The following is a 70,367-nucleotide window of genomic DNA, read 5'->3' as shown; positions in this document are numbered from 1 at the left end:
ATGTTCATAACACATTAAAATAGTAAAAATGCCTCACATTAAAAAAAAAAAAAAATAAATATACCCAAGTAAAACTCCTATCACAATCTCAAATTTGGAACAATAAAAAACACAATTGAAAAATCATTTATGTTACCCAATCGAAAACTTCAATGTTTATACTTAATTGAACACTAAATTTTTGTACATGAACTAAACTAAATTTCTTGACCCATTCCTCATTATTAAAAACACCTCATAAATTTTTTTAACCCATTAATCAAGCCTAAAAACATGTATGCAGAGGGGCCGAGCTATGTTTAAGGGTGGGTCATGCTCCCCCCCCCCCCCCCCCTAAATTTTGATTTTTTTTTAATTATTTTAATGTTTTCAAAATATAGTCTAAAAAATAAAACTTGGCCCCCCAAGTATTTGAATTAGTACAATGATGCTCTTAAAAAAAATAATTAGTCTCATAGTTATAGAGGCATAACTTTATTTTTCGCAATTGCATTTTTTATTATAAAATGTACACTTTTATCTGTTAAATATTTGATAAAGTTTAGCACTAAACATGTTCGAATCTATCTTTTTCAACCCGTTATGTGGCGATTAACAAGTCATTGACTCATTAAAAAAATCTTATCACTAAAACTACCCACGAAATGCCTCTTTAGTTACCACATAATGAGTTAAAGCAAGATGGCTTCAGATATGTTTGAAGCCTAACTTGTTCTTCCAAGTTTTGGATCAGTCATGTTTTTGAAAATTGCATTAGTTCAATTGAAAGATTTTTTACTTTAGTATAAAATTTGATAATTTCTTCGAAAATGAAATTTTTTTAAGAATTTCACAATGAAAATAGTAAAAATGAATTTTATTTTATGAAAGATTACCATCAAATATAATTTTGATTGAAAATACTAAGTTTTTTTTATTTTACGTGTGTACGTATATAACTTATCAAATAAGAAAGTGTATGGATATATATATGTGTGTGTGTGTGTGTGTGTGTGTAATTAAAAAAATGTGTGTATATATGTGTGTGGGAGCTTGTCTTTGTCACTACCTAAATCCATGGAACATGAATTTAGATGCATGGCTAAACTGCTGAACTTATATAACTCAATAAACATAATTGATCCAAAATAAATTAAAACTCCAAAGAAACAAGTATTCTTAAAAACATCTTACAAAAAATCTAAACTCCACAAATTGAAAATAATCTCCATTATATAAAATGTGAATAACTAAATAAAGGTAACTGAAATTCTATAAGTCTTCAAGTAATACTGAAGTCGCCTACGACTTCCACACTCTACCTTGCACCTTACAAAGCGATCCAAAGGTTCTATATCCTCAACTACACTTTAATCTAAAAATAGTTATTAATGGGGTGAGCCACACATCTAGTAAGTAATTATACAGAATACACAACGGAATGGAGTCAAGCAAAGCACGAGTTTGATTTTACAATTTCACTCAAAATATCAAATATAGTTTTCCAAATATATAAAGAACCACTTAATACATATATAATCAAATCTTAAAGTCATTCGAAAACACATACAAATAATTAATCAGAGCACAATGTCACATATACACATCACATATTCTCACATACAATCTTATGAGCGGATACCAACATCTAACCCCTGCTGGTGAGGGATCAACACATATTCTCATATATAATCCTATGAGCGGATTTACACATATATCTGATCAATTCTATAATAATAAAAAAAAACACTTATTTTGAGTCACATATCACAAAAAAAGCAAAGTTTATACAACATAGAATAATTTTCATAATATTAACAATTATTCCAACAATAAAGGCATATCGAATATCTAAATATTAAATTGATACATAAATAAAAGGATGTTTGACTCCCTTAGGGAACAAATAGGAACTGAGGAACTTATACAAATATATTACAATTCTTGAGTAAATCTGAAATTTCAATTTGCTAAAAGAAACATTTTAAATACCATTTGGAGAATAGAAATATGACTTTGAAATCACTTGATTTTAACAAATTGAAAGAACAAGAACCTTTTTAGAAAACATACTTTGAAACTCAATTATTTTTGGAAAATAGTTTAGTTTAAAAATCATCTTTTAAATGAGATTTGGACATTTAAAACGCTATTTAAAATTCAAAATTTCTCTTTAAAACCTTATCTAAAAGTCAAAGTTTCTCTTTCAATGATGTAAAAAAAAAAAAATTGCTTTTGATAAACTTTAGAAAATGTGAGCTTTAAAAACATAACTTTTGAAAACCTTTAATTTCTAAGAACCTAAAGAACAAACTTGTGTATATTATGCATAATTACTTACAGCACTTGAATCACTTTGAAAGTCCAGCTGAAACACCCTCCAAATAGTCTCAAAATACTCTTAAATATGACCTATAATCAATAATGGAAATATACTTAATATCTTCTACAAAATATAAAGCTTATAGAACTATACAAATGGACTCACTAGGATTATACTTTGCTGAACTAATAACACTTTCAACATTAAATTAACGTTTCTCTAACCAATGGTATTCTAATCAATAATATATCCTTGCATTAATCGAAATTCATTTAATCATGAGGAATGCAGTAGCAACACTTTAGGGTTTAATATATAATCCCAATGCAAACGGTGGGCCAAAACCAATATGATCCTGTTCATGAATTTAACATTCATTGACCTTACGGATTTAATATGAGAAATTTAGTATGAAAATCTCAAATCTGTCCTTATCCTTTTTAAAAAATTTGTAGACGTGTTGAACCCTTAAATGGTTCATTGTGTTTGGAAATAGTCAACACCTAGGCATAGACTAATAAAGCTATCAATAAAAGAAAAATAGGACCTTGACAAAAATGAGAGCTAGCTAGTGACACAAGGGTGGGGTCGGGTGTAAATTCTCCAGCAAAACAGAATTAATATTACGGTATGAATCAGTAGGCCAAAAGTTCTTATAGCCCTACGAAAATGATGTCAGCCTTATTCATGGATTTAATAATTTCGGCTTTTGTTCTAAGGTCCGAACTGTGGCAACCTAGGATTCTAGAATTATTGAAACAGTGTAAATTGTAATATAAGAAATTATCAATTCAACAATCTACACATCACCAAAGTTTTCCATGATAAAATTCTAACTCCTTAATTCTTTGTTTCTAACGGTGAGAAATCATAACTTGAATAATCTGATTACCTCTTCACTTGTATGTGTTCTAAATTCCAAGGAAAAACACTTCTTAGCCTCTTTGATAAAACTCTTTCTATGAAAACCCTGACTATCTCTTCCTCTACTTTGTAGCTCGTATTAGAGATGTGGGATAAGTGGGGTAATGGGTGCAGTTACTAATAAAAAGAACACCTATGACCCATTAATTATATTTAAAAGAAAATTTAATAATAACCTCAAATAAAAGTATATGGATATTGCAGTCTTGATAATATATATTAGTGCTGCAACTTGGCCCTTCCAAACAAAATTTTTTGACTTCACCTTTGTGCATGCATACCCCTATCTTCCACAACCATGAAACCTTCTACCCATGTTAGATTTCATCAACAAGGTCTTCTCCCCAAAAAGCACAACTGATAGGCCATTGTAGCAACTGCAACTCAAGCTTCCACTTCCACTGTTCTTAGAACACCTCAAAGACTTCATTTGGTAACGACATATAACTCTTTGATGATCCTCTATAGCTGTTTATAACGTATGTAATTTGTTGGTTTAAATTTTTCAATTTTCATTCTCAAATTAAGTATCTTGGGAATTGAACCTGTCAAACTACTTTGAAATGGTTACATGTGTAAACAACTAAACCACAAATTACCCATGGTTTAAATTTTTATTCTTTTTTAATAAAACCCAACTTAATCATAAGTGGTGCAAGATTTAATTGGGTCAAGTTGTAAAGACGTGTGTCATTAGTTTCGAGAGAAACTTTATCCCATAATTTTTTTTTAAAGGGAAGTGTGGGAGAGGTGAACTTGGCTCTTATTGTGAGGACTTTCCGTTATGCACACACACCTCACATAAGTAAGATAATATAGGGTTTGGATGGAAGCCTACTAGATTAAATTGAATCCAAGTTCTAATAATTAGTTAACATATAACAATTTAAATTTTGTAAAGGACCACCGCCTACCTTTGGTGCGGTGGTCACTCCATAAATATAAGTGCTTATGGGATATGGGAGGCAAGAGCCGGGGTTCAAGTCTTCAAGAGGGAGTTTCACACACATATATACTTAGATTGGGTTAGAGTAGAAATTCAATATTGTATCAAGAAAAAATTTTGTAAAGATTAAATTAACAAATCCTAATCACATTGGTTGCAATTAGATTTAAGGATTAAAAATTTGAAGTATAAACTATATATATATAACAATACACAATGATGTGATCTTTAAAAAATTTTGCTTAAACAAAAACACTTTTGATATGTTGGATTTGAAATCACATCTTACACATATAACGGGAGGATTTTGTAATTTTTTCCAAATCTCTCCATAAACTTTATTAGTGGAAAAAAAATATATCACTTATTATTTTATTTTATTTAAGTCAATTAAGTTAAAGATTGAATTTCAAATCCTTATCTTTATTTTTCTTTTGTTCGGTTAGGAAATGCTCTTTAGCATTTATTAATAGACAATTTTAGGAAATTTTTAAGGCTCCTGTTAACCGATACTCTTATTAAATTTGTTAATTAAAAATTTTAAGAAAGTTTTAATATCATTTTTATAGAAATTATAAAAAAATGTAATAAAAATTTCATTGCTTTTTTTTTCATAAATATATTTTGATACAAGATATAAATTCTATTTTTTTTATAGATATATAAATTCTATTTTAGCCTAATTTAAGTGTATATGTGCGTGAAGCTCCCTCTTGGAGACTTAAACCTCAGTTATTGCTCCTCACATCCCACATACACTTGTATTCCTCACAAGTATTTATATTTATAAAGTGGTCATTGTGGCTAGTGGCAAAGGGAGCACAGTGGTAAAAAGAAAAAAAAATTGAAATCAATGCCTTTAGGCATTTATAAACTTTTCCTTATAAAAAAAAAAAAAAAAGTTAATCATGAGTAATAAATGGGGTTTTTTTTTTTGAGAAAATAAATGGGGTATTTATTATGTAATTTTCCCTTTATTTATTATTTAATATTTGTTTTCTTAGAATCTACCATCTAATAGGAAAATGTTAACCAATGTCATTAGGAAATTAGTTTAAAAACCATATTTAGAAATATTTTATTTAAAAAATAATAAATATTGTTAAAAGCTTTTTGTATTTTTTATAAAAATGATATAAATTTTTTTTACTATAATCTATTAATAATTACTTTAAGTGCATCGATTAACGTTATCATTTTTAATATTAGTGGAATATTTAGTTTTTGTTAAAAGTTAAATCCAAAAAAAAACCCAAAACCCAAGACCCAAAACCCTTCCTACTCCAACGTACCACAGCAGTGCTTTCTGCTTTTTAGGGTTTCATATTCATTCATACTATCCTCAAAACCAAAATTTCAGGGTTTTGTCAAATCCTTTGCCACACAATACATTGTTAGGGTTTCGATTCCTTCTCTTCTCAATTCGTTAACTCACGAACAGATTTTTTTTTTTTTTTGAAACAACAATGGCTGACGTGGTGCAATACCAGCTGGAGCGCATGGTGAACGAGCTCGACGATTTCGAGCGGCGCGGGCTCTTCACGCGCCGCGAGATCGCCGAGATCGTCAAGCAGCGCCGCAAGTACGAGTACCGCCTGAAACGGCCTAGCCCGCTCAAGCAGGACTACCTGGCTTACATCGACTACGAGACTCAGCTCGACTTGCTCCGCCGGCTCCGGAAGAAGTCGGTGGCGCGTGAGCTCAAGGCCAAAGGCAACATGAAGATGAAGCAGTACCATTCGGACTTCGCCGGCGTCACCAGGATCGTCGAGATTTTTCGCCTCGCTGTTACGAGGTTTAAAGGCGATATCGATTTGTGGTTCCGGTACCTTGAGTTTTGTAGGCTAAAAAGGAATGGAAGAATGAAAAAGGTGAAGTCTTTTTCTTTTTTTAAATGAAAATTTATTTTTGGCTTTGTTTGGTTACTGAGAAAGTGAAAGAAAAGTGTTGCTTTTGATTGTAAAATGAGAAGGTCAGCTTAAAATTTTGTGTTTTTTTTTTTGTGGTATTTTCTTAGGGAGTAATGTGAACCTAATATAACACTAGTAGAATGGAAGAGAAGAATACACATGTACAATTGGATATATAGATAACTTAATGGTTTTTGGATTAAGGCTTTGTTGTTGTTGTTGTTGTTATTGTAGTAATTGTTCCTTGTGCATTGTTTGGTTGCTAAGAAAAAATTGAGAGGGACATAAAAATGTTTAATTTTTAGCTTTATTTTGCATTTTGTTATTTTAGTGTTAGAGAAGCTCAACAAGGAATCCAATTTGGCAAATGCAAGGGTTTTATGCTCCATTTGGTTGCTGATTGATTGGAGAAGTAGACTGAGATTAGAATACTAATGATATTTAGAGAGGAAAAAAAAGGGGATTTGGAGAGATTTAAATAATTGGCCTATCCAATTAGCTGCAATTAAGTATAACTCTCTGCTTTCGCCTTTCTGATACCATAAGAATAGGATAAGAAATGTTGTCATTGAAATTTTGTCTTTTCAATCACTCCATGTTCTGATGAGATATTCTTCTCATAAACTTGTGCAGGTACTGGCCCAGGTAATTAGGTTCCATCCAAAGGTCCCAGGAGTTTGGATATATGCTGCAGCTTGGGAATTTGACCATAACTTAAATGTCGCGGCTGCCCGTGCTCTCATGCAGAGCGGTTTGAGAGTCTGTCCAACTTCAGAAGACCTGTGGGTTGAGTATCTTCGGATGGAACTTACTTACCTTAATAAGTTAAAGGCCCGGAAGGTTGCACTCGGGGAGGATGAGGGAACTCTTGTCCGTGATAATAGACTTGCTGATGAAAAAGAATGGAGAGAAGAAAACAAGGATTTATTTATGTCCCTTAAAGATGAAGAAGAAAAGAATGATGGAGCAAATGTTGAAAATGAGGGGTTAAAGATGAAAGTTGATTTGTTTCGACAACAAGGTTTGAGCGTTTTAGAAACTATCTATAGTGCAGCAGTCAAAGCTCTCCCTTCTAGTTTTAGCCTGAGAAAGCGGTTGTTTGAGATATTGGAAGCAACAGACCTAGCACATTCTGAAGAAAAGCGTGAGGAGATGCTGAATGACATGAAGAGAGATTTTTCAACAGAACCAGAATATTGGGACTGGCTTGCAAAACTTGAAAGCGTTGATCCTAAAAGTACACTAGGCACAAGTGAACAAGAAATTGTGCTCTCTCAGGTGCAAAAAACAATTCAGGTATAACCTTTGAACTACTGAAATCTTCTACTGGTGTGACTAATTGGTCCTGCATTGTGATAGCTTGACAAACATCTAGATCCTTTCCTTACTAGGAAATTGAAATAGACATACATGCATGTTCCGAATGTAGGCCTGTCTTTTTACTATATAAATCTAACGGTTGGATTTGATGCTTTTCCTTGTATAGGTTTATGAGGAGGCTTTAAATACTGTACCTTCAGCCATGATGTTTAATCTGTATGCAAAGTTTTTGATGGGTGTTATTGCTCCCCCAGAACAAGAAGGCCAAAATTCTTTGCTACCCAGTCATACTGTAAATTATACTTCACATCTTTTGATGGTATATGAGAAGGCTGAAACAATGGGTTACATTACAGAGGACCTTGCTTGCCAACATGTTTCATTATATTTGCAATTGGGACAATTGGATGAAGCTAGGAAACTGGCAGAAAAGGTTTGCAGTGGAAAACTATCAGATTCAGCACAGTTATGGCTATTAAGGGTCTCAATAGAAATTAGATGCATTACGAAGGATTCTTCTTCTCCAAGTAAAGCTGATCTACAATCCATTTTTGAACTTCTAACAAAAGTTCTGCCGAAAGTGTCCGTTTCGAAAGCTGAAAGCTTGTGGCTAATGGTATGTTGTCATTTACCCATATAATTTTCAGTTATCTGCTGTTGCAGTTCAGATGATTATGATCGTCTGTCACAGCATTTGTATCATTGTGTGATTTAATCTTCTGCAATTTGATTGTGGATGCTCAACAAAGGTTTTCGTTGATCTACACTCAATTGTCAGCTACTATAAATATCCTTGAACTGATTATAGAGAGTGGCTTGTCCAAGCTCATGTAGCAGAACTCTCATGAGGCCTCCACCTTCTTATGATGCAGAATAGAGTTGCAAGAAGGGGCAAAAAAGGGAGGGGGTGGGGGTGGGGGGGGGGGTTGGAGGGGGGAATCAAATCATAATCTGGTGTTCACAAAAAGAATCTCTTTAAACCCTCAAAAGAAAATAAAATTCTACTAGGCTCAAATCCATAATCTAGACCAATGGAATTAATCAACATTAATCTGGTGTTTGCACCATCTTAGTCACTTACAATCCTGTTCTCCTTGGTGGTTCTATGCTTTTGAACTACTGTTGGTTCTTAATTTCATATTATGTATAATGCTGAGCACACTTCAATTGAACACAGCTTTAATCCCATTTATATTGTGCTTGGATAAAGAGTAGTGGGAAGCTCAATACATAAAATAACTCCCAAGAATTTAAAAATTCTAAAAAAAAATCAAATTTTAATTTTCAATTTTTTAAGGTAAATATCTTAAATATGAATGGCCTGGGAGCTTTAGTCCTAGTTGAAAACATGTGCCATATGTTTTTGTTGGACTAAATTGAGTTGAATTGGGTCCAATTCATGTATTTATCGTATACACCAAAATAATGTTCTTTGAAAGGTGTTTGGGATCTTCTTGACATTATCTCATATTGCAGGCCCTCAAGTTCTTTGCAAATCAGAAGCGTTTTTTTGACAAGCTGGTAGAGATTTCTCTTGTTTCGTTAGCTAGAGATGGTGGCAGTGAAAATGGATTTTCCCTCTCTTCTGCTATCGTTAATTTTGTTCTTCAAAAGGATGGAGTTCAGCAAGCAAGAGAGATGTATAAACAGTATGTCGCGAGTTTCTGAGTTACCGAGCATTTATTTTATGATTTTTTTCAAATTTTCCACATTCTTTGGTGCATGGATTTAATAATATTACTTCTTGTAGTTGCCCTAACTACAGCTTTCTAAACTTCTATCATGTTTCAATTACAGATTTCTTGCGTTGCCACATCCTGGTCTTGCTATATACAGAGATTGCATTGAATTGGAATCAAATCTTTCATCTGTTGGTGATAAAGATGGCATTGTAAATGCCCGCAAGTTATATGAATCTGCACTTGCTACTTACGGCCAAAATGTGAGCTTGTGGCAAGATTACTATTCAATGGAGGCTAAGGTAAACTTTGCTCTACTTTCTTTGAATGGTGGGATATGCTATTTAATTTTTTGCAGTAGCTAAGACATACCATACAATGAGCCCTAAGGAGTAATTGTGGCTCACCTTGCTCAACATGACCATCCTATATCTGGACCTGTGTAATTTTCATTTCCAAAATCAAAGGTCCAGCATGACCAAAAAAAGAAGGGATTTCATGGTAGGTTTGTTGTTGATTGAAAATTCATGCAGGTCCAGCCCATGAGAGCTCACCTCACCAGCACTTTGTGCTGCTTGTACTCTAGACAAAAGACAAATTCTTGTTGATGCATATCATTTGTTTAATTTTTTTCCCCAACTGTGTTCCTATTGAATGAAACTAATTTATATAATTTTTTTTTAAAAAAAGTATAACCTTAATAAACTTATATTTTTGTAGAATGTACTCATAAGTTTTCTCTTTATTTTCACCATTTTAACAGATGGGAACATCAGAAACAGCAACTGCTGTCCATTGGCGTGCACGGAAGACCCTAAAAGACTCAATTGCGCTCATTGCACCTCTCAATTTATAATTATTTCTGTATATGCATCCAAAACTCAATTTTGACCTCTTCTTCCTTTTTTGAATGTATTTTAAGAGAAACAGATAAATAGGACTACTTATAGTTCATTGTGTAACAACAAAAGTGAGCAAATTTAATTTTCATTTTCGCTCTGTCAAGTGTGTTTGTGTATTCAAATTTAGTTTTCATTCTTGCTGTGTCTAGTGTGTGTGACAGTGCAAGTGTATTCGCCCTTGAAAGCTTCCATGTCTGTGTTGAAAGGGAAGGGTCGAATCCTTCAATTATGTTTAATATTATTGTTTAACTTTGAGCAGACCACATAGTAAAAATTTAATTATTTTTTAGAATTCAATATTTATGAGTAATCAGTTCAACCAATTTAAGATGTACTACAACATCATTGACATTGATTGTTGTGCTTATATGGTCCTTTTTCATCTCAATACAATATTTTTCTTGTGTTCAAGTCAATCTCTCATTCAGAGTTGGTAACACTGCCTATATTAAGCCAGTTAGGTTAGGACCAAATTTTAAAAATGGTTTTGACTAATGTCTGGGGGTGGTTGAAAGAAAGAGTCACTGGTTATATTTCTTGTTTATTTTTTTCCAGTGCTTTGGTTTATATTTTATGGTTGAAAAGGATGGGCTCCATTAGGATTATAGATATTTCTGTTTGGTTTTTATTGCACGTGGTTGGGAGCATTGCATTTGCAGATTCCATAATTAGAAAATTGTGGTAGGATTGCACCATGGAATATGGATCCAGGTCTGTGATGTGTTTCCAGTGCCCTTTTATTTGTTTATAATTATTTGATGATGGTTAGGTTTTCATCTATTTTACTATTTCCTCTTCATTGAGTGAGACAACGTAATGTTAATAGTTTTCATCTGTTTTTGCTAGTCTTAGTGCAACCTTTAATGTTATAATTAACTAGTAAGTTACCCGTGCGATGCACGGATAATGTTGTAATATTTTATATAAGATAGTTTTAGAAAATGTTGTATAATTATTATAGCATAATTGTTATAGAAATTTATTAATAATGAGTTTATCATTAAAAACAACAATTATAAATTGCACACACATATCTATTATAATTATTCAATTGAAGTAATGAGGAAAAAAAAAACTTTGGAGGAATATGATAGAATAAAATTTGATATAAAATGTGTTTTTCTCTTTCTCATTAATTCTAAAACAAAATACACATCTTAAACACTAACAGTTAATCACATCATTTACAAAACTCACAAATCCACAACATCCGACATTAACATAAAAATCATAATTGTCGTTGTTACTCAATATAAAATGCAAGTCCCTCTTCCTTGGTTGTAGCCAACTTATACGGGTTAGGATTAGATGAGACACAATGTTAAAGTTAGGTAGGTGTAGTTGAAAGATTGAAGGAAAATAACATTGTTTTTTGTTTGTGTGTATTTGACGTAGGATGTCATGAAGGGTTATAGTAGGTATATATAAAGGGGTAGAAGTGCAAGAGGTAAAAATAATGAATTAAAATGAAAATTAAAGAGTGTTGTGTATATGTGTAAGGAATGAAAAGTCTTGAAATATTGAACCAAATGATACAAAGAATATTTATTTTTTAATTAGAAAACTCTTGAAACATTGAATCAAATAAAAAAATATATATATTTATGGCACGTTTGGATGGAGGGGGGAAGGAGGGAGAGTGGAGGAGAGTAGAGTAGATTTGGCTAAAAATAAGCTAATTTTGTGCTAAATCTACTCTATTCTACTCTACTCCCCCTCCATTCTCCTCAATTCAAATGGACCATTAATTTATTCTTATCTTGGATGTGGCACAATTGAGAAAATATCAATTCTCTTTACATAAAATACACCACTTCGCAAAACTTCATGCTTTCTCGTATGAGGTCTCTTTCAAATATTTTGTAATAAATTATCTTATAACTCATTGGATTCATCAATACTATTATTCTTAGTTACAATAGTCATAGTTTATGTACGAAATTTGCCAGTATAAGTGTAAAATAATAGACAAACCAAATCTTATTATCATTAAAAACCAAATCTACTAAGTTTGCCAGTAAAAGTGTAAAAATCTATGGACTTTGTAGAGATTTAAAAATCCCAAACACCCATTCTCATCACAAGCACACCAAATCCTAACCAACCAGCAAAAGGATGTTAGTCACAAACTATTGATATTGACATATGATAGTTGATGAAGAACATAAAAATGAAAGATATAAAAGAAAAGCTTGACTTTAAAGGGAAAATTCAATTGTGATGATACTTAGGCAATTTTGGTGAAGGAGTAAGAGAGAATAATTGGACGTGGATATGCTTGAACTCCTCGCTATTGCCGTTGTTATGGGATTTCATAAGTCACTTCCTTTTATATATATATATATATATGCCTATTCTTTTGACTGTAATTCAACAAAACACCCAACACGGCTAAATTGTAAACTATATATTAGATTTAGGGTATGGACAATGGGATTTGCAAAAATTCTAATGCAAAATTTTATTGAAAGCACTAACTTTTTTCTTTTCTTATAATTAATATATATATATATATATATATATATATATATATATATATATATATATATATATATCATAAACCTAAACCCTTAAGGCATCCGTTAACTTTTCTCTTACATTGATATCAACACAACAAAACCCTAACCACGTGTTGTTTTTTTTTTTCTTCAATGACCAATTCCTTGTTGGTTTTATATAGATAAATTTTATATCGTAAATAAATTTAGTTCATATTTGATAAACTATTGTATTTGTGTTTCCTCTTACTTACCCAAGAATGCAACGCCTTTTCCGAAAAGGGAAAAAAGAACAATATTTTAAACTCTTGCCATGTTTGAATTTAGTCACATTTAGAGCACTATCTAGCCTACACAAGCAAAATGTTAAGTTATAAAACTGTGAGTAATAAAACAATGTTTTTGAATCACCACTATAGCATACTTGTGATTAATCATGCAAAGCTAGCAATCGCATTGACAAACTAAAAATTTTAGAAAGGAAAAAAAATAAATATAAAAAGGAGAAACTTAAAAAGAAGATAGAAGTGATGGTAAGAGGGCATTCTATTACTACGAATTAGTCCTTACAGATGAGAATTAGACTTCAACAATATTAGCAATACAATCATGCACATCCTAAAACCAAATGGAAGGACTATCCGGAAACAATGCAACCTTGTTTGCCATTCGGTGTGCAGCCTTGTTAACTTCACACCTGACTTGCTTAGACTTCCATGCTTGTAAATATGATGCGGCATGCTTTGCATCATCATTGAGACCGCTGAAGCATTTTATAACCGTGGAAGTGGAAGAGTTGAGAGAACTAAAAAAATGTTTTAGAATTTTGAATAGCCTATGGAATTAATGGGGAAGTGGAAGAGTTGAGAGAAACGTAGAGTAGCAGTGTTAAATGATGAGATGGAAGTAGAAAAAATAAAAATAAAAAGCTGAATGGCTAAATCAAAGAAGGGTGCCACTTGGCAGAACCTCATGATCTCTCAGTTGAGGTCTCTGCTTTTATATATATATATTGATTTGCCTTTAGATTGATTGATACAAGAGGGGTTTATCTTAGTTTTGATTGATTCGCTTCTTCTTGTGAGGTTTGGGGTTCAATTGGCTCATTGTGGATTGATTGGGAATATACCTTTTTGGTCATATGGGTCAATTTGCTCTTTGGAGCTTTATTTTGGTTGATTCAAGCACATCTTTATTAATATTGCTGTTTGTTATGAGTTGTGAAGTTCATATGATTCGAATTGATCAATTGAGGAGATACCATCCTGGAAAATTGTCTATTAAAGAAAAAAACATGGACCCTCTTCATTTCATTTAAAACAAATCTATGGCTAATGTTAGGCTAAAAGTATTTTAGTGTTGGCAAATTGCTTTCAAAACATTTTTTAATGTAATTTAGTTGAGAGTTTTTAGTGTCTAGATAGTGGTTGAAGATCTACTTTGAGGACACACAACAAAAAAAAAAATACCAACACTCATTTTCTGCTTACCTTTTTGAAGTTCAAACTAATTTTATACCCAAAAAAAATCTGCTTAATGATTTTTGTTTTAAGAGGTAGAAGTAAAAAACGGTTAAACTTTTTTTTTTTTTTTTTTTATCAACAGTTTAACAGCGAGTATACAGAGTATTGCAGCTATTTGCCACCGGCTGCTACTTTCTACAAAAATCACAATTTCCTTCTCAACAAGCTTACATACTGAGACCAAAGGTTCAACCCATAAACCTTCATGGACTGCTACTATTTTCTTCTCTTTGGCCGCTATAGTCAATTTGATGGAGCTGGGAAACTTTCTTGTAGTCGCGCAATGGTACCTGAGGCATATCCAAAATCTGCTGTGGGTGCAGTTGCATGCCCTCAAAATAATACTTATTCCTTAATGTCCAAATGGCTCATACCAGAACTGCCTACTTTTCAATCTCCTCCTTACTGCATACCTGGCATATGCATTGCAAGAACCCCAAGAAATCAACCTGTGTCATTAGGTCATTTTTGAAGCTTTACTTTCACCAGCAACTGTCTTTTTGTCATGTTCTTTTGTTTTGTTATGAATTCTGCAATTATAAAGTTTGATTGGGATTGCTCCAATGCTCTGCCAACAGTTTGAGAATGATGGGAAGCATAAAATACCAATAAGGGAACAATTTGAATAGTTTAGGTTTGTAATTAACTAAGAGTTTTGGTACTATTGTGTTCTGTATGATTAATTGGTCTTAAGCATTTCTTCAAAATGCACATATCAGACAAGTATTAGTGACAAAGGAAACATATTGCAATCAGAGTGATGGTTAAGACATAAATCATTTGAGCAAAATCCTCGATCAGAGTGATGGTTAAAACATAAATCATTTGAGAAAATCCTAAAGCTCAATTCCAGAAAATCCATGGGGATAAAGTTGCAAGTTTTTACCAATGAAGTGCTTCCTCTAGTAAGTAATAACAGAAAGAAATTGGTTGCAACAGAATGAGAGAAGCAAAAGATTCAATTTCAAGAGAGAGAGAGAATGATGCCAGACTATGTTAAATTAGATCACAAGCAAATCATGCTTATTTTTATAAAACTAATTAAGGCACACACTTGATGAAAAAACTTACTCTTAAGTACATAATCAAAGTACAAAATTTGATATATATATATGTGGGAATAGGAATCAATTAAGTTCACCAACATGAAGTGCTGTGAAAATCCATTCCAAATGAAATCTTGTTAATGACACAGCTTGGATAGAGTCTCAGTTATACACTCCATCAAAACCAAAGCACTACAAGATGAATAAGGATTGGCACAATATGTCAATCAAACTTAAAAGCCATTAATTCCTCCTATCAAACAGAACGTAAATTTGATTACTGGGCTATAATATTTCATTATTTAGAACCAGGAAACAAATAACAAATTTAGCATATCAGCATACCATGCATTAAAGAGACTGAAAAACAATTTCACAAGTGGATCTATTAGAAAATGGTTCAACATTCAGAAATTCCAAACAGAAAGAGAAGGGTAGACCATACATCTGCTTTTTTTTTTGGAAGAAGAAGAGCTTATCCCAAGAACAGGGTCAGTTGAAGGTAATTCATCAAGTTCATCTTTTGTAACATGATCAATGCTCAATCAAATTAACAGTCCAAAGGGAAAAACATATTAAACCCAAAATTCCCTTTTCGTCATCTTCCTTTTCCCTACAAACCTCAACCTAGAAAAAAAACACCCATGAAAAGAGAGATACTTTGCTTTGTTATTGCACTATATTACAGAAAAGTAGTATAGGAGATCGAAAATGTGATTAATACCACAATAGAATATCATTTAGAAAAAAATTACCCTTTTAAGAATAAATGAAAAAATAATAACCATTGCCATTTGGGGGGTTTCATTCTGAATGAATGGACAATGTAGCAGGAGAGAGGCTACCAGGGTTGTCCTCACAAAGAGCCAGGGCTCTCTCCAAATTGGCAACAATGTCGCTCATGTTAGGCCTCTCCTTTCCCTCCAAGTGCACACAATGCATAGCAGTGTAAGCCACCAGCCTAACTGCCTCAGCCTCATTCATCTCCAGCGGCCTAACCGCTTTATCCAATACCTTTTTTAGCTGCCCTGCCAATATTAGTGGCCCTGCATACTCCACCACGCCCATAGGTCCTGTCCCATCCTCTTCATTCTTGAACACAGCTCGCTTCCCTGTCAAAAGCTCTAATAAGACCACCCCTAAGCCATAGACATCACTCTTAGTTGTCAAAACGTTTAATACATAGCACTCAGGATCTATGTAGCCAACTGTTCCAACCGCCTTGATTGACATGGATTCATGTTCAGATACTGGTCCCATTAGTGACAATCCGAAGTCAGACACTCTTGCAGTCCAATTTGCATCTAAAAGTATATTTGAGGACTTAATGTCTCTATGAATAATGGGTGGCACCGCGTAGTTGTGCAGATACTCAATTCCCCTAGCAGCGTCTAATGCGATTTTGATCCTCATTTTCCAAGAATTCCAAATGCTACCACTTCTATCAATGTTGTTCTTGTTATGCAAGTGATCATGGAGTGAACCATTGCTCATGTACTCATAAACCAAAAGCCTCTCATCCCTTTCTTCACAGAATCCAATTAACCCCACTAAGTGCTTATGGTGAAGCCGAGATAACAATGCCAATTCAGCATCAAAAGCAATTTCTTTTTCCTGAAATTTCTTCATTTTGATAGAAGTTTCTCCCCTCTTAATGGCCACTTCACAGCCATCCGCAAGCTTGCCTTTGTAAACAGTACCAAAGCTCCCAGCACCAATCTTGTTCTCCAAAGAGAAGTTGTTGGTGGCAGTGGAAAGCTCTGAGAAAGAAAATATCCGAGTCTTGTCCGCATGCCTGGATGATGTTGATGACCCACTTCTCTGCCTCCCCATAATCCTGGGGCTTTGATGCTTGCTGGAATATGATCTTGAAGTTGGGAAATTAGAACCAATGTGAGGCACAGCAGCAGTATGCACATTGCCGTCAGTAGTTGTGGGTTGAACAGAAGTATGAGTATTCTTCCGCAAGAAACCACATACTCCAGTCCATATGCAAAAGACAATTGAGCAAATGCCCACAAAAGCCCCCACCGATCCAACAATCACAAACGCTATTGAAACCTTGTTGGGGGATTTGGTTGATGGAGGAACTGGCTGTGATGGTGATGTTGTTGTAGGTGGCAATGACACTGCAACTGGAAGTTGAGTCTGGCAAGACTTGCATATATTTCCAGACCCATCACACAGAGCCTCAGAATTTGGATATGTACCACATGTATTACATGAAGCTTGAACACATGGTCCTGGAATAATCATTCCTAATGGAAGCTCGCTTGGCCTACTAGACCAACCCGGACCCCAACAAATCATATATAAATTTCTCGATGTTAACCCGCAAGCAAAATCCAAACCTGCAACAATAGACTCAAAGGAAATATTTTCAATAACATTGCTATCAAATTCAAAACTGTTTTTTCCACCCCAACATGCCACCAATCCATTTCTTGCCTTAATAGCACAAGTAAAATTTGCTCCCAATGCCAAACCAGAAAACTGATAAGCAGAGCTAAAAGGAACATCCAGTTGACCGGAACCATTGTTCCCTTTGCAAACCAAAATCCCAGTCAATGTCAAACCACAAGCATGAGACTCCCCGGAAACTAAGGTTGACATTGACAAATTCTCAAACTGTCTCTGAATCTCAGCTCCAGTACTAACATTACCCCAACATAAAACTGTTCTATTGATCTTCAAAATCCCACATGAAAAACCCCTCCCAGATGTGATTGCACGAAACCTCAATGCCTCTCCAGGTGATGTAGATTTAGACCCAGCTTCATTACTTCCTCTCCAGCACTTGGCTATACCAGAGTTGACCTCTCTGGCACAAACTTGAGCATCACCAACAGATAGATCAGTCATTTTAATTGTTTCATTGTAATATATACGTTTTGGTTTAAAGGTTGAGTTTGATGAGGTAGTAGTGTCCCAGCATAGGATGCTGAAGCCATCAGACCTGAGGCCGCAGAAGAAGCCGCAGCCACCTGAGATGGCTTGAAAGGAGATATTGGGTTGGACCGAAATGATCTGACCGTTTTGGTAGCATTGGATTCTCTGAGTAGGCTCAGCAGCAATGATACCACAGACAGTGTCAGTGCCATAGGTAATGGTGATGGTGGAGGCTGAGCCGAGACAATAAACAACAGTTTGCAGTGAAAAAGATATCAAGGTAATAACTATAAGGTTGATGGTGCTAGTGAGGGAAAAGGGTGATGAGATTTTCATTGGAAAGATTGTGACACTGGTGGTTTTTTCTTCTTCATTAATAGAACAGGAAGAGAAAGAGACAGAGATAGAGTTGAAGTAGAAGAAGAAGAAGAAAGAATAAGAATGGGATTCTGGGAATGAGTTGACAAAGAGAGACTGAGTAAAATAACGAACAAGGACTGAAAATAAGCAGTGGTTAAGTGAATTCGGTGGTGATAGTATTATTTTTAGGGGCTTAACATAACAAGTGGTGGTTTTAAAATTTATTTTATGCATCTAAGAGCTTAAACTGCGTAACCTTGTAGTGTTAGCCGCCAAATATTCAATGGTAATTGTCAATGCAGTCCCAGAGTGGGTTATGAAGTCGCTGCATTAAAAATATGGTAATTAAATATGGTAAAGGTTCTCATTGTCACTGGAAAGTGGAAACCAATCTAATTCGAATTGGATAAGTAATTGGGTTGAAAGTTGAAGTTTTTAAGGGAATGCCATTGCAGCAAAAGCTCAAAGCTGGACTCCTTTGAAGTTTGAACTATTTGGATAAGCTGTTTAGAACGTGCCTTAAACTTTAAAGGTTTGGAATGTCTTGTATTGATATGTAAAACTGAAATAGTGTTTCTAAAACACTATTTTTTATTTTTTGGATACCATTTTCTTTAAGATCAACAATTTTTTGGGATACCTGTGTAATCACGGGGGAAATGTCTAAATCTAATCATTTTGTATAGATGTTGACTTTGGTTAGGTACTTTCATGATATTTCTAACATAATAGTAATACATTATACCTTAACGTTATTAATATTTTTTTAGAAGCTACGCATTAACTTTATTAGATGGGATCTGGTATTGACTCATTAATTACATATAGATAAATGATAATTAGTTTTTAACACGTGGGCACTGTGTACCACTGATCTTAAACCCCCTGCTGGAAATTTTTTTAACATAATTGGATAGATTTTAACTTTTTATTTATTTATTTATTTGAGATAGAATTCTACTTTAGTCAAATCTTTATCTCTTATACTTTACGAGTACTTATATTTGTGGACGCTAATGGTGCGCGATGGTGAAAAAACTTTAAAAAGTGCATTAAAAAAACAATACACATATACAGTACTAGTTTTTTAAAAAAAGAAAAAGAAAAACATATACAGTAATGGTTAAGTACAACGATCATAAGCTATAGAATTGAATGGCACAAGAAAATTGACAATGTTTCTTGGCATCACCTCATGAAATTGCTTGACTAGGCAATCTTTGGCTTTTTCAGTAATAGCACCTTCTTTTTTTCTAGGGCTAATTACGACTTATTCACTTGTAGTTTGGCCGAAATTTATGTTGCCTACCCATAATTTGAAATTTAGCATTTTACCCACCTGAAGTTAGCTCAGTTAGGGTTCCGTTACCCACCTCTATTAAAAATGAGACTAAATATGTACTTTTGCTCTTTCTTGTGTCTTTCTCCTCTCAAAACATAATAAAACATAAAAGAATAAGAAAAAACAAGACCAAAAAGTAAGGGTTTTCAAGAACTTGAGACCATTATGACATGAGGTTAAAACTGAATAAAAGGAGAAGAATCATATTAGAGGATTATGAATAAAACTTCAATTATGAAATTAGTTAGTACTCAAGTCCACTCAAGTTGGAGGAAACACACAATGCAACTTTAGGTCAGATAGAATTCTAAAGTATCGAGCTTTAACCAAATGTTGAAAGATAAAAGCCAGACCAATTCGCCAAATAAAAAAATAAAATAAAATAAGATATAGTCCAATAATGGCGATGGCAAGCCATAATAAAAGATATTGTGGTTGTTTGAGAGTCAATTATCCCACACCATGTGGTCTAGTTTAATCTGGGGTTACCTTCCGTACAATCTTCCTGTTTAGCCTCAAAATTTGGACTAGAACAAATATTGATGTATCATTTAACTGAGCGCTATGAATGAAAAAAACCCTTACTTTTTTATTTTGTTTTTTCTTATTCTTTTATTTTTTTTATGTTTTGAGAGGAGAGAGACATAAAAAAGAGAGAAAAAAAAAAAAAACATATTTAGCCTCATTTTTAACAGAGGTAGGTAACGAAATCTTAACTGAGCTAACCTCAAGTAAGTAAAGTGTTAAATTTCAAACCACGAGTAAGCAACTTAAATTTTGGTCAAACCATAGGTTGATAAGTTGTAATTAGCCCTTCTTTTTATATTGTTCCACAACAACTTTGGTACAAGTTTAAACAAATTGTTTTAATAATACAACCAAACAGACCATATATATATAAAAACCAAGGCATAAAGAGAAAAGAAGGGTATATCCATATATGAGTCGAGGTAAAAAAATCTTTAGCCAAATTTGAATAAAAAATATGATTTTTTTTTTTTCTGGCTAGCCACATTTTTATAATAAACAAACTCTATTTTTTTTTTTTTGTCAATTACATATGTTCTTCCTTTTTCCATCATCCATATTTTTCAAATAAAAAAATGGTGATTTCTCAATTGATTGTTGGTGCGACTATATAATAGCATTATAATAGCTTGACTCAAACAATGCTATTCAAGAATTTTTAGAATCAGCAGTGCTACGAACACAAGAAATTACATATATGCTAAGATGGCAATTTATGATTGATGTGTAATAAAGTATTAATAAAGGTAGTTTTTATGAACACAAGAAATTACACATGCTAGACTGGCTATTTTTGATTGATGTGTAATAAAGTATTGATAAAGGTAGAGCCTATTTAGTAAGAGATTTCTAGTAACGTTGTTTAAGTTTTGTGAAAATACATATGAGTGAAAAAATGTTGTGAAAATACGTATTGTATTGTTTAAACAACGAAAACTGTTGTTCAAACAACATTACCAAACAGACCCGTAGTTTTTATTTCCCAACATCTCTCTCTCTCATCCAAGATTGCCGCCGTCATTTGAGACCCACTGCCATTGGACCAAAGCAACACTCCGTCGATACCAACTGATTGAGCTGCCGCTTACTGGATTTTTTTAATGTCTTTTTGTTTGCTAATTTTGCATGTGATTCAGAGTTATTTGCTGGGTTTGTTTGTGGATTTATTTGTGGGTTTGTTTGCTGATTTTGGGTGAGTTTGAGATTATCGGGCTGTTTGGCGGTAAACAATAAAGATTGAATAGAAATAAGAATATTTCAATAGAATAGAGAAAACAATAGAGTTTGTTGGAGGGTGTATTAAAAAAGGGTAGGTAGCCAAAATGGGAACATGACTTTCCAGCAAAATATTTAATTAGAACTCAGTTAAGCTCATTGGTAATGCTCTTACAAATTACCCATATTTAAAGTACAGGAAAGAGACCACACACCCACACATATATAATATAGACAGAATAAGAGAGTACTACAAGTGCTCATCCAATCATAAGCAACAGCCTTCACCATCTGCAGTACATTAGAATGTCTCATGGAAATAATCAACTCCAATTTTTCATATTTCTCTCATTTTCTTTTTTAATAATATTTCTCCCAATTTTACATATAATAAAGCATGCAATCATTAGTGATAAAAAGGCCCAAATTTCTTTGAGGCAACATCTCATGCCTCTCTAAAGTCATTTTGATCCACTGGGCCCAACTACTTAGGTTTAAACAAGTGCAAAATCAAAAGAACAATTCAGCATTAACAAAAATAACCCAGAAATACTTTGCAACAATACTAAAGCATAGAGAGGGGAGCATGTGTTTTCTTATAGATCAGATCTTTAACTATTGTTATGGTTAGAAAGCCAACCAATTAACAGCATATACTTTGAAAATTATTCAACCAGAGAACTCAGTACAAATACAAAATACTTAAAAACAAATAATTCATATTAATGGCATTCAAATACCTGAAGGGATATTGACAAAGAGGAGCAAAAGTTGGCAAAAGAATTAAATATTTCCCTAATAGCATTCACAATGCTTAAGGGATAATGACAAAGTGCAACCTTTACAAAGTCACCAATCAACACCTTAACTAGTAGATTGTAGTTTGGTTTTCCAAAATAAGGAGCCCAAGGAGTAGGACAATTGGCTGAGGACACAGCTCATGCATGGAGGTCGTTGGTTCGAATGTCCCCTTCCCCATTGGGGTCGAAACTTACTTTTAAATAAAATAAAAAAGTGACCACCGAAAAAAGAAAACACAAAATTAGCATATTGGAATGAAAATGTACCACATTTTGGATCAAGCAACCCAGATCACGGTTCGCTAGGATAACGACGAATTATGGTAACTCTGATAGCACCCATTGATTCTACCAGGTCTTATAGTATTTAAAGAGAACATATATAATTAATAGAAGATAAGCTGTTGCTACAATGACTATAAGTCAAAAAGACAAATCTCTTCAACCAGTTGAGCCAATGATAATAATTGCTACTGCAGTGAATATATGGCATGTCAGACTGGACATCTTAGTTATAGGCCTCAATGAGGTTCATTTTTTAAAAATGATGAATCCTTACAGCCATGAATTTACCAGGATAATGATTATGTTTTTTGTCTATACCAACAAAATTATTGATACACAACACACCAACTAGATCATTGAGTTCCAGGATGCACTAGAAGTTCAATGCAACTAATTGTCAAGATATATTTTCCATGACTTTCTTTTTTTCCCAAAAAAATAAAAGGTGTTCAATTGCGTCATTGGCAAAAAGAGCATAGAGAGTTAACATTCACCTCGTAACCTAGGCTCTCAGAGGGCCTCTTTAGCATTCTCATCAGCACTGAAACGACTATCATAAGTTTCATATTCAAAATCCTCATCACGAGCTTCCATTGTTTTTCCAAAAACAAATGATTTTGTCCCCATTGTTGTGAAAGGCATTAAACCAAAAGCTCGGGCTGTTTTGATCTCCCTAGCAACCTTCCTCTGGGCCTTGGCGCTAATGCGAGTCTGCACAATGAAATAACAGGAATATTCACATGCCATTGTCAACAGAAGTTCAATCAAATTCAATCCCAAGAAGCTTTATGAATTTCGCAAAGACACATATCATTCCTTCATATTTTCTTTCCTTTTTACCTTGCTCCTCTTGATAATGATTCCAGCCTCTGTTATGAAGTTTGCAAGGAATCTGACATTCTGCATAGAACAAGTAATGAAGATCAAGAAGGCAGACATAGCCTAATTTGAACTTAAAATTACTGCAGTAGTCAATGACTTTGACAAAGAAAAAAAAAATTCCAATCTATAAATGAAGCCTTACAATTTTATATGACGTTAATCTTTTTTTTTTTAATTAAAATTAAATTAAATTCTATATTAAAACCCTCCATTAGAATCTTAACACAATTTTACATGCCATTATTCTAATGTATATATTTTTTTATTGAATTTAAATTCTAAACTATATTTAAACCCTCCATTTGAATCTTAGTACATTATATTTCATTAAATAGTAGAATATATAATTCCATACACAATCATAATAAATGTATATTAATAACTACCATAATTATCAAATTTCATATATAGACCAAAAATAAATAAATAAATATTAGAGAGAGAAAAAAAAAATTATGTTAGAACTCATCTGTCCAATGGGTTAGCAACTATTAGATATTATAAATATAGGCTCACTTCAGAGGACAGTAAAGGAAGATCTCAACAGCCATCAGACAAAACAAGAAAAGGCCAAAAAGTACATGTGACAGACTTTGGTAGCAGACAAGAAAAATCATAAAATCAGAATCAACATAACCTTGATACTATTTTTTTCAACCACCTCCATCTACCTTTTCACTGATCAAATAGATGATTTTCCTAAGAAAAGAGTAAATTGAATTAATAACAATTTTTTTAAGGTAAACAACTCACAACCCATATGGACTTGAATCCATGACCTCACTCTTTCACCTTTGCATATGAGGAAGAGATACAATTAGACCCAAAGACCATTGGCAATTAATTACAAGTGGAATAAGAAAGAAATAGGAAAAAAAAAGCTCAGCTTTAAAGATTTTACAACAGTGAAATGCACTATTCCTCCAATCCAGTGGTCACAGCTACTGATAGGCCAGCTCTTACATGATCAATAATTGAAAGTCTCAATCATTAGAATTTTATCACACTAGTTTAGATCTTGATCAACATCAGTGATAAGCATGGGATGTGTGATTCGACATACCACTGTACAGCGATAGCAATCATACTTCCTTGATTGCATTTAAAAGAATGTAAATCCTTTCATAATGTAATTTTATAGTCATCATATGAGAATGTACTAAACCAAACTCACCCTAAAGTCAGCCTTTCTCAAAACCTCCTCTGTAGTAACTTCAAACTCAGTCCTTTTGACGGGTTTCCGTACTCCTGGCTTCCTAAGATCAAGATCCTGCACAAAGCCAGGGACTGTTTAAACAAAATAAACATGAGATTTTTTATATCATGCATCTCATCCCTCAAGAATGGATGCATCCATTCATTTCAATCAATTTGAGGAAAAAAAAATTGTCCACATTCCACACACACAAATGCATGTTCATATGTACAAATGCACAGCATGTTGGTTCATGAGATTTTTAGGCAAAAGTAAAATAGAAAACAAGTGAACCAAAAACATGTGTCACATATAAATCTCACAAAACAAGTGAACCATTAATATGTGTCACATATAAATCTCACATTCTATGACTGCCCTGATTGAAGTTATTTCCTTGAGAGAATACATTAGACACCCTGAACAAACCGGGTAGCTCAAAGGTAAGCTTTAATATTTAAAACCATGATTATTAAAAAACTGTAATAGCTGAAGACAAAGGCCTTGGCAGATATACCACATACCTTTGTCTCATAAGTCATTCCGACCCTAAAAGTCATATCTGGTCTAAACGAATAATCTTCTTTCTCTATTTCTTCCTCATTAAATTCGAAATATGTGGCTGCTTTCTTCAACTTCCCATCCATTCCATCCGATAATGTATTAAAACTTTCATCTAGACCATCCAAAATCTGGGAATTACTTCCTTCACCCATTCTAGAACCCGACCTGTCGTGAGCCTTCGTAAATCTATCAAGCTTTCCGAAAAAGGCATCAGACTTCGAATTACCCCCAGAGAAGCCACTAAATATTCGACGCTCAAAATCGTCAGCCGACTCAAATGAGTTAGTATGTTTATCCCCAACACCACTACCTGTTTAAAGACAGATGCACGAAAATCAAAAAATTTAAGCTTAAAAAGTTGTACCCAAAAAAAAACTTTGAAAAAACAAAACCAAAACCATGGCCTAGATTAGAACAAGATAGCCTATCATGAAAAACTCCACAAAATTTCTCCTTAATATATGTGCATTAACCAGAAGTGCTTAGTCTCAAACAGCAAGCAATATTCAAATACAAATGAAAGATACAAAGAAAATACCTGAAGTTGCATTTGTAGAGAGAGTTCGAACTATAGGAGGTCGCTGAAATCTGCGCAAGAAGCCATCATGACAGGAACGAAAGGCAAAGCGAACAATTTTCATTTCCTAAAGAAATATATCTATACACACAGAGAGAAACGGATAAAGGGTCATTCTTATAGTCAATCAGGAAAGAGAACAAAAATGGGGAGAAAAAAAGATTGAGAATGTGAGAGATGGAATAACCATGTTTCTAAAAACCAGACCGGTTAAAGAACAGAAAGGGGAGTGGTTCCCAGTTCTCTAGTCCAACCAGAGTTGGACCAGTGACACCATAAATAATTTAATTATTTATTTTAAAATTACAAAGATAAATAAAATCCACCACCATCATCATCAGCCACTTCAATAGGATCATATCAAAAAAATAAATAATTCACATAAAATTACAAACAAATGAGCAAATTGCCAAATTTCAAAGAATGAGGTTTGTTACCTAGGAAATTCATGCATCAAGTACTTACTAACAAAACACGCATACAAATCATCCCACACTAAAATCATTCTTAACCAAAAGATCACATATTCCATTAAAAAAAAAAAACAAAGAATAAATTGCTCATAAAAATCCTAGCTTTGGTCATTGAGAAAAAAGGCATATATATATATTCATTCTCATGGTGGTATTGTAATATCTTGCACATAGGCATCAACAATAATGAAGGTGTAAACAAATATGTAACCAAAAAAGAAAAAGCAGAAAGACCCAAGTGAGAAAATTAGAGCAGCAATGCAATGAATAAAATTTCGTAAATTAGAAAAATGGGACAATTTATAATATGCCTGGTTGTTTTTCTATACAAGTCTTCACATAAATATTTAAAAATAAAAATGGAATGGACCATAATCAATCAAATCAAATCACAAAAGAGGAAAAAAAAAAAATCGAAGAGCAAGTTTTGAAATGCTGCAATTTTTTTAAAGCATGAAGCTTGGCTTCTCTCTCCGCTGCTTATGGACAATGGGGTTGCTAGTCATATAATAAATAAATAACTATTTTGCATTTACAGTTCTACTAGTAAACAAACTTTCAGAGAGAGAGAGAGAGAGAGAGAGAGAAAACCTTGGTGAGGAGAGGAACTGAGGTGGTCGGGGTGCAACTGCTGATGAGAGTTAAGAATGAGAGAGCAAAAAATTTAGGATGTCTGTCATTTGTGCTTTGTGGAATTGGGGAGAGAAGACTGAACAGTATTATATATAGTTCATAGTTGAATTGGATTGGGGTTGAACTTGAATGTTCAAACCCAGCAGCGTTTTGATTGGGCTCAGGCCTTTTTTTCAGTTTTAGTTGCTACACACAGATCTCTTTTAGGGGCCTTTGTTTTTTTATTGCCAACTACACATCTTTTCTTTATTCGATTAGCCCAAAAGAAAATGCTAGTATTTTCAAATTTTGGTTTCCAATTAGAGGACTATGATTTGATTACCAACAGAATTCGTTTTGTTCCTAATGCAATCATAGTCTCTATGACCGTGTTGGTCTAATGGCACCTCCTAGGTAGGGTTTGTGGAGACTTGGGATGAAGTATGTTTTGTATTTATATATATGTTTCTAAACGATGCCATTTGTGTCAAAATTTATAATTTATTTCATTAATAAAACAATTTTAAATTAATTTCATTAATAAAACAGTGCGTTTGTTTGTTTGTAATATATATAATATTAGGTCTTATTAAAAGGGGCGGTGCAGTTTTCTAAAAAAGAAATTGCACTTGCACCACAAGTGTTAGTTTTTCTACCTATGCCATGGTTGATAGTCCCATAACAGAATGTGATAGTTGGCTTTGGTCAGTTTAAGAGCGGTTGTTTAATGGGAGTAGTTTTTTGACCACCCCTATATGATATTGAATTTTGAAATTAGGATTAAAAATTGTATTTGCAAACCTTTTTTTTTTTTTTAATAAGAGTTTATGATAACAAGCTTGGTCTAATGATTTCATAAAGTCATAATTTCTTAGGCTTGACTCAAACTCTCATCTACCGAAGTTGTCTTTGGGACCGTTCTTAAATATTTACAGCTATCTGTGAGATAAGGCAGTGCACATGTGGGGAATAACCAAGTAATCATAAAAATGTGTACACTTCATTAGTGAAATAATAAATATATAAACCCTTAAACATACACAACTTAATTTTCTTAAACTTGTTCTTTTTTTTTTTTATAAATTAAATTTCTAAGACCGAAAAGATATTCTAGATAGGATGGAATTCGTATAAGCTAAGTGGTTTCAGCTATGGAGTAAGTGGGAGGTTGGATATGTTCAAGAACAATCTTACAAAAAAATCACAGGAGGTTCACCCTCAAAGAAATGGTGATTAGACCCCCCACAGATAGCCAATTAACTGAACCAAAATCTTAGGCTGAGAGAGAGAGAAAGGGAGCTTTGCATTTATAAATCATAAGAATATCAATTATCAAGTAATATGTTCGTAAGTATTGCAGTATGTACTAAGTCTACAATTCAATAAATTTTTTTAAAAAATAATAATAACAACAACAACAACACCAACTACTACTACTACTAATTCTAAAATAAAATTTCCACATGATTCTTATAGACTATTTTACAACTTCAAATGGAACTGGAAGCCCAACATCAGATTTTAGGAAAATGGAGTTTCGCCAGTACTGGAGCACTACACTTTAGGCCATTGTGGACTCACCACCTGCACAAACCGATCAATTTATCAAAAGAACATTCCATATATCCATTAAAAAACACCAAAGAGAAATGTTCTTTCACTTGTGCAGTTGATCTATTATCACATTTGAGTAGAGAACCTAATTATCACATCCACAATGTAACTTTTAAGTTTTAACGTAAAAAAATTACTTGACAGAGGATAGATCAATACAGAGCTTAATGCCTCAATGTTTTTCTTACGCTAAATCATCAAAGAAAGTAGACCTTATGTCATCATTGATCTTCTCCAGTTATTAGAAAAATCAGATATAGATAGCTAACCTCAAGTGTGCTAAACACTAATCGCATTCGGCTAGCAACAACAGATGGCTCCTCGGCTCTTCCCACCACTGCCATTTGCTCTAGTTGAAGGGTCTTTACTGGAAGCCTTCATTGAACATATGAAAGAATTAACTAAATGGTGTGCCTCCACCAAGGGTTTTAATATTATACATCAGCCAATATTGTTTGAAAGCAGATTAAAATTGCCAAGAGGAATTAAACAAGTATTATCACAGAATGAAGTAATGATGGTATATTAATTAATAGCTCAGGCAGTTGGGTTATGAGCAAAGTTACAATTTACATGCACACAGGCACAAAATATTAAAGATGTTGGTTTAAGTGCAAGAGTAATAACAATGTAAAATCATTGGCTGGTAAGTGGCTTTATCATATCCGAGAAAAATAGTATTATAAAATTTCATTGACAGATGCCAGGTGCTTCATCCACTTTAGGAAGCTCCCTGCCTAAATACAACAATACAAGAATGCTTGATAATATTTGTGCAGCTAAAAGAGGAAATGAAATATGCCAAAAAGTAACACACCATGCCATTCCCCTCATAAAGTATGCATTTGCTATTATAGCACAAAAGCCTTTCCACTGAAGCCTCACTTCATCTGACACAGGAGGTGTAGACGACCATCTAACAATAGTAGGCTGTGGTGTACACATGATGGTGATGAATATAATGCTCAACCAGAAAATGCACTCATCAACCTGCATTGTCAAATATAAAAATGAGATTCCAATTCCAAAACCATTCATCAGATTTAGTGACCACCTAAAATCATAACAAATGTTGCCTTTCCCCCACAAAGGGTGTATTTTGCATCTAGAATACTATCTCATGATTAAATTTACCAACGACATGCTTCTATAACCCACAGTCTACAAAGATGAAACTCTTTGCTTCAAATGATAATGAATAAAGTTGTCAAAAACTTCACAACAATAATTTTTTGGGCAATAACATATCCTGTGAAAGTAATTAAGCTCAAAACTCGTGCCATGACAAATAGTTCGAGTTCAACAAGGAAGAAGTGACTTACCTCCTCCAAAAAAATCTTGGATTTCAAACTGGTGGTTCCACCATAACTTTGCATTGCTTCAATTTCAACACCAGATTCCCTCAAATCATTAAGTTCTTTCCTTAATCCTTCATCAGTACAGCCCAGTGCATAAGCATTCACCCCAGCACTTATGAACTCCTGCACAAGTAAATAAACGTGTTATTTGAACTATATTATAAACTGACCTAATAAATAACAGTTCAAGCAACCCAATAAATATACTTTTAGGTTGTCACCTCCTCCCCGCTCAACAGCATTCTTGAATCGCTTAAACAAACTGATTGCTATGTTGCGTGATGAACGGTATTCATCATCTGCAGGAATGGAATCATCCAACTGGCACTATCATGCATAAGACAGTAAATATATTAAGCACTGAATTAGAACCCAAAAATTGAGTAAAAAAAATATCAGTTCAGCGAGCAGTTGCAACACTGCTTACCAGCCATCTCTTTGAAGCAACGTGATGCAATACATGATGACTTGTAAGTTGATTACGGCCTTTCCAAGAAAATGAAGAATTATGCAGTATATGTATATTACTACAAGGGTTCCTTAACAGGCTGGGACAGATTGAAGTATTAATTAAGGAATTCACATGTGTAATCTTGCATGAGGATGCTACAGGCAATGTATTGGAGTCTAGATATATCTGGCACTTCGTTATAGCTCCCGGAACATACTCCATCAGCATGATTGAACCATGATAATATCACCTTTAAAAAAAGGATAGACAAAAGCAAACACCAAAATGAGTACAAGGACCATATCAAAGTCTCCAGAAAGTACAGAATTCTGGCATGAGAAAAATGGCTACAAATATCCTACACTAGTGACCCAAGTGTAGCATTCAACTCCTTTTGGACTCTCTAACTTAAATTGAACTATTTGATCTTCAAATACAAGTGGAGGAAAAAATGAACAAAGGATTCTGCAAACCCAGTTCACAAAAATCGAACTAATCCACTTGATTACATCTTATGCAATTAAATTAATGTCCAATAAAAGTATATTTATTTATTGTTATTGTTTGCTTTGATAATACTGCAATCCCTTCCCTTCTTAATTCCTCAAATTAGTTGGTAAATAGACACAGTAAAACTAAAAGTACACAGCCAAAAATCATCATATTCTTATGATTCTAAATTCCCAATTCGAAACAAATGATCCTAGAACACACACAGCTTAATTGTCAATTTGTCATTCAGAGCAACACTATCACACAGACAAAATGTTCTATCTCCTTGACCTGTTTTTACAAGACTTGACAAATACAAAATGTCCATACCATTACACATAAGATTAACAAGAATCCAGTTTTTAGCTCATAATTTTGATCCATCATTCTCAATACCAAACTCAAATCAAATAATTGTTCATAACCCATCTCCCAAAATAAAACATAGAACATATATATTTATAAAAACCTGAAAACAAAGGTAAATATGACTTGCCTTTTCAGGGTTTAGATAAGCTCATATGGATAGAAAAGCACCCAAGACAAAGGTTTTTAGAGAGAGAGAGAAGAAAGAGCAGTATAAAGAATAGAGTAATAGAGAATGAAAGAGAATCTTGTAAGGGTGTAGCACTTACTGAAGCCACCAATTTTTTGAATGGCTCCAAAGATTCTTGCTTTTGAATCTTGTAAGGGAAAATTATTTCTGGCTGTTCTATTTTACAACGTTGTTGCTTTCACGTTTGTCAATGATTTCCATTTTTTGCTTCATGGGCATACGAGTTTTGTTGTCGTATGTGTCATGGGCCTTTCCTGACCCAGACTGCGGTTATATAAACATGGATCAGGCCCAAACTCCTATGAGTCCAATCGAAAGTGCAAAACAAAATAAACACTATAATTTAAAATTTTTAATTAGTTTATTTTATATAAAAAGATTAGATATTTTTTTAATGGAAAAAGTATTTTTTTTTCCTCTCTAATTAATGATTTTTAAAAACTTCATTTATCTTTTTTAAGGATATGATCACAAATTTGTTGAGTTTAATTATGTTATTATGAGTAAACTTCATTTGTGGATGTCACTTTTAAATATGTCTTATACTAATAACTTATTAGGAAATTTTGAATTTTCTTTAATATGTCTATTTCCTAAAATTGGTCAAAAGAAAAAATAATTGGACAATATTTTATGTTATTTGACCATTGGTTATGCGAAGTTCCTATATAATGGAAGTAACACTATAAATATAATAATTTTAAAATATAATTGAGTTGGTAGATTCATATTGGTATTTGTTTGAATCTATTGCTACTTACGTCACTTTTATCATCTATAATTAATAAATTGTTACATTGGTAGTTGGGAAATATTTTGTAAAATAATTTGATACAGCTATTGATTTTAGATAGCTTTGTTTTGACTATTTACAGAGCCACCAACTACAATCTCACATCCTCACTTGCCAAATGTTGCTCCAAACATGATATTATAGTCAAAATTGACATGCCAAAAGAACTTCACCAACTTAAGCAGAACTCCCAAATCAAAACTCTAGTATATTTTTCTCTGCCCCACAGGCCACAGCTATCTCTCAACAAACTTATAGGTCATCTGTCAGTGACTCTGATCTCCTGAACTCGTCTCCACCTAGAGTACACATAATCCCGATTTGAACTCTTGAAATCATGCACGTCTCAACAAAATTAATTGTGTGAATTTACATTTTAAATCTTATATTATAAAGAATATTATAAATTAAACTTCGTATAAAAAGACATATAACTCAATTGATACTTCTAAGCAATTCTAATGAAAATGCTCAGGAATTAAATTTTTTATGCTCAAGGACCTCAACCATCAAATTATCAAATAATATGTCATTTATCTTAATCTGCATGAAACATTTCTTTTGCCAGGTATGTAATTGTAGATAAAAAGATGGTCGATTAAGATACTTGTTCCTTAATCGGGGGAGTTTGGAATTCATATTCCAAACTTGGGTAACATTTTTCCTACAAATTTGGAGGTGCAGTTTTGTCTAAGTGGCTTAAAGCGGTTGTGTTAGATTCTGCATTGTAACAGCCATCAGATACATATAAAGTACACATGAAACATGGTACATATAAATGTAAGTAAATATGTGAACAGAAACAAGAAAAGTCAGGTCTTTTTTGAGCCTGTTTAGTTAAAATTGAAAATTTTTTGTTAAAAGTATTATAGATAAAAATTAAAAATTAGCTAAAATAGTACAGAAAAACTCAAAAATAATAATAAAAAATACAATAACATTAATAAATAGAAGCAAAATTAAACTAAATAGTAGAAATAAACCAGCTTTTTAATGGGAGCCAAACACACACGAGCTGTACTCGTCTGGTAGTCCCATTACCACTGACTAACGATGTGGATTTGTTGGCTGTCTCTGTTCGTAAGAGAAAACCCTTTCCTCCACCCACCCACTACATACTACATAGTACATAACCTACCAACCCTTTTTACATTTTCCCTTTTTTTCTTTTTTTTTTTAAATTTTACCAATATTATATGTGTAAGATAAATAGACATATATATAATAATAAATAAATAAAAGGCAGTCTTTTTATTTTGTGCAGGGATGCTCTCTTGTGCTCTCAGATTTGCTTCTTCTTAGAACAACGGAGGACAAAGAAGATTCACATCTGTGACTGTGAGTGCTCTCTCATTCTCTTTTTCTCGTTCTTTATTTGCAAATCTTATTTGCCATGTGGGTTTTTTGATTGGCCATCTCTGCTTCAATGTTATGCCAATTTTATTACGTTCATTGGTTGCTTACTCTTATGAGCTTGTAAAGAAACAGTCTTTGAGATCTATGTGACTGGTTCAGATTGAATTGTTCAAAAGAACCTCATTGTTTATATTGGGTATTATCTCTTTGTTGGATTTTATGATTTCAATAGTACTTTTTGTGGTTTTGTAAACTTCCCAATGACAATTATATGGGATTGTATTGAGCTGAGTGGAGATCCTGATGTTTTTCATGTACATAGTGTTTGAATAATATCTGAGTTAAATCGATTAAGTGATGCATTGATAATGTTTGAGATGGGGACATTGCATTGTAAATAGGAATGTGATAATTATAACTATAAGACAAATTGTCTTTTGTGATTTTAAAAATTAACATCACTTCTATATGATTTTGGTGAATATTGTCATGTCATGGTGCAATGCTACCAACTGGCTTGTGCAATTGCTGTATAGATGGCAGTGAATTGATTTAGTTTCCACCAAATACACTTTTGGAATTTTTGGCATATTATTTATTTATTTATTTTTATGTCCATCCCTCAAGGGTGGCTTTTTTTTTTTCATGAGATATAAGGATAATGTCTTTATTCAGTTAGTATAACATTTCACACAATTTTTTGCAATGGATGTTGCTACCATGGGTTATGCTGACAATGAAAATTATTTGTGATTGTTTTGTTTCAGTTGAGAAGCCATTAGCGTTTTATTAGAGACTATTTAGAATTTTTTTTTAGGCTGTATCTGAAAGTTCCTCAAATTCCACCTACCAGGTATTTTCTGTAAAGATGAGAGGAGGGGGTTTGTGGCAACTTGGGCAATCAATGACCCGTCGGCTTGCTCAGGCTGATAAGAAGACAGTAACTCATCGATACTTTTCCACAGAAGCAGAGCTCAAAAAGACAGTTCTTTATGATTTCCATGTTGCTAATGGCGGGAAGATGGTGCCATTTGCTGGATGGAGCATGCCCATCCAATACAAGGACTCAATCATGGATTCTACCTTGAATTGTAGGCAGAATGGTAGCCTTTTTGATGTCTCCCATATGTGCGGGTTGAGCCTCAAGGGGAAGGACTGCATACCTTTCCTTGAAAAGCTTGTCATTGCTGATGTTGCTGGGTTAGCCCCTGGAGCTGGGACACTAACTGTCTTTACAAATGAAAAAGGAGGAGCGATTGATGATTCGGTGATTACAAAGGTGAAGGATGATCACATATACCTGGTTGTCAATGCAGGGTGTAGGGATAAGGATCTGGCTCACATTGAGGAGCATATGAAGGCATTTAAGGCCAAAGGTGGGGATGTCTCATGGCACATACATGATGAGAGGTCTCTTCTTGCTCTCCAGGTCAATCCTAGATTCCTCTTTCCATGTTCTCCTATGTCTTAAGTTTTTGCTTTGGAATTTATTATTTTCTTACCTTGGAATATGCATGTCAGCTGCTGCAATTTTCATGATGTCTAGATGTAGTGTCCAAGAAAACTGCAAGGACTTATTTCCTTTTGTTTATATTGTATTTATTCATATAACATGGGTGGACTTCTTATGATATGATTGGCCCAACTCAAATGCGTTGCAGATTATCAACCAAAACAGTACTCTATACACCGTTTTTCCTTTGTTCCTTCTTGTTCTCTTCCTCTTTTTGTGTCTCCTACTTATATCGAGAAATAAAATTCTCTTATCAAGATATCATAAATACTATAGCTGAAAGATAGTGGGTTTGATCTTTGATGTTGAATTGAAATCAAAATATGAAATTTTCCTGGAAAGTTATTACAATTGCAACAGCTGAGAGATACTGGGTTTCGTGTTTAATTGAAGCTTGGTTTATATTTGTATGAGCCATTCAAATCATATTGCTATGATTTGGGAAAGAATTGGGTTTGTGGATGTATACTGATTGAGAGATATTGCTTCTTTGATTTCTATGTTGCAGGGTCCTTTGGCTACTCCAACTCTTCAGCACCTGACAAAAGAGGACTTGAGCAAGTTTTACTTTGGGGAGTTCCGAATTTTGGATATTAATGGTGCGCACTGTTTTCTAACTAGGACAGGGTATGCTTCTTCTCAGTTTCATTTCTCTAGTGACAATTTGTCTATATTCGGTTTAGTCCTATATTGATTACAGGGCTTGTATGCATTTCTTTGTTGAATGAGAAGATGAGTGAAGCATAATTGTGTTCTGTTTTGTACCTATCCATCTTGACATCACAACAAAGCATTGTTATCAAGAGCATAGGGTGCAAATCTATGATGCTCTTATTTGCTCCCATAAATGAATACACCTTCATTTTTTATTCTCATCTGTAGGAGAGAGCCGTGAAGGACAGTTGATTATCTTTGTCTCATTTTTGAGATTTTCAGGTACACTGGTGAAGATGGTTTTGAAATCTCAGTGCCTTCAGAGAATGCTTTGGATCTTGCCAAAGCAATCTTGGAGAAATCTGAAGGGAAGGTAAGGTTGACTGGTCTGGGTGCCAGAGACAGTCTCCGACTTGAAGCTGGGCTCTGCTTATATGGTAATGACATGGAACAACATGTAACTCCTGTAGAGGCAGGACTCACATGGGCCATTGGGAAGAGAAGAAGGGCTGAAGGTGGTTTTCTAGGTGCAGAGGTGATACTTAAGCAACTTGAATCGGGTCCAACTGTCAGGCGTGCTGGGTTTTTTTCTTCAGGACCGCCTCCCAGAAGCCACAGTGAGATTCAGGATGACAAAGGAAAAGGTATTGGGGAAGTCACCAGTGGAGGATTTAGCCCCTGCCTTAAGAAGAATATCGCTATGGGGTATGTGAAATCGGGATCACACAAGGCTGGCACCAAAGTTAAGATTGTTATTCGAGGAAAGGCCTATGATGGGGTTGTCACAAAAATGCCATTTGTACCAACAAAATACTACAAGCCATCATAATTCATGCTTGGTACATCAACTCCAGGATTTTCTAATCAGTTCACTCCCAATCTATTGTAATTTCCACCTTTTATTTGCAAGAAATCTGAGATGAAATACAATATTTTGCTTTTGTCATTGCTTGCTTAATTTTCACATATTATTATTTGGGATTTACAGAATACAGAACTGGTGAAAGTGAATGCAAGATGAAGACGGAGAGTGAAGTTTGAAAGATACAAAATGAATCCTTTGTTTACTGAATATATGGGCTAATCCATTTAGAGTTCTGTCACAAATGTTTAAAAACAATCAGAGTGTGGGAGAAAATGGCCGGTCATTTTAATAAAAAAAATGTAACATAACCCACTAGTGGCTACCAGCCAAAATGATTTTCTTGCTTCTATTGTACATTTTTCACCTGCGCATTGGTGCAACAATTTGAGGTGGACAGCTATAATGGTTCTACCTTGAAGACACTATATTTTTATCAGATTTAGCACAGATCTACCAATGGAGATGGTAATGGCACCCCACTTTTTATTTGCAACATGTACAATTTGTTAAAAAATAGGGAAGTTCTTGTTCTGTTGGATTGAGGTTTTGGACCTCATCCTCTATTCCAGTCGCTTCTTGTTGCTCCATAGTTCTTTTGGGGAAAATTATTGCATGTAACAGGTGCTACATCTCGCATGCTACGGCCACCAAGGCAACAGCCTCTATAGTCTCCCATCATGACAAGACTCCCATTCTTTGGTTAGCAGATTTACCAAGTTTGTTCAAAGCCAAGTCAAGCCTGTGATTTTTTTTTTGGCTAAAAAAAATGAAAGGTGGAATTCGAGGAACAAGTCACTTTCTACCGTGACGAGTTAAACCCCCATGCTAGATGGCTCACCAACCCTAGAACTAATGCGTCCCGCATAGCTCGAACCTAAGCGCTAAGACAAGGTGAATAAGGTGCTTAACCACTAGACTTTTACTAGGGTCAACTCTAGGCCTAGGCCATGGCCTAAGGCCCCCTAACATGAAAAGGCCCCTAAATATGGGGGCGGTGGGTTTTTTTTTCTTATTTAAAGAAAAATGTGAGCTATGTATTCTTTTTTTTTCCAAGTATAAAATATTAAAGTTATGCTAGTATATTACAAATTTTATTACATAAGTTCTATAAATGACATGTTACTAATTACATGAAATAATTCAATACTCATTTATTCTATTGTTAAAATGTCACATCATTATCACATCAGTTTGTAAGCTTTTTGTAATAAAATTTATAGTACTCTCCCAAAAATAAATATAACAATATGAATTAATAGAAATGCAACCTAATCTCCATCAAATGAATGAAAATGCTAAAGCTAATACAAATTTAACAATAAAAAACTTACAAACTAATGTGACAGTAATAGAATCAGATCAATTAAACAGTATAATAAATGAATGTTTGAATAACTTTTTTTATTGGTGATATATCTTAGTTTGTAAAACCTATATAGTAAGTATCATTTGCTCACTTTGGGTGAATTAGTCGTATTAATAAGTATGAATTAATAATAGATTTGAAATATATAATAATAATAATAAAAAATAAAACTAAATATATTTAAGTGATATTTAGGCTGGCCTGACTCCTACCCTTGGGTCCTTTGAAATGTGAATTCTTGGTCCGATTTAACTCTAATGCATTCACTGGCTCGTACAGCGCCCTAGAAGATTCAAAATATAACGCCATCTTCTTACCGCAGTTCATTAACCTTCCACATGAACATTTGTCACAAAATATCAGTCACAAAGAACAAGGAGTCTGAAAAGTTTGGAGGTATCCAACAAACTTTTTCAGTTAGCTTGACGCTCAGATTAGTGCAATTGATTCCTACACTTCGTAGTTGAATCAAGTTATGTAGCACTAACCTATGAAATGTCTGAAATGTTTAGTGTATAGCGTATAAAGACATTTATGCAGCCAGAAATTAAGGCAATAGCAAGCATAGAAAGAAATCAAGTTAATCGTAAGCCATCTTTCAAGTTGACTACTTGAACTTACTTGTTTACATTTTTTTTTTTTTTTTTGTAGTTTGGATTTTAAAAGTGAAAAAGAAAAAGAGAAAAAGGAGGGGGTGGGGAAGGAGGTTAAAACCAATGTTGTACGTGGAAGGGTAATATACTACAATGCAAGAGAGAAGAGAGATGCCAGGCTGGCAGGCTCTAATCAAGAAGCTTAAACTCAAACAAGGAATACAATATAACGAGTCTCATATATGCCACGCCGGTATCAAATGCTGACGGGTCACAACTGAAAAATCTCCCACTAAAGTCAATTTAAGGGTGTTAACTCCTTATTCTCTAATGCTTCCCCAAAACACTTACTACAACATCACAGGATAGGGGTATCAGAAAGTTTCCTGTGGCATCCTCAAATATCAAGAAGCAACCTCCGAGGGTCCTCCACGACATCTTTAATACGACGTAAGAAGAAGACAGCCTCTCTTCCATCAATTAGTCGATGGTCATATGTTAGGGCGATGTACATCATTGGTCTTGAAACAATTTCCCCACCAACAACCATCGGACGGTTCACAATTGAGTGCATGCCCAGGATGGCCGACTGCCAATAAAGCAAGTAAATAAATAAACCACAGAATGAATAAGACTATAAGAGTTAGATTCATGAGTAATTAAAGTCACCAAGGAACTGCTATAAAGCATGCATCAATTTTATACTTCAAAAATGACTATAGTATAAAATTTCTAAGACCTAGATCTGATATATCTGTTGTCCCTTGTAGGCTTTTGTTTACCAAGGGTTTAAATCCCTCTCTTTTCTTACCTTTCAACCAATCCACCAATCTTATTGACAGAAATGTATCAAAGCCAATAACAATGGCTACCGTTGTTCCAAGAGTAGTTTTTCTTATATTTTGATATAGATTCTTCATTCCTAATTTTATTCCATATGGAAAATATGGGAAAGAGTGGACAAGTTCTTGAAAAAAGTGTGGGATGGCCAAACCTGCATTCAGCTGAGTTTACGAGGTTGTCTATAAGAACGTCAAGTTTTTCATGCATGGAGATGCACAAGGAGAAATCCCCTTATTATCAGAACAAAATGCAAGGAGAAAGGGTTAATGCAGCATCATACCTGAGGGGGATTGATGATTGGGGTACTTAAAAGGCTTCCATATACACCACCATTAGATATCGTGAATGAGCCTCCAGCCATCTCATCAATTGATATAGAGCCATCATTTGCCTTCTTTGCAAGGGTGTTGATCGCCTTCTCAATCTCAGCAAAGTTCATTTTATCGGCATTGCGAAGAACTGGAACAACAAGGCCCTAGAAAAAAACTCAGTGGATACAACCAATTTAGATATAACCAGCATAATGCACCTTGATGCAGCAGTGAGGGCAGATTGAATATTTGTACAGATACCATTAATCCAAGATTCAAAAATAAAATGAAAAGAAACATATAACCGACTAATCAAGAGTTATGCTAAGATGCAATCTAAATCACTGTAATGAGCTTCATTTTTTCTGTCTAATTTCAAAAAGTAGGCACACATGATCTCATTACTATTTCATCTTTTTTATTACCATTTTGCCTCCACATCACACCAACCATTGTGCTAAGATGCAACTTTAACCTATGGCTCTGCACCTTTTTGGACACCCCCCCCCCCCCCCCCTCTCCCCTCACTCCCCCTAAAAGGCCCCTCCTGCTCAATTTTAAAAAGCTAAAATTAGGATGGTAGTTATAGAAATTAAAATTTTGAAGAATGGAGAGAGCTCAAATTAGAAGTTATTCAAAACAGCGTTGAAAGATTTTATAACACAAAGGGGATTCTTCATTTTGTTTTTTCTTTCTTTCTGTACCAGCCAAAATTAGGGTTGAGATAAAATATTTTGTAAATCCCTAATTTTTTTTTTGTCAATTTTTATGAAAATGCATCTCAAAATAATGATAAATACATTTTCTATACAACTAATTTCTTTTTGTATCCTGAACATGGATCAAAATAATATTTTGTTACACAATAATTTTGGGGAAATGTTAATTTTAAGCCCTATAGTTTCAAAAGTAGCAAATCAAACCATGAGATTTTAAAAAGTAACACATTTAAACCATAAAATTTCAAAAGCAACAAATTAAACCCTAAGGTATCAAAAAATGACAAGTCAAACCTCAATGGATTTAAGTGGAACAAGAACAACACTGTGTTTGTGTTTGGCGTTCAATTTGTTACACCCTTAAATTATAGGGTTTAAAATGCAATTTTCCTATAGTTCTATCATGGAAAATTTTAATTTTATAGATATGCCTTTATATATGAACATCATAACCTTAAGTTACAAGTTAATGTTGGCCATATCTCAACCAAAAAAAAAAATTAACTCTAGTTTGAAGCCTCGGCCCTCCTAAATAGGTCCAAGACTGTCAATGGATTGTCTCAATTAACAAAACGTGTCCAAACACTCCATTCTCAAATTGCTAACTACTTGAAACAATTGGAATAGTATCAGACCTTTGGAGTACCAACAGCAATACTGATGTCAATATAATCTCTATAGATGATGTCATCCCCATCAATGACAGCATTGACGATTGGCTGATTCTGGAGCCCACTTACAGCACCCTGGAACAAGACAAGCAACATTGGAGATCAATGTTATGAACATGCATGAAGACATGTTTGCGTCTGTACATGGGAAGGTTCAAGGTACTGAATAATCACATATGACATAGACATACTTCAATAAATCCCATGTTTTTTTTTGATAAGTAAGACATACTTTAATAAATCCTGACATAAGACCTAACTTCACCCCATGCTTCTCAACAAAAGCATCTTTATATTCAGAACGGAGCTTCATCAGATTAGTCCTGAAACACATAGCACCATTGTTGAAGGGGATGCATAAGGCAATACGTCATTATATTTCAAATATTATATGCAAAAGGATGCATATTAGGTAGAATAATAAAAATCAAGTTATGCATTTCATATCAGCACATTATGTTGATAAGAAATTTATAGTTGCATTGACCATACAGCAGACAACTTAATTACAAGGACTGGTTCAGTAGAAAGAACAGGTACTTGGGTCCATGAATTGCCAAAATCAGACATATTGATTAAAAGCTAGGGACAAAAGGCTTACATATCAACTTCATTGAATGTAGTCAGCATAGCAAATGTGTTCTGAGAGTCTTTCAAACGTGTTGCAACACGTTTCCTCAGTCTTGTCATTGGAACCTGAAATAATATTAGTTACAATGTACCAAAGGGGCAAATTGAATAAGGAAGACCAACAAAAGTAGACTATTCTAAGCTTTCAAAGGAACCACTAAACAGAAAAATAACAAAAGATCCCAAGACTTACTCTTCTTTCCCTTTCCTTTGGAGGAAGCTGAGGTTCTGTTGCTGAGGCCTTAGGAGGTGGTGGAGAAGGAGCTTTAGGCTTAGGAGGAGAAGTCTCAGCTTTAGGCTTAGGAAGAGATTTTTCTTCTTTAGGCTTTTCCTTGTCTTCTTTTTTCTTTCCTGCAGATGGCTTAGAAGCAGCCTCGCTAGGCACATCCTCTGATGGAGCAACATGTGATTCTGAAACACCTCCACCAGATTTTGAGATAACAGCTATCTTGGTACCTGGCTCCACTGTTTCACCTTCTTTAGCAACAAGCTACAGAAATAAATACAAAGACCAACATTACAAATACAGAATACCTATGAATCCAAGAAGGAGATGCAAATTAATAGTATATTACAGGTTTCAACCATTGCGTACTGAATTCCATCCGATTACCTCTAGGATAACACCGGCCTCAGGACTAGCCACATCAATTGTCACCTATTTTTATAGATATATAAAATAATTAGAACGGATCACAAGCCTTGAAAACGGTTGTGCAGAGTATGGAAAAATTATATTAGTATAACTTCATAGAATGTATACCTTATCAGTTTCTATTTGGGCAATAGGTTCATCAATTTTTACACGATCGCCAGGTTCTGCATCCAATTTATCAACAATGGGTCACATGAGAGATTCAAAGTATCTATGTACAAAAAATTTATCCACATACATGAACATGAGATAAGGTTTAAAACAAGGGCATTCAAACACAGTCAAACTGGAACAACATACTCTTTAAAAATGTTGCTAGAGTGCCATCGGTTATGGATTCACCCATGAAGGGTACAACAGCATCAACCAGATCACCTTGAGCCATACATAGAATTACTTGAGTTAATGAATGTTCAATAAGATATCTAACATGTCAAAATCAATGAAAGGCTCTAGAAGATCATGAAGGTTATTGTACCATTATCAGAAGAAAATGGCCTATTCTGTAAATAGATTGGAGAATCTCTTTGAAAAAATGACACAACTTCCCTGTATACCAAGAAAATTTTGAGGAAATTAGAAAGGGTAAAGTTATTTCAAAGGACGAAATCAAACTAGCTTCAACCACAGCACATATTGTTTCCTTCTTTTCCACATTTTTTGCATATTAACATATTCCTAGGGGGGTGGGGAATTAGACAAAAATTCTAAGCAAGGAAGATGTAGCTGACCTTACTGGCTTTGAGCTAACTGGACAACCTGTAATCACATGTAGTGCAAAAGAATTAACGAAAGAGGCACTCAGTTATCCAAATAATCTTTCATCCCAACTTGACATGCCTAAGCAGTTGTTTATAGTTTGATTACCGAGAAAACTATTCCGACCAACATTGCCCACAATTTTTGAGCCTCTACCAAGAAGCAATGCCTGTGAAGATGTTTGTAAAGTAAACCAGTAAGAAGTTATGATTGTGAATGATGGCAAAGCATGATTTCAAGAAACAAATATAAAGAGAACAAGCAAGCTTCTACATTGCTTTCTTCTTATTTTTTTGGGAAAAGAAAAAAATCAAACTTGCTATAAAAAATAGTTAATATTTACAGCTAAATATAGATGTCCACCCTAAACTAAAGAATAATTTGCGATGTTCACCCTAAAGTATAATTTTTTACCATCAACACCCTAATTTAAAAACAATTCGTAACACCCACCCAACCATCTGCCAAAAACTAACAGATTACTAGCTTGATGGGTGGTGGAGTGCACTAATGTGTTGAAATTAACAAATAGGACCTCATTAATTTGCAACGTCCACCTCAACTAGATCACTAATTTATCAATTTTTTTTTTTTTTTTTAAATTTTAAAATTCAATAGTTACAACGGGGGAGGAGGGATTTGAACTCTGGATGTCTCCCTTTGGAAACATCAAGAGGAGCCAATGACCCCATAGTTTTTAATGGCGATTTTACTATTGATTCCAACTGGCAGCATGGAAATCACACACACACACACACACACACACACACATATAAATCTCAAATTATGCAAAATATTATAATTTAGAGTGGACAGCTGCAACTAGCTACTGCAAATTATTCTCGCAAAGAAGTCTGACAACTATGTCATAACTTCACCTGCTTCTTCTCCAATCGCTCTAACTGAATCCATCACTCTTTGGTAAAGAAGGGGGGACACATAGCAAGTCAAAATGATCAGCTAAAGGCCCTAACTCTTGTGCAGTTTATAGCATAACACAATTTAAGATAATAACAAAGAGCTAAAGCCAGTAAATCTTAACTATCAAATAATAAATTCACAAAAAGTAATATACAGAAACACACATTGAATACTGATTCAACGAACCTCTTTCACTTTGGTAGTGGAGTAACCACGCGTTGAGGTTGAGCGCCCAAAAACCTATAAATAAATAAATAAAGCGCACAACAAATTTAAGGAAAAGCTTTGAAATTTGAGTAAGAAATGAAAGTTTTTGAACATACAAAAGCAGAGGAGGGTTGGGTAGCGAGTTTTCGCCGTAGAATTGACCACATAGACATGGTTGCTCCAATCGATTAGCCTAACACACATTTTCGTTACAAATAAATTACACATATACATCTATATAATCAGTAACTTTTGCTTACGGATCTAGAGAGAGAGAGAGAGAGAGGACCTGATGGTTCAGGTACAGTGAAAATGAGAGGTTTCGGCGGCTTTGGCTTTGGCTGCTATTGTTCAAGGGAGCCGTGCCGACGAAAATTTTGCTTTGGCCCTTTATATATGTTCACTTTTTTTGCTTTGCTTTATTGAATTATTGTCCGTTTGTATTATTTTTTTAATCCAACGAGAATAAAAAGAAGACTGAAGTTTGGAGCAAGAGTTTTATTTATTTATTTATTATTATTATTTTTTTTTTTTTTTATGCAAGAGCAAGAGTTTTATTGAATAGTGGTGAAGGAGCCTATAGTTAACTGTATGGATAATAATAAAAAATGTTAGGTATTTAGTTAATTAGTTACAATTCTAAACATATTAATCACACTTAACATATGTTAGAATTATTAATTTATATAAGGAATAATTGTATATGGGCCAATAGAATAGTTTTATGGTTTTATATATACCTATTTGTAATCATATTTTCATTCATTGAAGGATAAACCAATTAATTATTTAGTGCATTTTCTCTCTCAATATTTCTCAAATTAAGTCGGTTTTTCTATAATTCTCATATATATTCTTCTACAATTCTCATCTGTCACCATTTGGAACCGTTAAGTTTGTAACAATTAATATGAGCAAATCTTAGTATGAGACAATGAGTAGTGGTTTTATTTTACTTTCTGTTTTGGGGAGTAAATTCATAAAACAGGACTTCAAATATTTGAGATTAAAATATTGTTTGATCACTCTACTGACTTGAGAGTTCAATGACAATGTTAGTGCTAGGTTTCTCTCATAATATAACTTCTATTCAAATCTTTGTTTTTCTCCCGCTTATTGTAAATAAAAACTGACAGTATTATTTGAAAAATGTAATGAAACAGATATCTTAAAATAATGTCTAAAGGTGTACTTAATATAAATAACATTAAAAATTGATATTAACTAAGTTATCCAAAAAAAAAAAAAAAACATGACAGTGAAAACTTGTATAAATAAAAATATATCCATATATACTTTTAATCTCATGATCCATTAAATAATTAATTTAATAAATTCTGTGATTAAAATATATCCTTCCATGTCACTTGTTTAAATAATTAATTTAATAAGTTATGTGATTAAAATACCTTTGAATGCATATTGTAAGAACACAATTCAAACTCTCAATCTAAGGTTGGAAATGGGCTTGAAAGGCCCTTTTACAATAAATTTGTAGAGAGTGGGTTTGTAATCTAGTTCTCAATGATGGTTTTAAATAACGTAGAAAAGAACAGGCTCCGGGCCCAATGGCACGAAATAAAAAGTTATTTGTAAGAGTATAACTAAAAGTTCCTCCTCGGACACAATCCGAGGATAGTTTATAATATTGCTTCCTAAGGTTGGTTACAATTGTAGATTATCATATACTATTGTCTTTCTCCTTTCCAGAAAGAAGCCCCCTCTTTTCCGAAGGTCTTTCTCTTTATTTACACTTCCTCTTCTTCTCTTTATCATCTTCCACCTCATGATTTGTAACGCTGACTTGAGATACTTATCCCATCAATTCTTCCCTAAAGTCCGCTAGGGTCAGGGACCAAGTTCCAAACCTCATGCTCAAGTCCCATCTTTCCATCTATGCAGTTAGTATATCAATTACAGAGCTTTTAATGTATAGGTGGTGGTAGCAGCTTTACCTTAGATATTCCACCGCTCTTTCTCTTGTTCTCTACGTGTACCGTGTCTTCTCGTAGTCATAGGATTTCTCATAACATAGCCCGGGGATATTAAACCTCTCTTCTTATGACCTTGGCTTAAAAACCCGAGGACAAATTTATTCCTCGGATGTGATTGGTCACTCGTTTATCATATCTTCACTTGGCATTTTCTTTATGAGGTACATTCATGTACTCCTAGATCATTTGATGTCCTCGGATTTGGGTTTTTAGTCCAAAAGACTTTGTTGGGCCATCTTTGGTAAATTACTGGGCCCAATGACCCTACACATATGAATACTCACGTAATATATTGAAGAGATTAGAAGAATCTCTTTTAAACTGGCGTGGAAGGAAATTTCTTTTTCATTTTTAAGACAAAATTTGTCTGCAAATTTGGTTGGAGCAATAGGATGATGATATGGGTTGCTGTCATATGCATTGCACATAACTTACTAAACCACACTTAAGTAATTGTATACAATCATTTTAAGTGAGTTATGCGTATTGTGCGTAACAAAAACACATTTTTATTTCTTATAATGCATTAGAGTATAAGGCTCTAACTAATTTTGAGCCAAAATTAGTTTTCTTTATTTTTAGTAGTTTTTTAACTCATATTATCTTTAAAATTTGATGAAAGCATCTTCGATTTTCAATTTAAATAATGGAAAATGTTTGGCTAAGCCAGCAATAGAAATTAAGATAATATGTGTCTTGCCATGTTTAATTCACATGACCCACTTTGTTAATTGGGTTAAGTGAGTCAAGTATATTGCACATAATAATAACAAATATCATCTTTCTATTGGTAGTTAAAGCCAAACTTTGTCATTAAATAATTAAGGCCATGGACATTATGTTTATGTTCGTGACAAATCAAGCTTTTGTGTTAATTCTATCTTTTAAAAAAAAAAAAAGCTTTTGTTCTAATTTTTTTCCATTAAATCCGGCCTAACATATTTAATTACCTGATATACACATGATTTCCCTATGTTTATTATATATGTAATTAAATCCGTTAAACTTTAATAGAAAGTAATAACAAAAGGTTTGATTTGTCATAAATTAATTTTTTTAGAAGAATGTCATAAATTAACTTAATGTTCAAAGGTTAATTATTCTAAAAAGTGCAAGGACCAAACTAAATCTCAATCAAAGTCTAGGGATTTTATAAAATTAAAAAATCATTCAAAACCTAGGGATAGAATTGGAATAATCCCTCATTTTTATTAATTTAAACATCAATCTTAAATTTTTTTTTTTAAATTGCGCAATAAATTAGTATGTATTTTTGTGAGTTAATTAATTAAAGAGATCAAAATTGTTCCTTTTATCTTAACGGTTTTAACTGATTAAGTCAATGAACTTTGTAGTAACATTGTTAACATAAGGAAGAAAGTTCTAAGGGTTAAATTAAACTATCAAAATATATTTAATAATTTCAAAGGGTTTTTTTTTTTGTTTTTGGGTGAGAATAAAAAACATAGCTTGACTAAATTAAGTAGAGGCGAAATCTCATGGTATACGTTTGGGAGATCAGGAGGGACATCTTTTAGGAGATCTGGTGAGAAAGAAAAATGAGTTACTGAGTTATATGACAAAACTTTTAATGTCATTTTTTTTTTTTTTTATAGCAAAAAAGAAAAACTTTATTACCAAAAAAAGAAACAACAACAACATAGTCTAGACAGTCTTTTTCTTGTTCTCTTTTTTTTGCCAAAGACATTGTAGTTGAATTGGTACCTCCTCATGTACAAAGTGCTTGGGGTTCTAGAGGAAAAGAGTTCGAGTTGCATAGTTAGCAATATGTTGTAATTATTTCTCCAAAAAGAAAAACAATAACACAGTCTAGGCAGCTTCCACCAAGATGAGATTAGCAAAATTAGGTGGGCTGAACCCCAGGTCAAAAGAGCCTAAAAATAAAAATAAAAATAAAAAAAGAAAGATCTATCAATGACCACTTAGCTAGAGTATGAACAACATGGTGAGCTTCTCTATATACCCAGTTGAAGGAAATCTTTGAAAGTCAGGGAATATATTGAGGTATCAAGCAGAATATGATGACCAACGGCTGAGAGGCTGGTTGCCTTGTCCACCGTAGCTTTGCAATGGAGCTAGGCTTTAGCAAGATAGTGGTTGAAGATTTCAAAGGAAGCATCAGAGTATTAGGTGGAATTGAAAAAGATAATGGGAATAACAAAAAGTATATCAAAAAAGAAAGAAACGTACAATTTATTATGAAGGTCACAAGATCAACAAACTTGACCCACTCTAAATTAGCGAATTAAAATAAAATATACATAAATATCTAATTATAGAAAAAAGCACACAAAATATATACATACATACACATATATATATTTATATGTTTCTAATTTTTTTTCATTGTAAAATTTGATTAGTTTATAACAAAACAAAAGGGACGCATGGCAAGCTATAGTTAGTAAAATATAAAGTGGAATATATACTCAAATCCATACATCTAATAATTAACAAAAAGCAAAATACAAAAAGTAACAAATTTTACACATTTTACACATTTTGCTCTAAAAATCTTCTACACCAGTCCTTCTAAAATTGTGTATATTTATACATTTGCTACATTAATCGTACATATATACACGGTTATTATAGCTGTGTGTACTATTATTTTATTAATTTCACATTTCGCACCTTTTTTCTCTCTCTCTTCTTTGTGCAAAACAAACTCAGTCTTAGACTTCTCTCCTCATCTTCTTTTTCCTTAGATACACACAAACACATCCACACAAATAAATCAGCATAGAGATACACCCACACACAAACAAATCAATAGAGAGATAGATCAGTACTGGTGTTGATTGCTTATGGATCAATGGATTGGTGCTGGTGGCACTAGATCAGAGTTCGTGGGTCGACGAAAATGGGTCTGGATGCTTGTGGATCAGTGTTGGCGGCGAAGATTAGTGCTTGTGGGTCGGTGGAGTCCGTGCTTGTGGGTTTTGATTCTTGTGGTGCTTGTGGGTTTTGATTCTTATGATTCTTGTGGTGGAGATGTTAGGATAAATCCCCGTCTATGAGTGAATTAAATTAAATGTAACCTAAGCAATAAAGAAAATAGAAATCAATGGAAGCAACAAAAAAAAAAAAAATCAATCAATCAATCAATAAGAACACCAAGAAATTACGTGGAAAACCCTCCCAAGAAATTATGTGGAAAACCTTCCAGTATAGAGGGAAAAACCACGGAGCAAATCCGATCAATCCACCAGAATGCCATAGGCAGATTAGTCATTCTTAACATACATCTAACCTTTTCAACAATAGTGCGGTTCATCCTCTCTGCCACACCATTTTGTTGTGGGGTACCAAGAACTGTCTTCGCATGTCTAATACCTTTCTTGGAGCAGTAACTCTTGAATTCATTAGATGTTTATTCAAATCTGTTATCAGTACGGAGACACTTCAAAAGCTTCATTTTCTCTTTTTCTTCCATGGCATGGAATTTCTTGAAGTGTTTAAATACTTGGTCTTTAGTTTTCAAAAAAATATACCCACACTTTTTGTGAAGTATCATCAATAAAAGTAACAAAATACCTATTGCTAGATAAGGACTTCATATCAATGGGACCACATACATTAGAATAAACGAGATCTAACACATTGGGCGTTCTAGTAGAGGGAGTACGAAAAGACACTCTCTGTTATTTTCCAAATAAATAGTAATAACAAGGTTTAAGTGACATATCTTTGGCAAAAGGAACGAAAGACTTCTTTGCCAAAATCTTCGACTCCTTTTCACTCATGTGAGCTAGCTGCCTATGCCACAAGTTAGACATAGAATCTTCCTAAGTTGCACTAACATCATCTTTGTACACATTTACTTGTGTCTTGTAAAGTGTACAACAAATCTTTCCTCTAGCAAGTACCAATGATCTTCTAGAGAGTCTCCATTTACCATCTTCAAAATAGTTGTCATAGCCTTCTTTATCTAGAATATGAGTAGAATCAGATTCAAGCACATATCAGGCACATGTTGCACATTCTTCAATGCCAAGGTGTATCCAGTGTTAGTCTCAACACAAACATCTCCAATTCCCACAATGTCAGCAAATTGTTATTGCCCATCTTCACTATTCCAAAGGCTAGCTCTTGCTTTGTATAAAGTAAAAAACTCATTTCTTGGAGTGACATGACAAGAAGAGGCTGAGTCAATTACCCATTCAACATAAGGATATGAAACATTGCAACATTCATCTTCTCCTACAGAGAGCACCACATCTTCAATTGTCGAGACAACAATGTTATTTTGTTCTTTTGCCTTATTATGATTTTTTTCATCTTTTGGTTTATTTCCAAGCCTTGTAGTTTTTTCTTATGTGACCTTCTTTGTCACAGTAGAAACACTTGAATTTTCCTTTCAATTCTGACTGACTTTTGGATTTACCATGCCCCTTAGAATTTCTAGTCTTACTCCTCTCCTTGTTCTTTGTGATAAGAGCTTGTGCATTATCCTTATCTATGTCTTTTCTTCTTGTTTCTTTATTGAACAAGCTATCGTTGACCATTGCAAGTTGTAGCACACCATTTGGAGCAAATTACTAAGTGACACCACCAAAGTCTTCCAACTGTCAGGCAAGGAACTCAGAAGTAATAAAGCTTGAAGCTTATCATCAATTATCAATTTCATTGTAACCATTTGATTCACTAAGTCTTGGAACTCACTCAAATGCTCGACAATGGATCTCCCTTCCTTAAGCTTCAAATTCACAAGCTTTCTAGCCACAAAAGCTTTATTTTAAGCTGTCTTTCTTTTGTATAAATCCTTCAATTTTTCCCAAAGAGCTTTTACATTAGTCTCTTGAGATACATGATGAAACACACTTACATCGATGCATTGTCTAATACATCCAATGGTTTTTCTATTTAACTTCTCCCAGTCTTTATCAAACATCTCCCTTAACTTAGCACTATCACCCTCAATAGGGTCATGCAAATATTTACAGTAAAGAACATCCTCCATCACCAGCTTCTAAATTGAATAATTTGACATCGTGAATTTAATCTATTCATATCCATATTATCCATTTAATTCAACACAAGAAAATCACGTCCGACAACCAAAACTAGCTCTGATACCACTTGTTGGAATAAATCCCCGTCTATAGGCGAAGTAGTTTGCAAGTACAGGAATACTATTCCTAATTATATTAGGAATAATGTAGGCGGCAAAAGCTTTTATATAAAACTTTGTATGTGGGTTTAATGAATAGAGAGGGTTTCAAATAGACTGAAGAGTGAAACATAATTTTGAAGCCAACTGAAGGAAAAAAAATAGTGCTTTGTGTGAGATTGAGGGAAAAAAGAAAATGTGATTTTTCTTTTGCTCAAGACACACAAAGAAGATAAATTGAGGGTTTTCTCTAGGACGATTATGTGGGTACTACAATCACAGAGAGTTGAAGTATTCAGAGTTAAAGATCTTGCTACCGGGTTTTGTGGTGAGGTTGTATTTGTTCCTAGAGATATTATTGTATTTTTCCAATTTATTATGAACTTAGATTTTGGGTATAACTTGAGTGTTGTAATCTCTATTTTATTATAGTGGATTGATCGGATTTGTTCTGTGATTTTTCTCTCTACACTGGAGGGTTTTTTCACGTAATTTCTTGGTGTTCTTGTTGATTGAATTTTTTTTTCGCTTCCGTTGATTTCTATTTTCTTTATTGCTTGGGTTATCTTTAATTTAATTCACATAATCTTGAAACAAAATTCCATGTGGGCTGGACTCTAGGTGTAGTCGTGCACTCCAACAGGAGATTGGTGCTTGTGGTGGATAAGTGATTTGACCATGAGAGGAAAAAGAAGAAGAAGATGCTTGTGGAGGGAGGTGATCTGACCATGACCTTGAAAGGAAGAAGGAGAAATTACTGTGGAAGGAAGAAGAAGAAGTTGAAGAGGGCCAAAAGATTGGTCTGAGAGATGAGATAAGGACAAAGAAAAAAAGATAAGTATAAAAGAAAACATATAAAGATAGGGACAAAATAAAAATATAAAATTGAAAAAAATACTATTATTTAAATAGAGGGGATTGTAAAATAGATGAACTGATGTGGGTACTTTGGAAAAGTAATAATGTAAAATAGAAAAGTAGGTTTTTAGTGTAATATAGACGGAAAAATTTGACAGGACTAATGTAATTGCTTTTAGTGTTTCATTTTACATGCCGCCAAACCTATCAACTATATATATATATATATATATATATATATATATATATATATATATATATATATATATATAAATGTTTCTAATCTTTTTTTTCATTGTAGAATTTGATTAGTTTATAAGAAAACAAAAAGGGCGCATGGCAAGCTATAGTTTGTAAAATATAAAGTGGAATATATTCTCAAATTCATGCATCTAATAATTAACAAAAACACGCACACACATGTATAAAAACACACGCTACATATGGAATAAAAACCATTCTTTGTGTTTTCTTTTATGCTTTAATAACTAACTTACTGCAGTGTGTCATGCACAGGGACAGATCTACAGTAGGGCAGGGAGGGCCATTGCCCCCCCCCCCCCCACCACAAAAAAGCTAGTATATATATATATATATACACACACACACGTATGTGTTGAAATTTTAAATTTTCATCCTAATAGCCCCCAATTAAAAAAAAAAAAAACTGGTATACAAATGCAATAAGAAAAAAAGGACAAACTAAAAACTACAAAATAAAAAATAAATATGGACTGAACCTAAATTACAATTCCCAAATTTTTACCCTATCCTCACTCTTCCTCCACTCATCCTCATTAACACCTCCATCACTGTTGCTGCTGTGCCTGTTCTTTTCCTTTGATCAGATCTGCTGATCTGGTGTTGGCGTGTTGCTGCTGCTGCTGCTGCTCCTCAAATCCTTAATCACAGTAAGAAATTTCTCTCCTCTCTCAAGTTCATATTTTTGTTTTTTTTGTCTTTGTCATATTGCTGATTGCTCTGCCTTAGCCCTCTGTCCTTTGTGTTTTTTTTTTTTTTTAAAGAACTGTGGTTGTGTTTGTGAGTTGTGGCTTTTTATGGACTGGTGTGTTGTGTGGACTGTAGGATAGTTTGTGGTATTGACTACTGTGTAATTGACTAATTGTGGCTTTTTGTCTTTCTGTGTGGACCGGTCACTTGTGTTAGTGTTTCAGTGATTGTAATTTTTTTTTTTTTTTTGTGTGTGTTTTGGTTTTATCTATAATAAAGACATAAAGTGGGACCATTACACTAGGATAGTAGGACTAGGATGTTAGGAATGAATTGTGATTGTGAATTTGTGAGACTAGTCATTGCACTACAAAAAAAAAGGTTCCATAGCCGCTTTTTTAAAACATGACTATAGCTCAGAAAAACATGGCTATAGGACGATTTGGTCTATAGCCGCGTTTTTTTAAGCCGCGTTTTCAACCGTGGCCTAAAATACGTAACTATAGGCTTGAGGTGTTTATGGCCACATTTTTTTAAATGCGGCCATAGTTGTGAGCTAAAGCCGTGTTTTTAAAATGCGGCTTTAGGCCAAGACTATTGGCACGTTTTAAAAACGCGGCTTCAGCCCATCACTATGGCCACGTTTTTAAAACGCAGCTTTAGCCCACAACTATAGCCGCGTTTTGAACGCAACTATAACCCCTGAATACTTCACAAGAGCCTACTCTACACCCACATCCCCCTTTTGCTTTTTGGCAACTTGCTTCTCTAACTGTTGTTCAGCTTCTCTCTTGCCTTCAAGAAGATCAAAAGGAACACAATTATACTAGGAACATTTTTTTCCTTTGACTTTCCTACACTTTCTTAGTAATGAAACACAAAATTGATGCCCACAGTTCAAACAGCAGGATATAACAATCATAATAACAACAATATTTCAAAAAATAGAGAAACTTTCTAGTTTCCACAAAGCATCTATACACTGAAATTCTAAAAATTTATTTGCCTACATCACAACAATAATGCTATTTTTGTGAAGGCAAAAAGCCTCCCAATGAACCAAACCTAGCATAACTCATCAACTCTATATGAGAGGCAACTTGAGTTCTTTTGTATCTATTATTATTATTTTTATAGGTAGGATTTTGGAAGACATCCACAATCACTATCTCAACAATAAGACAAGTGATATTAACCAATTTCTTATAGATAGCAAGAAGAATATAAACGCATAATTTTTTTTTTTAAAAACCACATAAATACATACATATATATCTTAAAGGAGAAATGAATATTATATCAAGAGAAACAAAAAGGTTACCATAAATAATTATGGTCAACATAAAATTTTGTTAGTACTAAAAATACAATGATTCTCAAGCAAAAAAAATAATAGGACAGAATATAAGAGAAAATCAACAACCCTGAAAAGTCAAGTAGTTAAGGGAGAAGTGAATATTATGTTTATGTCAAAAGAACATAAAATATATAAAAAGTAAATGTAAGATATATAACTAAAGTCAACATAAAATTTAAAAATTATTAATTTTTTAAGAGACTTGCTGACTAAATTTTTTTAAATCAAATACTTCTAAAGCTCCAGCACTTTAAGGGAGGAGAATATTTACATTCATGAGGTTTTCTAAAGTAAAAACCACTCGATCACAAGCAATTGCTAAGTGACTTTTTTGTGAGGCCAAAGTTTTTGGTCTGATTGTTTTGGTTTAATCAAAAATTTTTTTTCGTGATTTTGTCACTTTGTATGATGTAGCTAATATTAGTAGTATATATGAACTTGTGAATTTTGTCTTTATCACTTTGTATGATGTGACTAATATTAGTAATATATATAAACTTGTGTTTGTCTGTTTGTGATAAATGTGTTGAGATGTTTAAGGAACACTTATTTTGTATGTTATACTTTGTCGACATTTTTATAATATCAAATGTTTAAGAAACATTTATTTTATATGTAGTATATATTTTGTTGAATATGAAATAGATGTTAATTTTTATTTTCATAAAAAAAAAATTGTTTTTAGCTTTGGCCTCTCCCAAGTTCGAATCCTGGTTCCGTCCCTTGTCATGCATTTGAGTTTTTTTTTTTTTATTAAATATTTTTGTGGATTTATAAGAGAAAGAAAATGAATGTATAGCATATTGTGATTAATAGAACATAAAATAAATTATTTATAGTGAGACAAATTATTTTGATTCAAAATATGTATATATAATTAAATAAGTATACACATACGCATGTATATTGAGTCACACGATTGACATCTTAATTACACATATAAAATTCAATATAACTATGTCTCCCAAAAAAGAAAAACCAAACAAGAAAAGCATGCTTAACATGGCAAAAACTTCTGTTGTGTAATTTATGTGTTTTGAATGTCGCAAAACTATTTGCCTCTCCATATATATATATATCCCCTCTCAGTTATTGTTATGAATTCATGAGGCAATATGACCGAGGCATTAATTATAACTTTTTGATCCAACCCATATATAGGTTTTCATTGAATTTTTGGTTTATTCACTCTTTGGCCTGAGATGCAAAAAAGGAAAGTGGCGGTGGTGACCGGAAGTTTCAGTTGAGCCATCTCCAATTTCGTAACCAACTATTCAACATAATAAAACAATATAAACTAAGACTTTTCAAATAATCTAAGCCTGTGCAACTTTTTGACCTCCTGTCTTGAATAGTCTACTAAATATTCAACTAATCTACATAGAATTACTTTTTCAACAACATATTTTTTATCTCTATTGTGGTACGGTCGTGAAGTTATTTGTTTGTGCAACTTCGATTTTCAACACCTTGTAATAGGATATATATTCAAGTTATTATATGCAAGAAACCAAAAAAATATATATATTCTTTTAGAAAATCTTTTTGCACAAGTAGCTAATATAAAATTTGAGAATTAGCATTTTTTCAATGTTTTTTTTTTGAAGGCGCATTTTTTCAATGTTAGAACATTGTACAAAGAGTAAAATAAATTATAATCATTTGGCAAATCAAAGAGTTCAATTAAGTGATCGAGAAACTAAGAAATACGTACATTTTATTTTACAAACTCTTCTTTCACAAGTAGCTGATATATAAAATTTGAGAACTGACATTTTTTTCTATGTTAAAAGATTCTACAATGAATTAATTAAGTTATAAACAATTATCAGATCAAAGAATTTGATTAATTACAAGATCCAGAACTAGAAAAGCTTGCTTGCGAATTCGTCTACACGGGAAGAAGCTGACTTTTTAGCAAGTTCTCTGAGTTGTGATAAGCTTCTTCCAAGTTTCATAGCCACCTTCATTTCAAACAGTTCCCCATTTTCTCTTTTCTCCAAATCTTTTTCCTCAAGTGTGGCTTCAATTGATTCTTGCAATAGCTGGAAAAATCCTCCACAGTTTCTATACATCTCAATCACCATGCCAACTTGTGCACCATGCTCAAAAGCATTAACTGTGCTAGCTAAAGCCCCAGCAGCCACTGCTACTATTGGTCCCCATGATCCATTACCAATAAAAGCTGAGCCAAAGGCTGCTATGCCCGTGAGTAAAGGACCTGAGATGGCTAAAGTCTTGTTGATTTTCAACAACAAGTTGCCAAGTCTTACATATTCCTCTATGTCTTTTCTCTCCACCACCTTAATGATCTCTCGCATTTCCATTTCAAGTTCCTCACTCCATCCGTTGTTACATTGTTTTCCTTCATGTGAAAAATTTTTCTTTTGTAGTACTTGATTTTTAGGCCACCAAACAGCTGGCTCAAACTTTGCTGGGAATTTTTCAAGCATTGCACCAAGCAAGGGAAGTGGGTAGGCTTTGTCAAGAGCCAAAACCTTTTCCATCACCTCCTTCACATCTTCTTGAGTTGGAGTTCCAATGGCGAGCATGGTTTGGATTTGGCTTTGTAGCTGCTTGAACAATCTTGTAGCATTGCGTTGCTCCTCGGCAAGTTGTGAAGGTTGAATTTTGTTCATTATAAGCAACATTCCTGTGGCTGCGGAATACAAAAGAGTAGACGATAATTTCAAAGCCAAAAGAGGCATTCCAATGCCACTAGTTGCAGCAACACCAGCCATTGTTGCAGCTGTGAGAATTATCATGTTGATGGAGTTTAGAGGAAGGGTGTTCCAGTTGTCACGTTGCTCTCCAACGTTGGCGTGCATCTCTACTCTATCAGCTACGGCCTCTAAGATGGCATAGAGTTGAGTGGTAACTTTAGAACTAGGGCTGTGTGATCTATCATCGATGACATTGAACTTTTCTACCGGGGTTGTGTTTATGAACCCGTCTCTTATATTCAGTTCCTCACCTAGATTTCTCTTTGGTATTTTTGGAACTGAGAGAGAGAGTTTTGGAAGTTTTGGGACTTGAATAGCGGCATGGATTCTCCTTGAACAACAAGAAGAAGAAGATGCAGAAGGTAAAAGGAGAGCTGAAGCCATTTGATTGAGAGGTTATTTCTCTTTGGTTATTGTGTATTTGTGTTGCAGAAAGAATATTTTTGGATCTTGTGTATTTGTGTTGTAGAAAGAAAAGGTTTTGAATGAAGATTGGAGGCACATTGGGTCTTATTTATAGTGTTGGAAACAAACTATAACACTGGGTCATATACGGGAAAATGTTGAATTTGAATGGTTTTGACTGGCTTGACCCAGCCTATTAGCTGACTATTTCATTTTATGTTTTTTTGGGGATTAATTCCATTGGCTGACCCATTCTGTATTCATAATTTTCCAAGTTCAAAATTTTTGAGTCATTGTCTTGGCTCCCTCATGTACACGACGTAGCTATTAGCCTATTTGTATTATTACTACCAACTGATTGCTTTCTTTATATTTCATGTCATGCAGTTGCAATAGACATCTCTAAGAGGTCAACATCTCCAAAAGCATGTGATACGGCTATGTCATACACACACCAAGTCGAAAATCTTAGAATATTATAAATTTTGTGTAATAAATTTTCCCACAAAGTTAACAGTAAATAATAGAAAAAAAGTAATAAGTCTATGTTAAAGTGATCATTTACAATTTACAGTTGATGACACAAAGTCAAAAATCCTAGTATCATAACTTTTGTGTTATAAATTTTCTTTTTCTCAAAAAAAACAAAAAACAAAAAATTGTAATTAACAGAGAAAAAGTGATGGGTTTATGTTGAAGTGATCATTTACAACTTACAGCCAGTGTGTAATAGACATTGCCCAAATTATTATATGTATATATTTTATTTGGTTTTTGATATCGGATTTTGAGGACCTTGGCATAATTAATTGAAGTTAAAAGCTCAAGTTAAGCAAATGGGTTTCCTGTGACACACAGTTAGGAAAATGGAGCCTATTCCTAATTTGAAGAAAAACAAGTAATGGAGTTAAGGTACTTGTAGAGGGTGGCGTTGCACGAAAAGACTTTTGAAAATACTTTCACACAAGATTAACTGTGAAAACTATTATGTACTTAAAAGAAAGATCTAAAAAAATAAAAATGAAAATAATAGGAACTAAGAAAATATAAAGAAAAATAGACACAATCACAAACAAGAAAATAAAACTATGGGTTTACGCTGCTTGGCTTTAAAGCCTATGTACAAGGATAACGATAAAGAGAAAATTGCAGTAACAAATATGGAGATTAAGGGTGCATTTGTTTCAATGAAAAATATATTTCAGCTATAAAATATTTTCAGCTGAAAACATTTTCAGAAAACAATTTGTTTTTGGGTATTTTATTACATTCCTAAAAATTCTTTGTAAAACATTTTAAGGCATTTAGTTTGTATAGGTAAAAAAATCCTAAAAATAATATAGGGTAAACTACATATTTGGTCCCTATCCTATACACCATATTTCAATTTGATCCCTAACCTTTTAATTGTGTTAATTTGGTCTCTAACCTTTTAATACTATGTCAATTTAATTCCTATAGTTATCTTTTGGCAAAAAATTAATGACATGTCTAATGGCTGAAATAAAAAATTAGCTTTTGTTGATGTGACAACAAACTAAAATTTTATTTTGGCTGTTTGCTATTGCTATATAAGAAATTTTCATCTAATATATAATGATAAAGACTAAATTGACACCACATTAAAAAATTAAGGACTGAATTGACACAATTGAAAGGTTAAGGACCAAATTGAAATATGGTGTAAAAGCTAGGGACTAAATATGTAGTTTACCCAATAACATAATCTCACAATGCACAATCAACAATAAAATTTAATATGGCATAATCTCACAAAATCTGAACCAATTTGAAAATATTACAAGCAAGATACAATAGAAGTTCAAGATCTAGGAGATAAAATTTTTGAAAAAATTGAAAAGACATAGATTCAGGCATAAGTGTTCTAGATCTAATAGATCTTGGACGGTATTTAAAATATTTTTTCCAAAAAATATTTCACATAAAAATAAAACAGGTTAAAAGTAGCATATATTGTCACTTTCTTAATACCCAAACCCCAAATATACCCAAAACATTTTGTTCAAGAGAAATTTAATTTTCTCTAGTTTGCGATACTCTCACAGGAAAACAAATAACCAAAGTCACAACATTATAATTTATATATAACACTAAATGAAGTTATTTTGTCGAAACTTAATAGCTATATCAATCATGAAGAAAGAACTATTTTATAAATAAAAAATAAAAGTAAAAAATTTGGTAGACCAAAAAAAAAATCTCAAACTTTAGGGAACAAAATGAAAATAACGCTAGACTTTAAGGTCAAAAATTTAATTTGGTGTTTTGATTTAAATCGGGATCTACCTCTCCTACTAGAATTATAATTATTGGACCTGCCCCTAACTCTCAAAAACTCACTGTGTCTCTATAAGCGTGCGTCGTCTCCTTATGGTACTCGTTATAGTTTAAGTATTGTACATAAAATTTAAATCTCATCATTTCTATACAAGAGTGTAGTAATCAAATGATCATAAGTATTAGGTGGTGAGTTTAATAAAAAAAAAAGTCTCATCCTCACTAATCTAAACTTTAAAAATTTTCAAATCAACTAGTATTTTCTTATAATCATTTATATGCTCAAATGTAGAAATACCTTCGGTACTGGAAACAAAAGATTGTTTTCCTACGAATAAAGTAAGTTCTCCACACTCTTGGTCATGTACTCGATCTTCAATTTTTTCCTCAACTCCTTAACCTTCTTCTCCCTCATATATATATATATTTTAAATTCTTGGCCAAACACAAAAAGATGGTGGTGCAATCTATATCTTCTTCCAATCTTTATTTGAACTCTTTTAGGTTTGTTGCTTTCCAAAGCGATATACTCTTGTTTGATCATAATATCCATAACATCTCATTGTCACATGTTGAACTTGTTTCCAATCTTTATTTGAAATCTTTAGGTTTGTTGCTTTCCAAAGCAATATACTCTTGTTGGATCATGATATCCATAACATCTCCTTACCACATGTTGTGGTGTTTTTTCTATCAATTTCCTCTACATAAAATTTGGCATTAAAGAGCGTGATCATTACTACCAAAAGTTTTGTCGAGGATTCATCTTATATCTTTCTCTCTAATACTCGATTCCATGAACCAATCAATAAATTCTTCAAATAGAACAATTCCATATCCATAGGTATCGAATTTGGCTTTAATACTAGTTTGTTGTGAGAGATATGGCTTTTGGAAGCATTCCCATACAACATTGATTATTAAAACTATTATAGATTTGAGGAAGATCTCACAAACAAATAATAGAAATAAAGAAAATAGCTAGAGAGTAGAAAGTAAAATGGACACAACCACACACAAGAGAAGATAATCAAAGATTTACAAGGTTCAACTTTAGTTCTATGCCCACAACAATGAGATACGAGTGAAAATTCTCACTCACAAATAGGAAAAAAAAATGTAAAAATTACATAAGTAGTATAGAAGTATTTTCATAAATTAAAATCCAAATCTTGAATATGCAAAAAATTAAATCTCACGAATGATAAAGAATAGAGATATTTTATTTCTAGAGTGGCGGCAGTCTCACATGAGGCAAATAAGAACCACGGGGAGGCAACATTATCTATATGTTTAACTTTAATGGTCGGCAAGCAATCCATTTTGGGATGAAGAACTCCAAAACCGGAAAGAATATGAGAGCTTCCAGTTTCATTTTTTTTTTTGGATAAGAATTAAGAAGCTTCCATTGGAAACAAAATAAATGTCGGTTAAGAAAGGAAAATACCTTTTTTTTGATGAACAAGAAAGGACAATACCTAGCCGCATAAGATAAAGACCATAATATTTCTCTCTCAAAAGAGAACAAAGGATTATTTTTGTTTTATCATTAAAAGTGGGGTAGTAGAATCCCAAATGGAGCTGTTTCGTATGCAATTTGTGCAATCACTTAAGCTACAACAGCTGGGATGCAATAAGTATTGACTTTATATATTAGCGAGTACGTTTTTTTATTATTATTTAATTACTGGGTCGTAGTTGTACTTACCTAATAGAAATGACTAATGTGATATTCTATGCAACACCTAAAAGAAGAGGAAGTTCTCAGGAAGAAGTTGTTTCCCATATTGCAACCATAATCTGATATCCTGGTAACACCTTTCAAAACTGCTCAGTCATATATTTGCATTATCATATGATGTGGGGGTGTGTGTGTATATATATATTTTTTCCTTTTGGGTTGGTGGGGTACTTTTATGGTTTATTTCCTGTCCTAAAATTTCGTGCTTAATTAATAAGTTTGACCTTCTATAGTTTCTGATAACTTATTTGTTATACGTACGTACCAAGGGTCCAAGACACGTTTTTGACAGCTTATTTGTTAAACGTACCAATACAAAAAAAAAAAAAAAAAAGTTTAGGGCCCGTTTGGTACATGTGTTTAAAAATTGAAAATTATTATTTGAAAATATTTGTAAAAATACGTGTGAGTGAAATAGTGTGTGAAAATATGTATCATGTTGTTTAAAAACTGAAAATGGTTGTTTGAAAACACAAACCAAACACCCCTTAATTTTTATTTATAAAAAAAGTAGAAGAAAAAACTAGTTTTGTAACTTATTTGATAAAATATGAGACAAAAAGCAAAATATTGGGAAAATTACACTTTACTCCCTTAAACTGTACCCTAAATTACACACTGCATCCTAAACTTTTGAATTTACGTTTTGCACTATAAATTATGATATTTGTTACACTTTGTACTCTAACATCAAGTTTGATATTAACTTAAATGGAAATTCAAAATTTAGGGTGCAAAGTGTAATAAGAAGTATAGTTTATAATGATAACAAAGTGCAATTTTTCTTTTATTTTGATGCTAGAGTACAAAATGTAACAAATGTCATAGTTTATGGTGTAAAATATGCATTTGAAAAGTTTAGGATTTAAAGTATAATAAAAAATATATAGTTTTAGACGGTACAACGTAATTTCTCCCAAAATGTTTCTAGAAACAAATGTAAGTTCATGGCTTCTTGCCCCTTTATCTTTCCCCCTCCCCTATTGGTTCTTGCAGACTAGCTTCAGATTAGGTGAGTATCGGATGAATAATGTAGCTATTTGTGGAATTGATTAACTAGATTGAGTGATTGACAACCTCAAATTACTATATATGTGGGAATTGGATTCAGTTCCAATAAGTACGCACTATATAGCATGGCACACATGCATTTGGTTCTTTAAGAGACCTGCCTGAAGAGTGAAGACCAATCCCTCAAGCAGGGTTTCAGTATTTGGGCATGCATGTGGTCTGAAGAATAGTATATCATCATAAAACCCGGCCAGTTGTGACTTTTGTGGTGGATGACTCCCAACCTATTGGCTGACTATATTTTTTTTCCTTTCTTTCTCCTTGGCTTTGGTCCATTGGCTGACCCATTCCTTAATTTATAACATTCAAATTCAAAATCTTCCCCCCTTGTCTTGGGTCTCTCATGCGACGTAGTAAAACTAATTGAGTAATCTATAACTAAAACCCTTGGTTGATTAACTTCTTCTATTACGTATAATGCAATCTGGCTCTACTGCTTTATACGGCTTTTTCATACTACATTTCCACTCAGCCAAATCGTGGATTACTTGTATTCTAAACATCATAGATAATAATACCCTTCGCCTTCAGATTTCTTGCATGCCAAGTATTGATGATTTCATGGGAACTGCCATCTATTGACTAGAACATTACTTTTAATTAATTGAATTTAATCAGTTAAGAGTTATGTCCCCATCTCTATAGGAGACTGGTTTGATCCAAGTTTTATATATGTTTTTTGCTAAGTCCTAGTTTTATAATTCTTGACATGGTCTTTCCTTGCCGCATAAGTACATTTAATTTATTGCGGTCACAACAGAATTTTTTTTGAAAGGGCTCTTAACGTTTATGCTTCTGCCATATTTTAGAACTTTGTAGTCCACAACACCTTATCTAGACTTGAAAAACAGGTCATATCGTAGGGTTTGGGTTCAATCCAATTAAATTCAAATAAAAAATGGAATGTCCTAAATGGATTGTAAAACCTATGACCCTAGCTAATATGATCTTTCCGGAGATCGGGTCAAATTAATATAACTCATATATATATATATATATATATATATATATTTTTTTTTTTTTACATACAAAAAAAAAATTGATACATTGTCTTTTATATTCTTTTCAATACAAATAAGAAAAAAAAAAAATCATAAACTAAAGTTAAATAATACATAATTTCTTAAGTTTACATTGTCTAAGATTCACTAAATTAAAGCCTTTAAGCCTCGACCTCGTTAAGAAATTATCAATAAATATTTGTAAGAAAAAAAGAACTCAAAAAGAAAGGAAATAAATAAGAGCAAGATGTGAATGTTTACGCTAAGTTAGAAAGCCAAAAAATAGTATAAAAGAAATGATAAAAAATTTATCTTTGAAAAAAAAGGGTTCAGCTTGTGTGACTAGTGGGTCGACTTAAGCCAACATTTTAATGGGTCGGGTTGAGGTCAATACTTTTTTCCATAGATTCAAAAAAACCCTACCTATTTCAATATTTTTTTCCTTTATATTTGGACATGTAATTAGGTTGGTACCTCTTAGTATTTCTATCAGAACCATCTAAGTTTAAATCCTTCCTCCTAGTTCACAAACTATATATTTTTTTTATTTTACATAATCTATTTAACAAATCATATAACTTATTTAAATGATACGTGTAGATATTTTTTTGAGTCACCACATAATGAGTTCAAAAGAGGTTGAGTATTATTTTCATTGCATCATCAATGACTCTATTTGAAAGTTTGAATGACACCATAATTAACATAATATGTAAATAGTTATGGAAAAAATATCATGAAAATTTGTACGCGCGTAGTACGTAGAAAGTGGAAATTGTACTAACTAGTTTCTTTTGAATTTTCCGCTTCAACCAAAATGGGCTCTCAAAATAGACTTGGAAAGGTATTATGATTCGAGGGCCATCTTACAAACTACAAATAGGTTGGGTTTGACTTTCAAATGTCTCGCCAACGGCCAAATCCATTCAACAAAGTCCACTGCAACTCAATCCTCAAACCCCAAACCCCAACCCCATATTATTAAGCACTAGAATTAGTAAAAGAGTTCTATCCAAAAAAAAAAAAAAAATAGTAACAAGTGTTTTTAGAGCATTTGTTAATAAATCATTTTAAGAAAGTTTTGATATCATTTTAATAAAAAACTAGTCTCATTACACGTGCTTTGCGTGTGTGATGAGGCTTTTTTTTTATTGTGTCATAATTTTTCATTTATTCCAATTTGAGATTTACTCATTTTCCCATTATATTACATATTTAGAACTATTAATACAACCAAGAGTGTTATGACTCATGAGGCTAGTTTCAAAAAATGAACAAATATTACACATTTATTTTGTAGCAAAAAAAAAAATTGTGATTTTATTTTTTATATATAATTTTTATTTTGATAATTTAATTTATAAGTGGATGAAGTAGTTTGAAAATCAACAGGAAAGTGACTCTATTTTTTAGGCAATACTTTAGTGGGAGTTAGAGTTGTATTTTTAATTGATTATTATTTAGTTTTGTCTTTACTTAAACATATGGGTGCAGGAGCATTTTTGAACCAAAAAAATAGGGATCCCAAACATGGAAAACCCCATAAATAGTAGTAGTATAGATATATAAAACTGTCAAAAAAATTGATTTTTTTAAAATTATAAAACGTTTCTAATAATATTTCAAAAAGCCAATATCCTCAATGTTAGAATTATGTAATAAAATGATTTAATTTACAATTCTTTAATACCTTAAACTTTTAGAATAATCAGTAATTTAACATAGTATCAAAGTAAAAGAAGATGTTATAGTCCATATGTGAAGGTAAGTATTAAAATTATATGATTAAATAATTAAATTCACTATCTTCTAATAACTTAAAATTTTGTGACAATCGATAATTTAACACGCTTAAAACAAGTCCGTTAACTTTTTCTTAGTAAAAAACCGACCAGAAAAACAAGAATATATTTAGCCAAAAAAACAAAAGGAAACACAACACAATTAGTATATGCTTAGCACAATTCTGATTTAAAGGTTTTCCAATAGTTTTGGACGAAAATACCAATGCTGGCTGGGCCAATAGGCCCAACACTCAAAACCTCGTCGAAAACATAAGATATTTTGGAACAGTGGAGGCATTATAAATTGCGCACATGGTCTGTCAGTCAGTCTATGGCAGACTTGGCGGTATAGCGGTATTTAGCACTTTGACCAATAACAGCACAGAAGTGAAAGAGCAGTGTGTTAATAATAATTCACTCGCAAAATCTCGAGGAGTTGGAAGCAAAAATTGAGCTCTGGGTCAATGGCAAAGAAGGGTTTGTTGAACCAGTACTTGTTGCAGCTTCAGCATCATCCACTGAGAACCAAGGTCTCACTCAACAAAACAACACGTATTTTTGTTCCTTTTTTTTTTTTTTTTTTGTAATCTGGGTTCGTTGGAAGTTTTGGTTTTGCTTAATTTTTCGTTTGACCCATGTTTGGTTGCTGAGAAATGAAGAGGAGGTAGAAGAAACATGAAAGTTTGAATCTTTTCCATTGTTTTTCTTTTCTGGGTTTGGAATTATATGACAGGATCATTCAACTGAATCCCAAAAAAAGTCAAATTTAATTTTTCTTTTATTGTTTCTGTGCTGAAAGTGAATTATACATATGTATTTTTAACGGCTATAAATTGGGTTTTACTTTTTCTCTGCAATTAATCAGTGTGCTATGTGTTATTTAAATCAGGCAATTACAGCAGGGGTGTTGTCCGGGATCAGTGACTTGGTTTCTCAGAAGCTCACTGGGATACAGAAGATTCAACTGAGAAGGCTTGTTCTCAAAGTGGTAAAGCTCTTTCTCAATTCAATTTATAGCAAAATTACTTATTTTGTCAATTCAATTGAAGATGGTTATATTCTATAGTATAAAGCTTGTTGTACATGTGCACGTATGCATTTTTTTATTATTATAAAGTTTTTGATATTGGATTTTGAGGACCCTTTGTCCTAAATTGATGCTAAAATCTCAGACTAAACCTGTTGGTGCTCTGTGTTTTGACACTGGGAGATTGAGTCTGTTCCTGATTTGAACATAAAAAAAATAATGCAGTGAATGTAGAGGATGGGAGGACAGTAAGTAGTGGCTTTAGCAAGTATGATTTCAGTTGGTGCGTTGATATGATACTCTGCAACATTAGTTGCGGCATTAAGTAGGGTACCATTTATCGTCTTTAGAATAATTTTGAATTCAGAAGATGCTCTTTGTATTTAGTAATGCTAAAATATTGGCAAATATTTGTATTAGATGCTAATGTGAACTAGGTCAATGCTAGTGCTAAAAAGAAAGAGAAATTTTGATATCTGTGGTCTGTAATTGTAATATCTTATAAGTTATGTCAATATTTATGGCTGAGAAAGTTATCATTTATCATTGACCAATTACTATAATTTATATATAGTGCAATGAATAGATAGACCTGGTATGTTCTGGAATGCAGGAAAATTTACCCAAAATACTAACATTTTAATTTGCCTAGTTCAACCATAGGCAAGATATCTTGAATTACTTTTGGACTGAAAAATAAATACTTATAAGAGGAGCAAGTTCTCAGGAAGTAGTTCCCCTAATTGCTACTGTTGGAAAATCTTGGTATCACTTTTCCGAGTTCTTTGATCATTTTTTTGTAATGCCACATGATGCGGCACCAAAAGTTAAGTACCTGGCTGAGGATTGGGGGATTTATTTTATTTTTTTTTTTTCCTCTTCTAAAAGTTGGCGTGAATGTGTTGGAATGTAAAGTTCATGGCTTCAAGCTCTATATCTTTACCTGTCCCTTAGTGGGACTTGCATTCTAACTTCAGATGATGTGAGTACCAGATGAATGTGGCTAATTGTGGAATTGTTTCACTAGTTTGAATCCCTGATAAGCTCAAAGTACAATGAGGGAATGGGGTTCGAGACCTTTAGGTTCGATATAAATTAATGGCATGGCACAAATTTGTTTCTTCAAGACCTGTCAGAAAATCAATCCCTCAACCAGGCTTTTGGTATTTGGGCATGCAGTCTGGAGAAGTATATCATCACCAAACCTAGTTGTGAGGTGGGTGGATCACACAAAAAATATGCCACCCTAATTAAAAATGCATAGCATGCTTTGCAAGTCATGCTATGGAATGGGATTAGTGAGGAACCTAAAGTCCATCTGGTTAATTGGGTTTAGATTTGTGAACAGCTTCAGTTTGGTGGATTGAGTGTTCGGAATTTGAGAAGATTCAACCAAGCTTTGTTAGGGAAATGGTTGTGGAGATATGGAACTAAGAGAGATCATCTAGGAAGGAGGGTCATAGAGATCAAGCATGGGAGTGAATGGGGTTGATTGGTGTACAGAAGGGGTGTCGGGTCCTTATGGTGTTAGGTCTCTGGAAATCCATAAGACAGGAGTGATTGAATTTTTCTCGGTTTATACAATTCGAGGTAGGCAATTTTACTAGAGTAAAATTCTGGCATGATTTGTGGTGTGGTGATTGTCCACTTAAAGAGGCCTTCCAGTAGTTAATATAGAATTAGTCGTGATAAGGAGTCTCTGTAGTGGAGGTTATGCATTTCCCAAATGGGAGGCTTCATTGGGATGTCTAGTTCTCTAGATCAGTTCAAGGTTAGGAATTGGAGTCTTTGATACTCTCTGTTGGAGACTAGCCAAGAGCCAAGGGTTTGAAGTGCGTGGGTACTATCTTTCCCTCTCCTCAACTATTGGCATGTTATTTCCTTGGAAGTTGGTTTGGCGTTTGAAGAAAGTTATTATCATTGTTGATTGGTGCTATATGTGTTAGCTGAGTAGGGAGTTAGTGGATCATCTCATTCTTCATTGTCTTGTAGTGTAAGGGCTATGGTCAATGGTGTGGAGTTTGTTTAGTCTTCTTTGGGATAGGCCACGGAGGGTTCTTGATTTGTTAGCAGCTTGGCAAGGTGCCTTTGGTATGCATCATAATATAGCTTGTTGGAGGGTTGCGCTGTATTGCAATATTGTGTTATGTGGTGTCTTTGGCAAGAAAGAAATGTGAGATGGGATGTGAACAGTCTATTCTTGGGATTAAATCTCTCTTTTTTCACACTTTACTGGATTGGAGTGTAGCTTTTAAAGCTCTCCTCTGCTCTTAATTATTAGATATGCTTGAACATTGTAATTTGAAAGAGTGATTGTACTGCCCCCGAGTACACCCCCGGTGTACATGAGTGTTTCACTTTTGATCAATAAAATTTCATTACTTATAAATAAAGAAAAGTGCAATTATTATTAGATGACAATTTATGTCTCTGTTTAAAAGTTAAAACTGTTAAAAATGGTTGATTAAAATTGTTTGGATGTGTATGAATGCACTATTTGTATTTACTCGACAAAATTAATGTACTAACAATCTAAAGATGCTAATTTCATGGAGTTGTATACATGTCAACTACTTATATTTTGATTTTCATGTTTCTATCTACTGCTTGATCTATGTTTCCAGTCTTATATCCTGATTCCTAACTTAGCTATCTGCAGCTTTTTGGAGTCTTATATCTTGGACCTTTTGGGCATTACCTGTATATTGTACTGGACAAAATTTTCAAGGGCAAGAGGGACTCAAAAACAGTAGCCAAGAAGGTATGCTACCCACCCTCATGCTCTGGTTGGTTACTTAGTGGGCAGAAGTGAAGAATATCTATCTGGAATTTTTACTATAATTATTGCAAACCAAAATACCATAAAAATTTCAAATTCTCAATTATTTTGTTTTTATCTTTGCAACTATATGCATCACCACTTTGCCTTGATGTTCAATTTAAACAGAAGTTTGAATTCCTATCTATCTATCCAAGAATGTATAAGGTTTGTCAGGTACTGATTATCTTGAAATTAGGAGCTAGTACTCAGAGCCTGAATAAGCAGCCACTGGTTATTTAATCTATTAAGTCATCCTAGCCTAGAAGAAGAGCAAAGAGGTTATTCTAAACTACCTATTCAAATTATTTCAGGTGGTGCTGGAACAGTTGACAGCTTCACCTTGGAACAACTTGCTCTTTATGGTTTACTATGGGTTGGTTATTGAGGGTAAGTCTATCACATATAAGTATCATATAAAGAGCTTCTCAAAAAAAAAAAGAGAGAGTATCATATAAAGAATCCAGACACCGAGACATATAAGTGGAGCCAATAACAGATTATTTGTAATTGTTTTTAGAGTAATCAAATGTAATTTCTTCCCTGGGTCCTTCCTTAATGCATGCAGTATTTCTTTTTTTTGGTTGGGAGGGGGGAGGTTGGTATGGAAAGACATGGCAGGCGCGTGCACTATATATATATATATAGGATTGTTTCTATTGTCAACTTTTAAATAAATTTAATGTTGAAACAACTACCAAGTTTTTTCAAAAACAATCAGCCTTAAAGAATAAATAAATAAATATATATATATATTTAATTGTCAATTCTTAAATAAATATATAGGATTTTTTCTGGTGTCAATTCTTAAATAAATTTAATTGTCAAACATCTCTCAAGTTTTCAAAAACAATCAGCCTGAAAGAAGCATGTAAGTTACATATGAACTATCATGTAGCATGCTATAAAGTTGTACAATTTACTGCTTGTAATAATTGGAAAAAGGAATGTGAATGCAGGAAGACCCTGGATGCATGTGAAAACTAAAATTAAGAAGGATTATCCATCAGTGCAGCTTACAGCTTGGACGGTATTGCTCTGTTCTCATTATGAATTCTTGTAATACATTTCGTGAAAACATGAATTGTATCCTAATATTGCCTTAG

General features: G+C 33.3%; 8 protein-coding genes across 10 annotated transcripts in view; 3 read left to right on the top strand and 5 right to left on the bottom strand.

The window, feature by feature from the left end:
* The first annotated feature begins 5,426 nt into the window (after nt 1-5,426).
* Nucleotides 5,427-10,086, top strand: LOC142636984 (uncharacterized). The gene is made up of 6 exons (XM_075811279.1): nt 5,427-6,043; nt 6,716-7,378; nt 7,569-8,018; nt 8,879-9,051; nt 9,200-9,383; nt 9,845-10,086. The coding sequence occupies exons 1-6, from the start codon at nt 5,639-5,641 to the stop codon at nt 9,935-9,937; spliced, it is 1,968 nt and encodes a 655-aa protein (XP_075667394.1). The 5' UTR covers nt 5,427-5,638; the 3' UTR covers nt 9,938-10,086.
* Nucleotides 10,087-15,854: 5,768 nt separating this feature from the next.
* LOC142633552 (putative serine/threonine-protein kinase-like protein CCR3) lies at nt 15,855-25,924 on the bottom strand. Its single transcript, XM_075807793.1, has 2 exons — nt 25,775-25,924; nt 15,855-18,226 (listed from the first exon to the last, which is right to left on the bottom strand). Exons 1-2 carry the CDS (start codon nt 25,800-25,802, stop codon nt 15,855-15,857), a joined length of 2,400 nt encoding a protein of 799 aa, XP_075663908.1. The 5' UTR covers nt 25,803-25,924.
* LOC142633553 (uncharacterized) lies at nt 22,668-26,864 on the bottom strand. The gene is made up of 6 exons (XM_075807794.1): nt 26,752-26,864; nt 25,649-25,768; nt 25,071-25,420; nt 24,526-24,621; nt 23,310-23,369; nt 22,668-23,180 (listed from the first exon to the last, which is right to left on the bottom strand). Exons 2-6 carry the CDS (start codon nt 25,749-25,751, stop codon nt 22,980-22,982), a joined length of 810 nt encoding a protein of 269 aa, XP_075663909.1. The 5' UTR covers nt 25,752-25,768; nt 26,752-26,864; the 3' UTR covers nt 22,668-22,979.
* A 1,187-nt stretch (nt 26,865-28,051) lies between these two features.
* Nucleotides 28,052-31,442, bottom strand: LOC142633878 (uncharacterized). 2 transcript variants are annotated; one of them, XM_075808136.1, is made up of 7 exons: nt 31,323-31,442; nt 30,172-30,445; nt 29,952-30,071; nt 29,709-29,867; nt 29,204-29,376; nt 28,656-28,761; nt 28,052-28,356 (listed from the first exon to the last, which is right to left on the bottom strand). In XM_075808136.1, exons 2-7 carry the CDS (start codon nt 30,421-30,423, stop codon nt 28,327-28,329), a joined length of 840 nt encoding a protein of 279 aa, XP_075664251.1. In that variant the 5' UTR covers nt 30,424-30,445; nt 31,323-31,442; the 3' UTR covers nt 28,052-28,326. The 2 variants fall into 2 exon arrangements, with proteins under 2 accessions (XP_075664251.1, XP_075664250.1); XM_075808135.1 differs by having other exon boundaries at nt 31,184-31,428.
* Nucleotides 31,443-33,127: 1,685 nt separating this feature from the next.
* On the top strand, nt 33,128-36,505 carry LOC142636259 (aminomethyltransferase, mitochondrial). Of its 2 annotated transcripts, XM_075810411.1 has the most exons (5): nt 33,128-33,161; nt 33,301-33,374; nt 34,246-34,821; nt 35,414-35,532; nt 35,842-36,505. In XM_075810411.1, the coding sequence occupies exons 3-5, from the start codon at nt 34,261-34,263 to the stop codon at nt 36,386-36,388; spliced, it is 1,227 nt and encodes a 408-aa protein (XP_075666526.1). In that variant the 5' UTR covers nt 33,128-33,161; nt 33,301-33,374; nt 34,246-34,260; the 3' UTR covers nt 36,389-36,505. The 2 variants fall into 2 exon arrangements, with proteins under 2 accessions (XP_075666526.1, XP_075666527.1); XM_075810412.1 differs by lacking the exon at nt 33,128-33,161 and having other exon boundaries at nt 33,300-33,374; nt 34,160-34,821.
* A 1,865-nt stretch (nt 36,506-38,370) lies between these two features.
* On the bottom strand, nt 38,371-44,535 carry LOC142636118 (dihydrolipoyllysine-residue succinyltransferase component of 2-oxoglutarate dehydrogenase complex 1, mitochondrial-like). The gene is made up of 15 exons (XM_075810203.1): nt 44,389-44,535; nt 44,216-44,292; nt 44,079-44,132; nt 43,080-43,140; nt 42,944-42,971; nt 42,691-42,761; nt 42,513-42,587; nt 42,321-42,376; nt 42,171-42,215; nt 41,751-42,047; nt 41,529-41,623; nt 41,160-41,250; nt 40,892-41,002; nt 39,507-39,701; nt 38,371-38,972 (listed from the first exon to the last, which is right to left on the bottom strand). The coding sequence occupies exons 2-15, from the start codon at nt 44,270-44,272 to the stop codon at nt 38,781-38,783; spliced, it is 1,428 nt and encodes a 475-aa protein (XP_075666318.1). The 5' UTR covers nt 44,273-44,292; nt 44,389-44,535; the 3' UTR covers nt 38,371-38,780.
* An 11,525-nt stretch (nt 44,536-56,060) lies between these two features.
* On the bottom strand, nt 56,061-57,575 carry LOC142636967 (putative F-box protein At4g22030). Its single transcript, XM_075811255.1, has one exon. The coding sequence runs from the start codon at nt 57,498-57,500 to the stop codon at nt 56,259-56,261; it is 1,242 nt and encodes a 413-aa protein (XP_075667370.1). The 5' UTR covers nt 57,501-57,575; the 3' UTR covers nt 56,061-56,258.
* Nucleotides 57,576-65,698: 8,123 nt separating this feature from the next.
* The window catches only part of LOC142636505 (peroxisomal membrane protein PMP22), a 5,292-nt gene continuing 623 nt past the window's right edge, over nt 65,699-70,367 (top strand). The window contains exons 1-5 of the mRNA XM_075810752.1: nt 65,699-65,946; nt 66,306-66,404; nt 69,103-69,204; nt 69,576-69,651; nt 70,221-70,291. Of these exons, the coding sequence (XP_075666867.1) occupies nt 65,881-65,946; nt 66,306-66,404; nt 69,103-69,204; nt 69,576-69,651; nt 70,221-70,291 (414 nt within the window). The 5' untranslated portion in view covers nt 65,699-65,880. The remainder of the gene's footprint in view (nt 65,947-66,305; nt 66,405-69,102; nt 69,205-69,575; nt 69,652-70,220; nt 70,292-70,367) is intronic.

Source organism: Castanea sativa, chromosome 5, assembly GCF_040712315.1.
Source record: "Castanea sativa cultivar Marrone di Chiusa Pesio chromosome 5, ASM4071231v1".
NCBI lineage: Eukaryota > Viridiplantae > Streptophyta > Magnoliopsida > Fagales > Fagaceae > Castanea > Castanea sativa.
This window is presented reverse-complemented; position numbering and strand designations above follow the sequence as displayed.

Excerpts from the sequence above, each read along its gene's own strand:
- LOC142636984 (XM_075811279.1), top strand. The coding sequence starts at position 5,639 with ATGGCTGACGTGGTGCAATACCAGCTGGAGCGCATGGTGAACGAGCTC. Across the intron at positions 6,044-6,715 it reads GGAATGGAAGAATGAAAAAG|GTACTGGCCCAGGTAATTAG; the intron begins GTGAAGTCTTTT and ends AAACTTGTGCAG. Across the intron at positions 7,379-7,568 it reads AGGTGCAAAAAACAATTCAG|GTTTATGAGGAGGCTTTAAA; the intron begins GTATAACCTTTG and ends TTCCTTGTATAG.
- LOC142633553 (XM_075807794.1), bottom strand. The coding sequence starts at position 25,751 with ATGAAAATTGTTCGCTTTGCCTTTCGTTCCTGTCATGATGGCTTCTTG. Across the intron at positions 25,421-25,648 it reads CTCTACAAATGCAACTTCAG|GTAGTGGTGTTGGGGATAAA; the intron begins GTATTTTCTTTG and ends GTCTTTAAACAG. Across the intron at positions 24,622-25,070 it reads GAATGACTTATGAGACAAAG|GATCTTGATCTTAGGAAGCC; the intron begins GTATGTGGTATA and ends GGCTTTGTGCAG.
- LOC142633552 (XM_075807793.1), bottom strand. The coding sequence starts at position 25,802 with ATGACCCTTTATCCGTTTCTCTCTGTGT. Across the intron at positions 18,227-25,774 it reads TTATCCGTTTCTCTCTGTGT|TTATTACCTTGATATCTTTT; the intron begins GTATAGATATAT and ends TCAACCTTATAG.
- LOC142633878 (XM_075808136.1), bottom strand. The coding sequence starts at position 30,423 with ATGCTGATGGAGTATGTTCCGGGAGCTATAACGAAGTGCCAGATATAT. Across the intron at positions 29,868-29,951 it reads GAGGAGGTGACAACCTAAAA|GAGTTCATAAGTGCTGGGGT; the intron begins GTATATTTATTG and ends TTACTTGTGCAG. Across the intron at positions 29,377-29,708 it reads CCAAGATTTTTTTGGAGGAG|GTTGATGAGTGCATTTTCTG; the intron begins GTAAGTCACTTC and ends TTGACAATGCAG.
- LOC142636259 (XM_075810411.1), top strand. The coding sequence starts at position 34,261 with ATGAGAGGAGGGGGTTTGTGGCAACTTGGGCAATCAATGACCCGTCGG. Across the intron at positions 34,822-35,413 it reads GGTCTCTTCTTGCTCTCCAG|GGTCCTTTGGCTACTCCAAC; the intron begins GTCAATCCTAGA and ends TCTATGTTGCAG. Across the intron at positions 35,533-35,841 it reads TGTTTTCTAACTAGGACAGG|GTACACTGGTGAAGATGGTT; the intron begins GTATGCTTCTTC and ends TGAGATTTTCAG.
- LOC142636118 (XM_075810203.1), bottom strand. The coding sequence starts at position 44,272 with ATGTCTATGTGGTCAATTCTACGGCGAAAACTCGCTACCCAACCCTCC. Across the intron at positions 42,377-42,512 it reads TCTAGCAACATTTTTAAAGA|AACCTGGCGATCGTGTAAAA; the intron begins GTATGTTGTTCC and ends AATTGGATGCAG. Across the intron at positions 42,216-42,320 it reads CCCAAATAGAAACTGATAAG|GTGACAATTGATGTGGCTAG; the intron begins GTATACATTCTA and ends CTATAAAAATAG.
- LOC142636967 (XM_075811255.1), bottom strand. The coding sequence starts at position 57,500 with ATGGCTTCAGCTCTCCTTTTACCTTCTGCATCTTCTTCTTCTTGTTGT.